Source organism: Lepidochelys kempii, chromosome 1 (assembly GCF_965140285.1).
Source record: "Lepidochelys kempii isolate rLepKem1 chromosome 1, rLepKem1.hap1, whole genome shotgun sequence".
Classification (NCBI taxonomy): domain Eukaryota; kingdom Metazoa; phylum Chordata; order Testudines; family Cheloniidae; genus Lepidochelys; species Lepidochelys kempii.
The window spans coordinates 7,210,245-7,281,813 of record NC_136380.1 but is presented as its reverse complement, the minus strand read 5'-3'; the positions used below and the strand labels follow the sequence as shown (position 1 = coordinate 7,281,813).

The following is a 71,569-nucleotide window of genomic DNA, read 5'->3' as shown; positions in this document are numbered from 1 at the left end:
AGTAGCCTATTGCTCACTGGCTGCCTGTGTCCTGTATTCATAAAATGCGGAGCACTGGGAACGGCACTGTGACATCTATGGAGCTGAGCTGCCATAATGAATGTGTGGGTTAAACCCAATTCTGGGGATGTTTGCTGTAGAGCTGTATTGGGTTAAGTGTTGGGATGTTTGTGCTCCACCTATATTAGGAGAAACTCGTCTGGCTCATCTTAGTTTAGCAGCAGGCTAATAAAAAAGAAGCAGGAAGAGAAGCAACAGCTCAAGAAAAGCCATCGCTCAGTGAGCACTTCAGGAAGGTTGAGAGACAACACAGGAGCAACAAGCTGGGACGAGCCTATTTCCAGGCTCCAGCCACGTTACACAGCTTGTTTTGCCAGCACTGGGAGTCTGTCCAGAGGGGGGGCAGCTGTTGCTCAGAAGCTCTTCAGGCTGACAGGCACAGACACAGCTGGGGAAGTCTAAAGGCTCTCAGCCTGCCTGGCTCCCCAACAGAGTGGGAGGGCTTGGACTCAGAGACGTGTACAGACCATCGTTTAAAAAAACCCTCTTATTCTCCCATGTTACACTTTCTTCCTTCTCTTCAGATCAAACAGTATTTGGGGGCAAGAAGGCTGGCTGGTCACTCCTCTCACCACTGGTCACAGACTCCCAGAGGGAAGAGCCACAGGTGCCAAACGCACTCAGACCTGCAGGGCCAGCCCAGTGGACCCGCAGTGTGTGGTAGCCCAGAGCCCAGCCTGAGAGTGGGAGGATCACAGGATTCCAGCCCAGAAGAGGGAAAACTGCAAGGTCTGATGTCTGGCACTCAGAGGCCAGAGAGGGGGTGGAGATGCCAGTATCCCTGCAGCTCTGAGGGGTATCTACAGGGCAGAAACGTTGGAGCCCTCAGCCAGTCAGGTAAAAGATACATGCCATATCAGACCTCTTACTATAGAACAACGCAGCTCTCAATTCCTGCTTTCACAATCGAGCCAGAGAATAAAACCTTTGAAAATGCTTTTGCTGAATAAATTTCCAGCAGCAAATATACCTGAGGCGATTTGTGAACTAGTCACTGATATTCCATGGGGTCTCATCTCGCTCAGCCACCGGCAAGATTGGGCCCTTAGGAACATAAAAACAAGAACGGCCATACTGGGTCAGACCAAAGGTCCATCTAGCCCAGTGTCCCGTCTTCTGACAGTGGCCACTGCCAGGTGCCCCAGAGCGAATGACCAGAACAGGGAATCACCAAGTGATCCATCCTCTGTCACTCATTCCCAGTTTCTGGCAAACAGAGGCCAGGGACACCATCCCTGCCCAACCTGCTAATAGCCATTGATGGACCTGTCCTCCATGAAATAATCGAGTTCTTTTTTGAACCCCGTTATAGCCCAGAGCACACGGCACCTCTAGAAACATGACCCCTTGAAAAATCCGGACTTGGAGCATCAGGTTTTAACAGTCTGAGCTCACTTTGAATGTCAGATTTCTGTGTAGCTTGAACAACCCACCACCCAGCATGAGCAGATGTGGGGGAGGGCTTCCTAAGCTACCTAGCGCTGCCTGCCCTCCAACCCCGTCACTGAGTGACCCCGACAGCCCGTCTGAGTCCTCTGCCGCTGCACAGAACACCTGCCAATGGAAACAGCTTCCAGCCGTTCCCGTTCACTTCGCATTTTAAAGACAGTGAAACCTGCCAACGTACCCAGTTCCTGCTAGAAGAGGAGCCGCTGACACTAGAGGTCTTCACCCTAAACGACAAGGAGTCATCGGCAAGCCTGCACAGGCTGCAGGCAGTATCTGTTTAGATCGAGAGGCATCTCCCTTTATGAAGCCTGCCGGCACATTCCCCTGGGGGCCACTTGGGCAACAGGGAGCCTCAGCTGCTTGACTTACTGTACATCAGCTTTAACTCCCGTCATGTCCAATGGCAAACTGCAGGAGGCCAAATCACAGGGGATGCTACACAACTGGACTGTGGTGCCAGCTCTATTCCTGGTATCTCGGCCTGTCATCACTTTTCATACGATTCCTATTAGTCACATGGCTACGTTGTGTGCAGCCGAGTGGTAAGGATGATGATGTCTCAGCTGTGATCTTGCTGAAATAACATAACATAAAACAACAATAATAATAATATAGGACCTGATTTCTCCTCGGCAGCCTCCTGTCCTACCATACAAACTCAGGGTGCAGGCCAGGGAAGTGAAGGGAGATTCCACAAGGCTCCTTACATGGAAATTTCCTTAAGATTGTCCCGGGACAGGAGGTCTCTTTCCATCTCCCTGAGGATTGTAAAGGGGGACCCAGGATCCAGGGATACCCAAAGTGAGACACAGATCTCAGTCATCCACTGGTATCTAGGTCCCCCACCCATTATCTCTTTGCCTCCACATCTTCTCTAGGACGGTCTCCAGCTCCCTGCTAAAACAGGTTTATCAGAGTTGTGCTTCCAGGGCTTCTCACAGTAGCCACTGCCCACAGGATCTGCTGAAGAGACATTGTACAGGTGGATGGGGCTCACAGAGATGGCTAGGCTGGTTAGAGTAACTAAATATACGGAGTTTGCCTGAGAGTTTGCCTGGGGGGAGATCCCACAGAATGTTGGGCTGGGGGTTGCCTTTCAGGCTTCTGTGATCAGTAACTACAACTTCTGAAGAGGCTCTTAGAAGGAACACATTATGGATAGTGAGCGATCAGCTGTTGTGACCTGGATAGGATGTGCCATGTTTGTCTCTCTCCCAGAGGATAGAAGTGACTCCGTCTGTGTGAAGTGCAGGCTGACCTCCATATTGGAAGAGAAGGTTAAAGGACTCAAGACCCAAGTATGAAACCTGCATTACATCAGAGTGTTAAGGAAAAGTTAGCACATGTGACTCCATTTTGGTTTGGGGCCCACCATTGTTTAAATGCCAGCACATCATACACCAGGAGCAGTAATCCTTAAATACTGAATCCCTGTGAAAATCCTCCTCCTTGTCTCCAGCCTGCCTTGACTCCCAGTATCTGGTTTTTGTCAGTCTCTAACTCCCTGTCTCTTGGCCTTGATGTGAGGCCTCCCATCCTGATAATAAAAGTTACTGATGCATGGCTTTAGGACCATGCTGTGTAATTAACATACTGGTATAGCACGAGGAATGCACCAAGAAGGGATAGGTGGTAGATAAGACAAGGGTTTGTTTATTGGCTAAGGTTTCCAATGCACGAGGGCAACATGCTTTGCTAAAAGGTATATAACCTTTGTATAATCTGCATTCAGGGTCCCCTCCTCGCTAGCAGGGGGGCACCACGCTCGAGTGTAATAAAGTTAGTGTTTTTTGGGAACTCTGCAGTTGTGGACTTTATTTCTGTGCCTCAGCCTAGATTCGAACTGTGCGTGTCTTATCAGGTATAATTCGTAGCACTTGTGTGCGTGTCCTACCAGGTATAATTCGCAGCAGTTGTGTGCGTGTCATACCAGGTGTAATTCGCAGCACTTGTGTGCGTGTCCTACCAGGTGTAATTCGCAGCACTGGTGTGCGTGTCCTACCAGGTGTAATGCGTAACAAGAGAAAATGAAGACTTTCTGGATAGAAGTCAGCTTTTGGTATTGCAGGCACAGCATGCTGGAGAATCAGAGAGGGCAGTGCAGAATGGGTAAGAAAACAGGCAGTATGTTACTTCCAGAAGAAGAAAGAGGAGAACCCATCCACACCATTGTAAATAGAGATAAGAAACCATTTTCAGGTTCTCTACACATGTACTATGGCGGAGAATAACTTGGAACAGCCATCTGAGGGAAGGGATCAGAAGGAAACCCTATCAACTGGAAGGCATGGGATGCATTGTCCTAGGGATGGGGGTTCCACGAGGAGGAGATGAGTGGTGGGTTTTGGGGACAACTTTCTAAGGGGGATGGAGTCCTCCACCTGCAGTCCAGACTGGGAGACTCAAGAACTGTGCTGCTTGCCTGGAGCTAGAATTCAGGATGTGACAGAGCGTCTACTGAGACTGATCAAGCCCTGGGACCGCTAACCCTTCGTACTTCTCCACGTGGGTGTCGATGTACTGCCAAGAATGACCTTGACTGGGCCACTGCAGACTACGTGGCTTTGGATTCTTCGACCACAGGATGTTGTTCCAGGAAGAAGAGTTGCTATGAAGAGATGGGATCCACCTAACCAAGAGAAGGAAGAGCATCTTCACAGGCAGGCTTGCTAACCTAGTGAGGAGGGATTTAAACTAGGTTCACTGGGGGACAGTGATCTAAGCCTTGTGGTATGTGGGAAAGTGGGATACTGGGAGGAAACTATCCAGTGGCCAGTTCCAGAAGCTTCAGAGGCAGGTGGAAGTAACCCTATTCCTGGTATCTAGGAATGTCATCACTGTTCATATGATTCCGATTAGTCACAGGGCTATGTTGGGTGCAGCCAAGTGGTAAGGATGATGCTGTCTCAGCTGTGATCTTGCTGAAATAATATAACATAAAACAACAATAATAATAATATAGGGACTGATTTCTCCTCAGTAGCCCCCTGTCCTACATTACAAACTCAGGGTGCAGGCCAGGGAAGTGAAGGGAGTTGCCACAAGGCTCCTTACATGGAAATTTCCTTCAGATTGTTCCGGGATGGGAAGTCTCTTTCCATCTCCCTGAGGATTGACAAGGGGGACCCAGGATCCAGAGATACCCAAAGTGAGACACAGATCTCAGTGATGCACTGGTAGCTAGGTCCCCCACCCACAATCTCTGTGCCTCCACATCTTCTCTAGGACCGTCTCCAGGTCCCTGCTGGAGAATCTTCGACCACGGGATGTTGTTCCAGGAAGAAGAGTTGCTATGAAGAGATGGGATCCAACTAACGAAGAGAGGGAAGAGCATCTTCACAGGCAGGCTTGCTAACCTAGTGAGGAGGGATTTAAACTAGGTTCACTGGAGGACGGTGACCTAAGCAGTGTGGTATGCTTGGAAGTGGGATACTGGGAGGAAACGCAATGAGTAGGGTGCAACAGGAGTGGCCTCCTGATTCCTACTGTGAAAGCAGGGCAATCGGTAGTTATCTTAGGTGCCTGTATAGGAATGCAAGAAGCCTGGGAAACAGGAAGGAAAAATTAGAAGTCCTGGCACAGTCAAGGAACTATGCTGTAAATGGAATAACAGAGACTTGGTGGGGTAGCTCACATGACTGGAGCACTGTCATGGATGGGTATAAACTGTTCTGGAAGGACAGGCAGGGGAGAAAAGGTGGAGGAGTTGCACTGTATGTAAGAGAGCAGTACTATTGCTCAGAGCTCCAGTTGCTCTGAACTGGGGAAAAGCCTGTTGAGAGTCTTTGGGGTAAGTTTAGAGGTGAGAGCAACAATGGTGATGTTGTGGTGGGAGTCTGCTATAGACTACCAGACCAGGAGGATGAGGTAGACGAGGCTTTCGTCAGAAAACTAACAGAAGTTTCCAGATCTCACGCCCTTGTTCTCATGGGAGACTTCAAGCCCCCTGTGTCATAAATATAAAGGGAAGGGCAAACCCCTTTAAAATTCCTCCTGGCCACAGGAAAAATCCTCTCACCTGTAAAGGGTTAAGAAGCTAAAGATAACCTCGCTGGCACCTGACCAAAATGACCAATGAGGAGGCAAGATACTTTCAAAAGCTGGGAGGAGGGAGAAAAACAAAGGGTCTGGGTCTGTCTGGGTGAGGCTTTTGCCGGGGACAGAACAGGAATGGAGTCCTAGAACTTTTAATAAGTAATCTAGTTAGGTATGTGTTAGATTGTAATTTCTTTAAATGGCTGAGAACATAGCTGTGCTGAATAGAATGAATATTCCTGTCTGTGTGTCTTTTTTGTGTAACTTAAGATTTTGCCTAGAGGGATTCTCTATGTTTTGATTCTAATTACCCTGTAAGGTATTTACTATCCTGATTTTACAGAGATGATTCTTTTTTACTTCTATGAAAAGTCTTCCTGTAAGGAAACTGAATGCTTTTTCATTGTTCTGAGATCCAAGGGTTTGGGTCTGTGGTCACCTTTGCAAATTGGTGAGGATTTTTACGAAACCTTCCCCAGGAAGTGGGGTGCAAGGGTTGGAGGATTTGGGGGGGGGAAAGACGTGTCCAAACTACATTTTCTCAGGAACCCAGATAAAGTTTGGTGGTGGCAGTGGAAGTCCAAGGGTAAAATAGTTTGTACCTTGGGGAAGTTTTAACCTAAGCTGACAAAAGTCAGCTTCGGAGGTTTTCATGCAGGTCCCCCAATCTGTACCCTAGAGCTCAGAGTGGGGAAGGATCTTTGACATCGTGGCAGAGCGGTGGGATTAACTTGAAATCATTTTGAGATCAATTTGAGATTTTTTGAACCAGAAAAACAGATTTTAAAAGGAAATTTTTAAAATCCTTTGTGCTGCTAGAAAGCAGGTCTCCAACTGGCAATTAGTTGGAAGGGTTTTTTTTTTTGTTTGTTTGTTTGGGTTTTTTTTTGCTTTGCTTTGCTTTGGGGCCAGAGCAGAGACAAAAGGGAATTGTCTTTGGGAGCTGCAGTTTCTCTTCCTAAAGGCAGAGTAGTTAACCTCTTTCAGGGAAATTCACAAGTCTTCACAAACCTAAGAGCAACTAGAGGAGATTTCTTCCTATTTGCCTGAAGACATAAGTGTTAGTTTTTGGGTCTTTTTTTTTTTTTTTTTGGATTTTTCTGTAGGCTGGCAATTACTATCAGAGAATAGGTATCCTATTCCAGCACAGCAAAATTTTACAAGCCAAGTTTTGTTTGTTTTATTTCTAAACCTCGGGTGTAAAGTTAGTTAAAAACAGAGAGGTTAGGATGACAGACTCCACGGCTCAACAAAAGCCGGAATTAGCCAGATTTCAGGCTGATGAAAAACAAAAAAAACATTTATGTGGACAAATTGGAGAGAGTCCAGCGAAGGGCAACAAAAATGATTAGGGGACTGGAACACATGAGTTATGAGGAGAGGCTGAGGGAGCTGGGATTGTTTAGCCTGCAGAAGAGAAGAATGAGGGGGGATTTGATAGCTGCTTTCAACTACCTGAAAGGGGGTTCCAAAGAGGATGGCTCTAGACTGTTCTCAATGGTAGCAGATGACAGAACGAGGAGTAATGGTCTCAAGTTGCAGTGGGGGAGGTTTAGATTGGATATTAGGAAAAACTTTTTCACTAAGAGGGTGGTGAAACACTGGAATGCGTTACCTAGGGAGGTGGTAGAATCTCCTTCCTTAGAGGTTTTTAAGGTCAGGCTTGACAAAGCCCTGGCTGGGATGATTTAACTGGGAATTGGTCCTGCTTTGAGCAGGGGGTTGGACTAGATGACCTTCTGGGGTCCCTTCCAACCCTGATATTCTATGATTCTAAAAGGAACATGAAAGACAGATAGAACTCATGCGGCTGGAGAAGGAGGTACAGGAGGCTGCCCACAGGAGGGAGATGGAGGCAAGGGACAAGGAGATGGAGGCAAAGGACAAAGAAAGTGAGGCAGCAAAAGAGGCAGAACAACACCAAGTGGCTGCTCACAGGAGAGCTATGGAAGCAAGGGCCAAAGAACTTGAGGAGAAGGAAAAAGAGAGGAAGCATGTGGAGAAGATGGAGAAGATAAAGGCTCAACAGAATATACCAACAAACCCTAGCAATCCTTCTCAAGGTACCACTTCCTATCCCAGAAAGTTCACCACCTACAAGGCAGGCGAGGATACTGAGGCCTTCTTAGAAAACTTCAAAAGGGCTTGCCTTGGGTACAGCATCTCTACCTGCCAATACATGGTAGAGCTGTGGCTGCAGCTCAGTGGACCCTTAGCTGAGGTGGCAGCTGAAATGCCTAAAGAACACATGAACAAGTATGAACCGTTTAAATCCAAGGTGAGAGTCAGAATGGGGATAACACCCGAGCATTCTCGTCGGAGGTTCAGAGCCCTAAGGTGGAAACCAGACATGTCGTTTACCCGACATGCCTACCACATTGGGAAACATTGAGATGCCTGGATATCAGGAGCAGGTGTTGAATCTCCAGTAAATTTGCCCTTCCTAATGCAAATGGAACAATTCTTAGAGGGTGTTCCTGAGGAAATAGAAAGATACATCCTAGATGGGAAGCCCAAAACTGTAATCAAGGCAGGAGAGATTGGAGCCAGATGGTTAGAGGTGGCAGAGAAGAAGAAAACTGGTCGCAGTTGGAGCGAGGTCCAGAAGCGACAACCAAAGACCACACTCTATTCCTGGAGGCTGCCCAAGGCCCCACCTACCTCCCAAAGAACCCTCCAGACAACTTATCATCCCACCACCCCGTTCTCCAGCAACCTCCCAGATACCTCTCCAATACCTCCCAGATACTCTTGGAGCGGAGGGAAACTGTGAGTGTGGGTGGGAAGAAGGTCACCAAGTGGAGGGACACTGCAGCACAAGTGTCAGCTATCCATGCTTCCTTAGTGGACCCCAATTTTATCAACCCAGAGATCCAAGTGACAATTCAACCCTTCAAGTCCAACTCTTTCGATTTGCCTACAGCCAAGTTGCCTGTCCAGTATAAGGGCTGGTCAGGAATGTGGACTTTTGCAGTCTATGATGATTATCCCATCCCCATGCTGTTGGGGGAAGACTTGGCCAATCATTTGAAGCAGGCCAAGAGGGTGGGAACGGTCACCTGCAGCCAGGCTAAACAAGCTGGGAGGCCTAGCTCTGTTCCGGAAACTTATATCAGGACCCGGTCAGAGGTGATGGACCCGGACCCCAGGCCAATGTCTGCAACAGCAGTAGTGGATCCAGTCCCAGAGACCCAGACGGAACCAGTCCCAGAACCGGAACCAGCCGAACAACCAACACCAGACCCCGTGCCAGCACTGAATCCAGTACTTGCAACCTCAACACTAGAGGGCCCCACCGAACCTGAACCGGCAGTAGCCCATAACCCTACACAAGAGGCTCAGCCGGAGCCTGAACCCCAACAGAGCATCCCAGCGGAGAGTGGTTCACTGTCAACGGAAACAGCCCCATCCCCTACATCACTTCCAGAGGGACCAAACATAGGTCCACAATCCAATGAGGAACTGATGTCTCCAGCATCAAGGGAACAGTTCCAGATCGAACAGAAAGCAGATGAAAGCTTCCAGAGAGCTTGGACGGCGGCACGGAGCAACCCACCGCCTCTCAGCTCTTCTAATCCATCCAGGTTTGTTGTAAAAAGAGGACTTTTATACAAGGAAACTCTTTCTGGTGGACACCAGGAAGACTGGCATTCTCAGAGACAGTTGGTAGTTCCAACTAAATACCAGGCCAAGCTCTTGAGCTTAGTCCACGATCATCCTAGTGGCCATGCTGCGGTGAACAGGACCAAAGACCGTTTCAGGGGTCATTTCACTGGGAGGGAATGGCCAAGGATGTTTCTACCTATGTCCGGTCCTATGAAGTATGCCAAAGAGTGGGAAAACCCCAAGACCAGGTCAAAGCCCCTCTCCACCCACTCCCCATCATTGAAGTTCCATTTCAGCGAGTAGCTGTGGATATTCTGGGTCCTTTTCCAAAAGAGACCCCCAGAGGAAAGCAGTCCATACTGACTTTCACTGATTTTGCCACCCGATGGCCAGAAGCAGTAGCTCTAAGCAACCCAAGGCCTAAAAGTGTGTGCCAGGCACTAGCAGACATTTTTGCCAGGGTAGGTTGGCCCTCCAACATACTCACAGATGCAGGGACTAATTTCCTGGCAGGAACTATGGAAAACCTCTGGGAAGCTCATGGGGTAAATCACTTGGTTGCCACTCCTTACCACCATCAAAACAAATGGCATGGTGGAGAAGTTGAATGGAACTTTGGGGGCCACGATTCCTAAATTCATAAATGAGCACTCCAATGATTGGGACTTAGTGTTGCAGCAGTTGCTCTTTGCCTACAGAGCTGTACCACATCCCAGTTTAGGGTTTTCCCCATTTGAACTTGTATATGGCCGTGAGGTTAAGGGGCCTTACAATTGGTGAAGCAACAATGGGAGGCATTTACACCTCTCCAGGAACTAACCTTCTGGACTTTGTAACCAACCTGCAAACACCCTCCGAACCTCTTTAGCCCTTGCTAAAGAAAACTTACAGGATGCTCAAAAAGAGCAAAAAGCCTGGTATGATAAACATGCCAGAGAGCGTTCCTTCAAAGTAGGGGAGCAGGTCATGGTCTTAAATGCGCTCCAGGCCCATAAAATGGAAGCATGGTGGGAAGGGCCATTCACGGTCCAGGAGCGCCTGGCAGCTCTTAATTATCTCATAGCATTCCCCACCTCCAACCGAAAGCATAAGGTGGACCATATTAATTCTCTAAAGCCCTTTTATTCCAGAGAATTAAAGGTTTCTCAGTTTGACAAACTGAACGGGCATACCTCTCCATTGACACAGGCAATGCTCACCCAGTTAAAGTCCAACCTTACCGGATGTCTCCTCAAGCTAAAACTGCTATAGAAGAGGAGATCCAGGATATGTTACAGATGGGTGTAATCCGCCCCTCTGGAAGTGCATGGGCATCTCCAGTTGTTCTAGTTCCCAAACCAGGTGGGGAGATACGTTTTTGCGTGGACTACTTGCGTTTTTACTACTTCTCCCCCACCCCTCCTGGGTTACCTTGGCAGTTATCCCCCCATTTGTGTGACAAATTCGTAAAGAATGCATGAATTTGAAACAACAATATTTCCAAATAGCCCTTAACCTGTTCTTTCACCACCAAGAGCTGCTCACCTCCTCCCCAGAATGTGCTGCCCAGTGCAGCCGGATGGGAGCTGACCTTGTCTGTGAAGACTGAGGTAAAAAGAAGCACTGAGTACTTTTTTCACATCATCTGTCACTAGGTTGCTTCCTCCATTCACTAAGGGTCCCACACTTTCCCTGACCTTCTTCTTTTTGCTAACATACCTGTAGAAACCCTTCTTGTTATCCTTCACATCCCTTGCTAGCTGCAACTCCAAATGTGCGTTGGCCTGCCTGATTACACCCCTGCGTGTTCGAGCAATATTTTTGTACTCCTCCTCGTCATCTGTCCAAATTTCCATTTCTTGTAAACTTCCTTTTTTTGCTTAAGCTTACTGAAGTTTTCTCTGTGAAGCCTCCCGTAATTGCTATTCTTTTTGCACATCGGGATGGTTTGTTCCTGCACCTTCAATAAGGCTTCTTTAAAATAGAGCCAGCTCTCCAGGACTCATTTCCCTCTCATCCTGCCCATTAGTTCCCGGAGAGAGTCAGAGTCTGCTTTTCTGAAGTCCTAAGTTCCAAGTTTTGCTACTCTCCTTGCTTCCTTTTGTCAGGATCCCAAACTCAACCTTGTCATGGTCATTGCAGATGTGGGGACCTGCATGAAAGCCTCCTAAGCTTACTTTTACCAGCTTAGGTTAAAACTTCCCCAAGGTACAAACTTCCACCGCCACCACCACACTTTATCTGGGTTCCTGAGAAAACATAGTTGGGACACGTCTTTCCCCCAAAATCCTCCCAACCCTTGCACCCCACTTCCTGGGGAAGGTTTGGTAAAAATCCTCACCAATTTGCATAGGTGACCACAGATCCAAACCCTTGGATCTTAGAACAATGAAAAATCATTCAGTTTCCTTACAAGAACACTTTTAATAGAAGTAAAAAAAGAATCATCTCTGTAAAATCAGCATGGTGAATACCTTGCAGGGTAATTAGATTCAAAACATAGAGAATCCCTCTAGGCAAAACTTTAAGTTACAAAAAAGACACACAGACAGAAATATTCATTGTATTCAGCACAGCTATTTTCTCAGCCATTTAAAGAAATCATAATCTAACACATACCTAGCTAGATTACTTACTAAGTTCTAGACTCCATTCCTGTTCTGTCTCCCGCAAAAGCATCACCCAGACAGACCCAGACCCTTTGTTTTTCTCCCTCCTCCCAGCTTTTGAAAGTATCTTGTCTCCTCATTGCTCATTTTGGTCAGGTGCCAGCGAGGTTACCTTTAGCTTCTTAACCCTTTACAGCTGAGAGGATTTTTCCTGTGGCCAGGAGGGATTTTAAAGAGGTTTACCTTCCCTTTATATTTATGACACGCCCCCCCCAAATCTCAGCTAGGGTGAAACGCTGGCTGGGGTTTCTTCCTGGAGCTCTAGGAAAAAACAGAGTTAATAAGACACATGCACCTCTAAATATACTACCAAGTACATAAAGACTAACAATATTTTGCACATCTCAAGGCTGATTTTAACCAGTTGAATCTGGGAAACTTTCACGGGAGAGTGCATCAGCCACTTTGTTAGAAGCTCCTGAGATGTGTTGGATGTCGAAATCAAAATCTTGGAAAGCTAAACTCCACTGAATAATTTTTTTGTTATTTCCTGTGGTGGCATGAAGCCACTGTAGTGCAGCATGGTCGGTTTTCAGGTGGAAACGCCTTCCCCAAACACATGGGAGTAGCTTTTCCAGGGCGTAGACAATGGCGTAACATTCTTTTTCAGTGACTGACCAGTTGCTTTCCCTCTCAGACAGTTTTTTCCTGAGAAACACGACAGGGTGGAATTCTTGATCTGGTCCTTTCTGCATTAAAACTGCTCCCACACCACGCTCGGACGCATCTGTAGTTACTAGGAACAGTTTGTCAAAGTCTGGGGCCCTTAGTACAGGGTCAGATATGAAAGTCGCTTTAAGCTGGTTAAAGGCCTTCTGACACTCTTTGGTCCACTGAACAGCATTTGGCTGTTTCTTTTTGGTTAGATCTGTCAGTGGAGCGGCGATTTGGCTGTATTGTAGTACAAATCATCTGTAATAACTGGCCAAGCCTAAGAAGGATTAAACCTGTTTCTTTGACTTTGGGACAGGCCACTTTTGGATAGCATCCACTTTGACCTATAGGGGGCTGATAGTTCTTTGACCCACCTGGTGTCCAAGGTAAGTGACTCTCTTTCGGCCTATTTGACACTTTTTAGCCTCAACAGTTAGTCCTGCCTCCCTTATGCTCTCAAGGACTTTTTGTAGATGTTCCAGGTGGTCTGCCCAGGAATCGGAAAAGATGGTCACCTTGTCAAGGTAGGCGACTGCATATTCTCCAGATCCCGCTAGGGGACCATCTACAAGTCTTTGGAAGGTGGCGGGTGCATTTCGCAGACCGAAAGGGAGTACATTAAATTCATACACCCCGACATGTGTGATGAAGGCTGACCTTTCCTTGGCAGATTCATCTAGCGATACCTGCCAGTACCCCTTGGTTAAGTCCAAGGTAGAGATGAACTGGGCCCGTCCCAGTTTCTCTAATAGTTCACCTGTGCATGGCATGGGATAGTTGTCTGGGCGAGTTACAGCATTTAGCTTACGGTAGTCCATGCAAAAACATATCTCCCCATCTGGTTTGGGAACTAGAACCAATGGAGATGCCCATGCACTTCCAGAGGGGCAGATTACATCCATCTGTAACATATCCTGGATCTCCCAATCTATAGCAGTTTTAGCTTGAGAAGACACCCGGTAAGGTTGGACTTTAAGTGGGTGAGCATTACCTGTGTCAATGGAGTGGTATGCCTGTTCAGTCAGTCCTGGGGTGGCTGAGAATGTCGGTGTGTAGCTACTGCACAGCTCCTTGATCTGCTGTCACTGCATATGCCCAAGGGTCATGGAGAGGTTCACCTCTTCCACACCACCAGCACTTTTCCCTTCATAGTAGACACCTTCAGGCCACACAGCGTCGTCTCCTCCCTGGGCTGTAGACTGAGAAACCTTTAATTCTCTGGAATAAAAGGGCTTTAGAGAATTAATATGGTCCACCTTATGCTTTCGGTTGGAGGTGGGGAATGCTATGAGATAATTAACAGCTCCCAGGTGCTCCTGGACCATGAATGGCCCTTCCCAACATGCTTCCATTTTATGGGCCTGGAGGACCTTTAAGACCATGACCTGCTCCCCTACTTTGAAGGAACACTCTCTGGCATGTTTATCATACCAGGCTTTTTCCTCTTTTTGAGCATCCTGTAAGTTTTCTTTAGCAAGGGCTAAAGAGGTTCGGAGGGTGTTATGTAGGTTGGTTACAAAGCACAGAAGGTTAGTTCCTGGAGAGGTGTAAATCCCTCCTTTTGCTGCTACACCAACTGTAATTGCCCCTTAACCTCACGGCCACATACAAGTTCAAATGGGGAAAACCCTAAACTGGGATGTGGTACAACTCTGAAGGCAAAGAGCAATGTATCATGGCCCCCAAAGTTCCATTCAACTTCTCCACCATGCCGTTTGTTTGATGGTGGTAAGGAGTGGCAACCAAGTGATTTACCCCATGAGCTTCCCAGAGGTTTTCCATAGTTCCTGCCAGGAAATTAGTCCCTGCATCTGTGAGTATGTTGGAGGGCCAACCTACCCTGGCAAAAATGTCTGCTAGTGCCTGGCACACACTTTTAGGCCTTGGGTTGCTTAGAGCTACTGCTTCTGGCCATCGGGTGGCAAAATCAGTGAAAGTCAGTATGGACTGCTTTCCTCTGGGGGTCTCTTTTGGAAAAGGACCCAGAATATCCACAGCTACTCGCTGAAATGGAACTTCAATGATGGGGAGTGGGTGGAGAGGGGCTTTGATCTGGTCTTGGGGTTTTCCCACTCTTTGGCATACTTCATAGGACCGGACATAGGTAGAAACATCCTTGGCCATTCCCTCCCAGTGGAAGGACCCCCCAAACGGTCTTTGGTCCTGTTCACCCCAGCATGGCCACTAGGATGATCGTGGACTAAGCTCAAGAGCTTGGCCTGGTATTTAGTTGGAACTACCAACTGTCTCTGAGAATGCCAGTCTTCCTGGTGTCCACCAGAAGGAGTTTCCTTGTATAAAAATCCTTTTTCTACAACAAACCTGGATGGATTAGAAGAGCTGAGAGGCGGTGGGTTGCTCCGTGCCGCCGTCCAAGCTCTCTAGAAGCTTTCATCTCTTTCCTGATCGATCTGGAACTGTTCCTTTGATGCTGGAGACATCAGTTCCTCATTGGATTGTGGACCTATGTTTGGTCCCTCTGGAAGCGATGTAGGGGATGGGGCTGTTTCCGTTGACTGTGAACCGATCTCCGCTGGGACACTATGTTGAGGTTCAGGCTCGGGCTGAGCCTCTTGTGTAGGGTTATGGGCTACTGCCGGTTCAGGTTCGGTGGGGCCCTCTGGTGTTGAGGTTGCAAGTACTGGATTCAGGGCTGGCAATGGGTCTGGTGCTGGTTGTTCCGCTGGTTCCAGTTCTGGGACTGGTTCCGTCTGGGTCTCTGGGACTGGATCCACTACTGCTGTTGCAGACATTGGTCTGGGGTCCAGGTCCATCACCTCTGACCGGGTCCCGATAGAAGTTTCCGGAACAAAGCTAGGCCTCCCAGCTTGTTTAGCCAGGCTGCGGGTGACCATTCCCACCCTCTTGGCCCGCTTCACATGACTGGCCAAATATTCCACCAACAGCATGGGAATGGTATAATCATCATAGACTGCAAAAGTCCACGTTCCTGACCAGCCCTGGTACTGGACATGCAACTTGGCTGTAGGCAAATTGAAAGAGTTGGACTTGAAGGGTTGAATCGTCACTTGGATCTTTGGGTTGATTAAATTGGGGTCCACTAAGGAAGCATGGCTAGCTGACACTTGTGCTCCGGTGTCCCTCCACATGGTGAACTTCTTCCCACCCACACTCACAGTTTCCCTCTGCTCCAAGGGTATCTGGAAGTATCTGGGCCTGCGGATCTCTGGTGTGATTCCGGTGCAATGAACTGTAATCTGTGGGGGTTCTTGGGGCAGTTGGCCTTTACATGCCCCAGTTCGTTACATTTAAAATATCGTCCAGCTGATGGGTCACTGGGGTGAGGTGGGTTGCCGGAGAATGGGGTTGTCATAAATATAAAGGGAAGGGTAAACCCCTTTGAAATCCCTCCTGGCCAGGGGAAAGCTCCTCTCACCTGTAAAGGGTTAAGAAGCTAAAGGTAACCTCGCTGGCACCTGACCAAAATGACCAATGAGGAGACAAGATACTTTCAAAAGCTGGGAGGAGGGAGAGAAACAAAGGGTCTGTGTCTGTCTGTAGTCGTCTTGGCCAGGGACAGAACAGGAATGGAGTCTTAGAACTTTTAGTAAGTAATCTAGCTAGGTATGTGTTAGATTATGATTTCTTTAAATGGCTGAGAAAAGAATTGTGCTGAATAGAATAACTATTTCTGTCTGTGTATCTTTTTTGTAACTTCAGGTTTTGCCTAGAGGGGTTCTCTATGTTTTTGAATCTAATTACCCTGTAAGATATCTACCATCCTGATTTTACAGGGGGGATTTCTTTATTTCTATTTACTTCTATTTTTTATTAAAAGTCTTCTTGTAAAACACTGAATGCTTTTTCATTGTTCTCAGATCCAAGGGTTTGGGTCTGTGGTCACCTATGCAAATTAGTGAGGCTTTTTATCCAACATTTCCCAGGAAAGGGGGGGTGCAAGTGTTGGGAGGATTGTTCATTGTTCTTAAGATCCAAGGGTCTGGGTCTGTAGTCACCTAGGCAAATTGGTGAGGCTTTTTACCAAACCTTGTCCAGGAAGTGGGGTGCAAGGTTTTGGGAAGTATTTTGGGGGGAAGGACGCGTCCAAACAGCTCTTCCCCAGTAACCAGTATTAGTTTGGTGGTGGTAGCGGCCAGTCCAAGGATAACGGGTGTAATATTTTGTACCTTGGGGAAGTTTTGACCTAAGCTGGTAAAGATAAGCTTAGGAGGTTTTTCATGCAGGTCCCCACATCTGTACCCTAGAGTTCAGAGTGGGGGAGGAACCTTGACAGGGGTGGTGGGACGATAAGGTGCCGGGAGGGTTCTTTGGGAGGTAGGTGGGGCCTTGGCGGCCCCCAGGAATAGGGTGTGGTCTGGGGTTGTCGCTTCTGGACTCCGCTCCAACTGCAACCAGTTTTTTTCTCCTCTGCCACCTCTACCCATCTGGCTCCAATCTCTCCCACCTCGATTACAGTTTTGGGCTTCCCATCTAGGATGTTTCTTTCTATTTCCTCAGGAACACCCTCTAAGAATTGTTCCATTTGCATTAGGAAGGGCAAATTTACTGGAGATTCAATACTGGCTCCTGATATCCAGGCATCCCAATGTTTCCCAATGTGGTAGGCATGTCGGGTAAATGACACGTCTGGTTTCCACCTTAGGGCTCTGAACCTCTGACGAGAATGCTCGGGTGTTATCCCCATGCTGACTCTCACCTTGGATTTAAACAGTTCATACTTGTTCATGTGTTTTTTAGGCATTTCAGCTGCCATCTCAGCTAAGGGTCCACTGAGCTGCGGCTTCAGCTCTACCATGTATTAGCAGGTAGAGATGCTGTACCCAAGGCAGGCTCTTTCGAAGTTTTCTAAGAAGGCCCCAGTAACCTCGCCTGCCTTGTAGGTGGGGAACTTTCTGGGATGGGAAGTGGTACCTGGAGAAGGATTGCTAGAGTTTGTTGGTATATTCTGCTGAGCCTTTATCTTCTCCATCTCCTCCACATGCTTCCTCTCTTTTTTCCTTCTCCTCCAGTTCTTTGGCCCTTGCCTCCATTTCTTTGTCCCTTGCTACCATAGCTCTCCTGTGAGCAGCCACTTGGTGTTGTTCTGCCTCTTTCGCTGCCTCACTTTCTTTGTCCCTTGCCTCCATCTCTTTGTCCCTTGCTCCATCTCCCTCCTGTGGGCAGCCTCCTGTACCTCCTTCTCCAGCCGCATGAGTTCTATCTGTCTTTCATGTTCCTTTTGTTTTTCATCAGCCTGAAATCTGGCTAATTCGGCTTTTGTTGAGCCGAGGAGTCTGTCATCCTAACTTCTTGGTTTTTAACTAACTTTACACCCGAGGTTTAGAAATAAAGCAAACAAAACTTGGCTTGTAAAATTTTGCTGTGCTGGAATAGCATACCTATTCTCTGATAGTGATTGTCAGCGTACAGAAAAATACAAAACCAAAAGACCCAAAAACTAACACTTTTGTCTTCAGGCAAATAGGTAGAAATCTCCTCTAGTTGCTCTTAGGTCTGTGAAGACTTGTGAATTTACCTGCAGGAGGGTAACGACTCTGCCTTTAGGAAGAGAAACTGCAGCTCCCAAAGACAATTCCCTTTTGTCTCTGCTCTGGCCCCAAAGCAAAGCAAAGCAAAAAAACAAACAAACAAACCAACCTTCCAACTATTGCCAGTTGGAGACCTGCTTTCTAGCAGCACAAAGGATTTTAAAAATTTCCTTTTAAAATCTGTTTTTCTGGTTCAGAAAATCTCAAATTGATCTCAAAATGATTTCAAGTTAATCCCACCACTCTGCCATCATGTCAAGGATCCTTCCCCACTCTGAGCTCTAGGGTACAGATGCGGGGACCTGCATGAAAACCTCCTAAGCTGACTTTTGTTAGCTTAGGTTAAAACTTCCCCAAGGTACAAACTATTTTACCCCTGGACTTCCACTGCCACCACCAAACTTTATCTGTGTTCCTGAGAAAATGTAGCTTGGACACGTCTTCCCCCCCCCCCAAACCTCCAACCCTTGTACCCCACTTCCTGGGGAATGTTTCGTAAAAATCCTCACCGATTTGCATAGGTGACCACAGACCCAAACCCTTAGAACAATGAAAAAGCATTCAGTTTCCTTACAAGAAGACTTTTAATAGAAGTAAAAAAGAATCATCTCTGTAAAATCAGGATAGTAAATACCTTACAGGGTAATTAGATTCAAAACATAGAGAATCCCTCTAGGCAATACCTTAAGTTACAAAAAAGACACACAGATAGGAATATTCATTCTATTCAGCAGAGCTATGTTCTCAGCCATTTAAAGAAATTACAATCTAACACATACCTAACTAGATTACTTATTAAAAGTTCTAGGACTCCATTCCTGTTCTGTCCCCGGCAAAAGCCTCACCCAGACAGACCCAGACCCGTTTTTTTCCTCCCTCCTCCCAGCTTTTGAATGTATCTTGTCTCCTCATTGCTCATTTTGATCAGATGCCAGAGAGGTTACCCTTAGCTTCTTAAGCCTTTACAGGTGAGAGGATTTTTCCTGTGGCCAGGAGGGTTTTTAAAGGGGTTTACCCTTCCCTTTATATTTATGACACCCCCTGTGTCATAACTATAAAGGGAAGGGTAAACCCCTTTGAAATCCTTCCTGGCCAGGGGAAAGCTCCTCTCGCCTGTAAAGGCTTAAGAAGCTAAAGGTAACATTGCTGGCACCTGACCAAAATGACCAATGAGGAGACAACATACTTTGAAAAGCTGGGAGGAGGGAGAGAAACAAAGGGTCTGTGTGTCTGTCTATATGCTGGTTTCTTCCGGGGATAGACCAGGAATGGAGTCTTAAAACTTTTGGTAAGTAATCTGGCTAGGTACGTGTTAGATTATGATTTCTTTAAATAGCTGAGAAAAGAACTGTGCTGAATAGAATAACTATTTCTGTCTGTGTATCTTTTTTGTAACTTCAGGTTTTGCCTAGAGGGGTTGTCTATGTTTTTGAATCTAATTACCCTGTAAGATATCTACCATCCTTATTTTACAGGGGGGATTTCTTTATTTCTATTTACTTCTATTTTTATTAAAAGTCTTCCTGTAAGGAAACTGAATGCTTTTTCATTTTTCTCAGATCCAAGGGTCTGGGTCTGTAGTCACCTAGGCAAATTGGTGAGGCTTTTTACAAAACCTTGCCCAGAAAGTGGGGTGCAAGGTTTTGGGAAGTATTTTGGTGGGGAAAGACGCGTCCAAACAACTCTTCCCCAGTAACCAGTATTAGTTTGGTGGTGGTAGTGGCCAATCCAAGGACAAAGGGTGCAATATTTTGTACTTTGGGGAAGTTTTGACCTAAGCTGGTAAAGATAAGCTTAGGCGGTGTTTCATGCAGGTCTCCACATCTGTACCCTAGAGTTCAGAGTGGGGGAGGAACCTTGACAAGGGGATTGAAGTCTCCCTTGAGATCCCATTGCATGGACTACCTGTGGGGCGTCAGGATCATGGGATGGGGGCTGTTTTCAATCCCCTGCTCCTGCTCCTCCTCTTGCCCCCCCATGCCCAGGGTAGATAGGGGGTCCGTAGTTCCCATAGTGGGCCAGGGTCCCTGGGTGGCTCTTAACACAGCCTAGATCTATCTTGCAGGAAGACCAGGAGGCGGGCCCTCAAGGAGAAGAGGAGGAGCAGAGCATGAAGCCTTGTGGGGGGAAAGATGGAGCAAAGGCCTGAGAGGAAGAGGAGGAGGAGTGGGTGGAGCCTCAGGGGGGAGAAGAAGGGCAGGGTTACAGGGAGGCAGGACTCCTGCATGTGTCTTGCTTTTACCTTTTGACTAGGTGGTCACCCTAAACTGCATGAGCTAGGCTGGGATAGGAGCTAGCCGTGCCTCTCTGTGGGAGTTGAGATGCATTTCCACCCCTTTCCAATCAGCTGGGGCAGCACAAATCGGGGGAAGGAGAGAGAAACTGGGCCTGAGTCTCTTGGCAGGACTAGTGTGTGTCAGACCTTCACTCACACAAATAGTTCTGCTCTGCCTCTGTGGGAAGAGGGCTCAGCAGGTGTGCATAGCTATCAGTAGGGGAGTGGATGCCTGAATGGCTTCTCCTGGGGCTTCTGTGTAAATCAAGTCTCTGACACCACTCACACACAAGAATCTGGCTGAAGGCGTCGGGGAAGGGTGGGTGTCTCTGCCCAAGTAGTAGCCCCTGTCTACAGCTGGTGCAGCCCCATGAATCATGCAGCACCCAGAGCGCTCAGGAAGGGCCAGGACTGCAACAAGAGAAGAGCTCTGCAGCTTTTCTCATGGCCCCTGGATGTTTAGGCAGAGATGGTACAGGGACAGGCCAGGTGTAACTGGAAACAACATGCACGTCTCTTCTCTTTACTGACTGTATCAACAGGAATTCTGAGTTTGGAGTAGCCACCGATACAGCTCTTTATGGGCCAACATCCCACTGCTCCCTTGGCTCTCCATGAACAGCGTCACTTTGTAAATGCTTCTTCCGGCCTTGGTTTCCTTTCCCGACTGGGCTCTCCTCCCTCATCAGCCCCTCTCCCCTTGCTCTGGGTCTTAGACCCCATCTGGACCTCTCTCTAAAAAGTGGAGATCAGTAGCTCATGTCTTCTCAGATAAAAAGAACAGGAGTACTTGTGGCACCTTAGAAACTAACAAATTTATTAGAGCATAAGCTTTCGCCACTTCATCAGATGCATAGAATGAAACATATAGTAAGATATATATATATATAGATATATACATACATATAAGTTGGAAGTCACCATACGACCTGTGAGAGGCTAATTAGTTAAGATGAGCTATTATCAGCAGGAGAAAAAAACTTTTTGTAGTGATCATCAAGATGGCCCATTTTGACAGTTTACAAGAAGGTGTGAGGATACTTAAGTTAAGGAAATAGATTCAATATGTGTAATGACCCAGCCACTCCCATCTCTATTCAAACTCAAGTTCATAGTATCTAGTTTGCACATACATTCAAGGTCAGCAGTTTCTCATCGGAGTCTGTTTTTCAAGCTTTTCTGTTGCAAAATTCCCACCCTTAAATCTTTTACTGAGTGGCCAGAGAGGTTGAAGTGTTCTCCTTCCGGTTGTTGAATGTTATGATTCCTGATGTCAGATTTGTGTCCCTTTGTCTCAGATGTAAGAGTCCAGGAAGGAATAGATGGCTGTGGCCTGTGTTTTTTCACTCCCAGGTCACTAGTATGGGAGCAGTGGGAGGAACTGACCCTTCAGTTGATGAACACCCTGATTATCCTTGCACGAAGTTGTTTGCTTTTCATGCTGTACACAATGGGGTTCATTAGGGGTGGGACCAGCAGATAGAAGTAGCCCAGGACAAACTGAAACAAGTGAGAAGAGCTATTCCCAAATCTGTGTATCACAGACAAGCCGATCTCTGGTAGGTAGAAGAGCAGGACGGCACAGAGGTGGGAAACGCAGGTGTTCAAGGCCCTGAGACACTCCGCATGGGACACGACATTCAGCACTGTTTTGAAGATCATCACATAAGAGAGGAAGATGAGCAATGAGTCCAACCCAATGGTTAAGAGTAGAGTAGACAAGCCATAGACATTGTTGACTGTGATATCCGAACAAGCCATGTTCATGACTTCCTGATGTACACAGTAGGAATGGGAGAGAATATTAGTTCGACAGTATTGGAACCGTTTCAGCAGAAAAGGGAGTGGTAATACTACGACTATCCCTCTTAGCACACACAGCAGTCCCATTTTGGATAACCTCCATGGAGTTAAGATGGAGGCATATCTCAGTGGGTTACAGATTGCAATGAAGCGGTCAAAGGCCATCAACAAGAGGAAGGAGGATTCCATACTTTGAAGCAAGTGGATGAAGAACAGCTGGGCAAAACAGGCATCAAGGCTGATCTCCCTAGAGTTGAACAAGAACATGCCCAGTATCGTCGGTATGGTGGATATTGATAAGCCAAGGTCTGTGATGGACAACATGGAAAGGAAAATATACATGGGCTCATGGAGGCTTGGATCTGTTTTTATAATGAACAGAATGACTGAATTTCCTACTATTGAAATAACATACATTAAGCAGAAGGGGATAGAGATCCAGAGATAGACATCTTCCTTTCCAGGTATTCCGGTGAGAAGGAAAATTGTAAATTGGAACTTGGTATCATTGACAGCTGACATAATGGACTGGGCAGGTTCAAGGAGTTTTCAGGGTTCCTTCCTGAAAGGAAAAAGAACAGGAGACTAGCTGATATTTAACTAGACATCTTTCTGCTCTGAGTGCAAGTCTAGAGACTCCCAGGAGATGAAGAAAGATCAGTAAAAACATACTCTTTGATTTACCCAATTAATGGGAAGATAGGCATTGCTAGACTGGATCAGACCTGAGTCCATCTAGTGCACTATCCAGTGGTCAGTTCCAGAAGCTTTAGGGGCAGGTGGAAGAAACCCTGCAATAGGGAGCTATGAGATGACCAGCGCCCAGGGAAAGTTTCCCCCTGACAACCACAAGTTAGCCATATTTTGTGGTATAAATCAGGAGGGTTTAGAGCCCTTCCAAGCCTTTTTTTTTTAAATTGCTCACTAATGAAATTGTTTTTTTCCAATTACCCTGAGAAGCAGCGAGTCCCTCTTTCAATCCTACTATGCTCTGATCCCCAATGATATCTTGTGGCTGGGAGTTCCGCAGCCTATTTGATAACTGTGATTTTACAGTTGTAACTTTCACACAGTCACCCTTTCTGGCCCTTCACTTCTGAGTGTGGCCCATTGTATCATGACTCGTGCATGAACACATTGCAAGTGCATGGTGAAAGCGGTCGTTGTATTATCTGTCCTCCATTGAAGCTATTTGTAAATGTGTTTCATTGCCTCATTATATACATTCTTTTTCACTTTCTCCACTCCTGTCAAGGTTCCTTCCCTACTCTGAACTCGACAGTACAGATGTGGGGACCCGCATGAAGGACCCCCGAAGCTTAGTTCTACCAGCTCTGGTTAAAAACTTTCCCAAGGCACAAATCCTTCCTTGTCCTTGGATGGGTGCTGCTGCCACCACCAAGTGAGTTAGAGAAAGATTCAGGAAAAGGACCACTTGGAGTTCCTGTTTTCTTAAAATATCCCCCCGAGTCCCGTCACCCCCTTTCCCGGGGAGCCTTGAGAATAATCTACCAACCAAATACGTAAACCAGATTCTTCAAAAACAGAATTTTATTATAAAGAAGTAAAAGAAGCACCTCTGTAAAATCAGGGTGGAAGGTAACTTTACAGGGTAATCAGATTCAAAACACAGAGGATTCCCCTCTAGGTCAAACTTTAAAGTTACAGAAAACAGGGATAAATGTTCCTCTAAGCAAAGGGAAAATTCACAAGCTAAAAACAAAAGATAACCTAACACACCTTGCCTTATTTACTTTTTTTGCAATACTGAGACTCATTTTAAGATGACTTTAGGAGAAGCAGTTTTCTGACCTGATGCTTCTCCGCTTCCCCAGAGAACACACAACACAGACCACAAACAAAGCCTTCTTCACCCCCCAACCCCGAATTGAAAATATCTTCTTTCCCCATTGATCCTTTTGCTCAGGTGCCAACCAGGTTATTTGAGCTTCTTAACCCCTTACAGGTAAGGAGGAATTCTAGGTTACTCTCAGCTATATGTTTATGACAACTCCTCAGAGTCAAAATTCTGCCACTGCCTCTTTGTAGCACATGGGATCAATTCGCAGGGCCAGGTTCTGAATTCAATGACAGTGACTTCAACTGCATTACTCCAGATATATATGTGTAAATTCGATCAGAACCGAACTCTGTTAACTCTCCCTTACCAAATGCTCTTGGTGATACACCCTGACTCTCAAGAATCCCTCCAAGAGAAATTGAAGTGCTTTGCCTGGTCAGCATTGACTGATTCCAGAGAATTCAATCATCCAACAAGAGTCTCTTCACCCTCACAGGAACTGCATCATCTCCCCGTGCAAGGATCTGTGGATATCAGGCAAGTTACAAGATATAACTGACAGTTACTTCAGCTAGGGGGAAGGGTTGGCTTCACAAATGGGTGAATAATGCAAACACTAGTTGTGCACTAATATCCAGCTGAGTGAGCAAGTTACTTCAACCATGAGTGCGTAACAGTTGATGGGTGTAAATTATGTACAACCTCTATTGCACTCCCCTTTGCTGCACCTCGGCTCTGCTCTTTGCAGTAACACAGGCCAGCGGTTCTGTACTCTCAGGGCTGTTTGGAAAGCCTTTCACAAGTCTTGCAGAGTGAATGAATTCAGGACCTTAATGTATGTGTTAGAAACAGCTTCTTGTCAGTTACTAGGAGACAGTATTGTAAGATGGTTCACTGAACAAAACAATTAATAGCACAAACCCATTGCAACCAGGATGTGGAATACTTCTGAAATAGTTTCTAAAACAAAGGCCATTAACTGTGTCATGGAAAATGAACCACACTTTGTTTTAGGAATCAGAATTGCCTGAGGCTTTTTTATTTTATGCAAGCAGGAGAGTTAGCATAGCCCCACACAGGGTGGGAAGCTGCTCTGTTTTCCATACACTTTAACAGACTTATCCAGGGTTTTCGGTGGCATTTTCAAACAATACACTTCTGCATGGGTACTTTTCCACAGACCCTTCCAACAATGTCTTGTAAGGACAAAATCATACATAATACAATGATAAGTAATTTTTCCAGTTTAAGCCAGTTTTGAGGGTAAATCATAGTCCAAGTGCGGTTAAGAGTAAGCCATGGGTTATAACAGACTTATTGCGGTTAGGGGAAATTTAAGTGGAAGTAGCTGGATAATCAGGGGCCTTCAGATACTCTCTTGCTGCCATATTCCCTGTTGGCCACCCACTAAGATGACCCTTTCCCATCCTTCTTAGCGCATACAATTATCCTGCAATAGGGGCATCACAAATCCTTATCAGATAATTTCTTCCCCAACTGTTACCAGTGCTCCTTCCTATAGCGATTCCAACAACTCTACTGCCAGCTTTGGCTAGAGATGCATGTTATGAAACTTTGGTTTGTAATATTTGTATTATGATGAAAAGTTTTGGCATTCCATTTGCATACCTGTACTTTAGTCCACTCCTGCCAACCCATTCTTTCCCCTCTGATCTGCTTTCCGAGATGTTTTCTCAGGTTAGAGTGGGACTTAAAACCTACTTTATGTCATCTGGATTTCTTCAGAACCTGAAAAAATGACAGCATCTCAGCCCTCATTCAGTCCCTTGGCAGCAAACAAATGTCTAGTCGCTCCTCTGTCCCTGGTTTAATAGCTGACTGGGTCTCCTCAGCTTCTGTTCTGTCAGTCTGTAGCCTGTCTCCGGAGTAGGAACAAGCATTGGGATTGCTATAGAAAATATTCATTCCTTGAGCTTTCACTCACTAGCACAAGGTAACCCCAGCACCTGTGATTCAGCCAGGATGAGAGCTTGCCGGACGTGGATTTCAAAGTCAAGTGCATGAGTATTCAGGGAAATGGAACCTCATTTCCCACAGGAAAGTAGCCTATTGCTCTCTGGCTGCCTGTGTCCTGTATTCATAAAATGTGGAGCACTGGGAACGGCACTGTGACATCTATGGAGCTGAGCTGCCATAATGAATGTGTGGGTTAAACCCAGTTCTGGGGATGTTTGCTGTAGAGCTGTATTGGGTTAAGTGTTGGGATGTTTGTGCTCCACCTATATTAGGAGAAACTCGTCTGGCTCATCTTAGTTTAGCAGCAGGCTAATAAAAAAGAAGCAGGAAGAGAAGCAACAGCTCAAGAAAAGCCATCGCTCAGTGAGCACTTCAGGAAGGTTGAGAGACAACACGGGAGCAACAAGCTGGGACGAGCCTATTTCCAGGCTCCAGCCACGTTACACAGCTTGTTTTGCCAGCACTGGGAGTCTGTCCAGAGGGGGGGCAGCTGTTGCTCAGAAGCTCTTCAGGCTGACAGGCACAGACACAGCTGGGGAAGTCTAAAGGCTCTCAGCCTGCCTGGCTCCCCAACAGAGTGGGAGGGCTTGGACTCAGAGACGTGTACAGACCATCGTTTAAAAAAACCCTCTTATTCTCCCATGTTACACTTTCTTCCTTCTCTTCAGATCAAACAGTATTTGGGGGCAAGAAGGCTGGCTGGTCACTCCTCTCACCACTGGTCACAGACTCCCAGAGGGAAGAGCCACAGGTGCCAAACGCACTCAGACCTGCAGGGCCAGCCCGGTGGACCCGCAGTGTGTGGTAGCCCAGAGCCCAGCCTGAGAGTGGGAGGATCACAGGATTCCAGCCCAGAAGAGGGAAAACTGCAAGGTCTGATGTCTGGCACTCAGAGGCCAGAGAGGGGGTGGAGATGCCAGTATCCCTGCAGCTCTGAGGGGTATCTACAGGGCAGAAACGTTGGAGCCCTCAGCCAGTCAGGTAAAAGATACATGCCATATCAGACCTCTTACTATAGAACAACGCAGCTCTCAATTCCTGCTTTCACAATCGAGCCAGAGAATAAAACCTTTGAAAATGCTTTTGCTGAATAAATTTCCAGCAGCAAATATACCTGAGGCGATTTGTGAACTAGTCACTGATATTCCATGGGGTCTCATCTCGCTCAGCCACCGGCAAGATTGGGCCCTTAGGAACATAAAAACAAGAACGGCCATACTGGGTCAGACCAAAGGTCCATCTAGCCCAGTGTCCCGTCTTCTGACAGTGGCCACTGCCAGGTGCCCCAGAGCGAATGACCAGAACAGGGAATCACCAAGTGATCCATCCTCTGTCACTCATTCCCAGTTTCTGGCAAACAGAGGCCAGGGACACCATCCCTGCCCAACCTGCTAATAGCCATTGATGGACCTGTCCTCCATGAAATAATCGAGTTCTTTTTTGAACCCCGTTATAGCCCAGAGCACACGGCACCTCTAGAAACATGACCCCTTGAAAAATCCGGACTTGGAGCATCAGGTTTTAACAGTCTGAGCTCACTTTGAATGTCAGATTTCTGTGTAGCTTGAACAACCCACCACCCAGCATGAGCAGATGTGGGGGAGGGCTTCCTAAGCTACCTAGCGCTGCCTGCCCTCCAACCCCGTCACTGAGTGACCCCGACAGCCCGTCTGAGTCCTCTGCCGCTGCACAGAACACCTGCCAATGGAAACAGCTTCCAGCCGTTCCCGTTCACTTCGCATTTTAAAGACAGTGAAACCTGCCAACGTACCCAGTTCCTGCTAGAAGAGGAGCCGCTGACACTAGAGGTCTTCACCCTAAACGACAAGGAGTCATCGGCAAGCCTGCACAGGCTGCAGGCAGTATCTGTTTAGATCGAGAGGCATCTCCCTTTATGAAGCCTGCCGGCACATTCCCCTGGGGGCCACTTGGGCAACAGGGAGCCTCAGCTGCTTGACTTACTGTACATCAGCTTTAACTCCCGTCATGTCCAATGGCAAACTGCAGGAGGCCAAATCACAGGGGATGCTACACAACTGGACTGTGGTGCCAGCTCTATTCCTGGTATCTCGGCCTGTCATCACTTTTCATACGATTCCTATTAGTCACATGGCTACGTTGTGTGCAGCCGAGTGGTAAGGATGATGATGTCTCAGCTGTGATCTTGCTGAAATAACATAACATAAAACAACAATAATAATAATATAGGACCTGATTTCTCCTCGGCAGCCTCCTGTCCTACCATACAAACTCAGGGTGCAGGCCAGGGAAGTGAAGGGAGATTCCACAAGGCTCCTTACATGGAAATTTCCTTAAGATTGTCCCGGGACAGGAGGTCTCTTTCCATCTCCCTGAGGATTGTAAAGGGGGACCCAGGATCCAGGGATACCCAAAGTGAGACACAGATCTCAGTCATCCACTGGTATCTAGGTCCCCCACCCATTATCTCTTTGCCTCCACATCTTCTCTAGGACGGTCTCCAGCTCCCTGCTAAAACAGGTTTATCAGAGTTGTGCTTCCAGGGCTTCTCACAGTAGCCACTGCCCACAGGATCTGCTGAAGAGACATTGTACAGGTGGATGGGGCTCACAGAGATGGCTAGGCTGGTTAGAGTAACTAAATATACGGAGTTTGCCTGAGAGTTTGCCTGGGGGGAGATCCCACAGAATGTTGGGCTGGGGGTTGCCTTTCAGGCTTCTGTGATCAGTAACTACAACTTCTGAAGAGGCTCTTAGAAGGAACACATTATGGATAGTGAGCGATCAGCTGTTGTGACCTGGATAGGATGTGCCATGTTTGTCTCTCTCCCAGAGGATAGAAGTGACTCCGTCTGTGTGAAGTGCAGGCTGACCTCCATATTGGAAGAGAAGGTTAAAGGACTCAAGACCCAAGTATGAAACCTGCATTACATCAGAGTGTTAAGGAAAAGTTAGCACATGTGACTCCATTTTGGTTTGGGGCCCACCATTGTTTAAATGCCAGCACATCATACACCAGGAGCAGTAATCCTTAAATACTGAATCCCTGTGAAAATCCTCCTCCTTGTCTCCAGCCTGCCTTGACTCCCAGTATCTGGTTTTTGTCAGTCTCTAACTCCCTGTCTCTTGGCCTTGATGTGAGGCCTCCCATCCTGATAATAAAAGTTACTGATGCATGGCTTTAGGACCATGCTGTGTAATTAACATACTGGTATAGCACGAGGAATGCACCAAGAAGGGATAGGTGGTAGATAAGACAAGGGTTTGTTTATTGGCTAAGGTTTCCAATGCACGAGGGCAACATGCTTTGCTAAAAGGTATATAACCTTTGTATAATCTGCATTCAGGGTCCCCTCCTCGCTAGCAGGGGGCACCACGCTCGAGTGTAATAAAGTTAGTGTTTTTTGGGAACTCTGCAGTTGTGGACTTTATTTCTGTGCCTCAGCCTAGATTCGAACTGTGCGTGTCTTATCAGGTATAATTCGTAGCACTTGTGTGCGTGTCCTACCAGGTATAATTCGCAGCAGTTGTGTGCGTGTCATACCAGGTGTAATTCGCAGCACTTGTGTGCGTGTCCTACCAGGTGTAATTCGCAGCACTGGTGTGCGTGTCCTACCAGGTGTAATGCGTAACAAGAGAAAATGAAGACTTTCTGGATAGAAGTCAGCTTTTGGTATTGCAGGCACAGCATGCTGGAGAATCAGAGAGGGCAGTGCAGAATGGGTAAGAAAACAGGCAGTATGTTACTTCCAGAAGAAGAAAGAGGAGAACCCATCCACACCATTGTAAATAGAGATAAGAAACCATTTTCAGGTTCTCTACACATGTACTATGGCGGAGAATAACTTGGAACAGCCATCTGAGGGAAGGGATCAGAAGGAAACCCTATCAACTGGAAGGCATGGGATGCATTGTCCTAGGGATGGGGGTTCCACGAGGAGGAGATGAGTGGTGGGTTTTGGGGACAACTTTCTAAGGGGGATGGAGTCCTCCACCTGCAGTCCAGACTGGGAGACTCAAGAACTGTGCTGCTTGCCTGGAGCTAGAATTCAGGATGTGACAGAGCGTCTACTGAGACTGATCAAGCCCTGGGACCGCTAACCCTTCGTACTTCTCCACGTGGGTGTCGATGTACTGCCAAGAATGACCTTGACTGGGCCACTGCAGACTACGTGGCTTTGGATTCTTCGACCACAGGATGTTGTTCCAGGAAGAAGAGTTGCTATGAAGAGATGGGATCCACCTAACCAAGAGAAGGAAGAGCATCTTCACAGGCAGGCTTGCTAACCTAGTGAGGAGGGATTTAAACTAGGTTCACTGGGGGACAGTGATCTAAGCCTTGTGGTATGTGGGAAAGTGGGATACTGGGAGGAAACTATCCAGTGGCCAGTTCCAGAAGCTTCAGAGGCAGGTGGAAGTAACCCTATTCCTGGTATCTAGGAATGTCATCACTGTTCATATGATTCCGATTAGTCACAGGGCTATGTTGGGTGCAGCCAAGTGGTAAGGATGATGCTGTCTCAGCTGTGATCTTGCTGAAATAATATAACATAAAACAACAATAATAATAATATAGGGACTGATTTCTCCTCAGTAGCCCCCTGTCCTACATTACAAACTCAGGGTGCAGGCCAGGGAAGTGAAGGGAGTTGCCACAAGGCTCCTTACATGGAAATTTCCTTCAGATTGTTCCGGGATGGGAAGTCTCTTTCCATCTCCCTGAGGATTGACAAGGGGGACCCAGGATCCAGAGATACCCAAAGTGAGACACAGATCTCAGTGATGCACTGGTAGCTAGGTCCCCCACCCACAATCTCTGTGCCTCCACATCTTCTCTAGGACCGTCTCCAGGTCCCTGCTGGAGAATCTTCGACCACGGGATGTTGTTCCAGGAAGAAGAGTTGCTATGAAGAGATGGGATCCAACTAACGAAGAGAGGGAAGAGCATCTTCACAGGCAGGCTTGCTAACCTAGTGAGGAGGGATTTAAACTAGGTTCACTGGAGGACGGTGACCTAAGCAGTGTGGTATGCTTGGAAGTGGGATACTGGGAGGAAACGCAATGAGTAGGGTGCAACAGGAGTGGCCTCCTGATTCCTACTGTGAAAGCAGGGCAATCGGTAGTTATCTTAGGTGCCTGTATAGGAACGCAAGAAGCCTGGGAAACAGGAAGGAAAAATTAGAAGTCCTGGCACAGTCAAGGAACTATGCTGTAAATGGAATAACAGAGACTTGGTGGGGTAGCTCACATGACTGGAGCACTGTCATGGATGGGTATAAACTGTTCTGGAAGGACAGGCAGGGGAGAAAAGGTGGAGGAGTTGCACTGTATGTAAGAGAGCAGTACTATTGCTCAGAGCTCCAGTTGCTCTGAACTGGGGAAAAGCCTGTTGAGAGTCTTTGGGGTAAGTTTAGAGGTGAGAGCAACAATGGTGATGTTGTGGTGGGAGTCTGCTATAGACTACCAGACCAGGAGGATGAGGTAGACGAGGCTTTCGTCAGAAAACTAACAGAAGTTTCCAGATCTCACGCCCTTGTTCTCATGGGAGACTTCAAGCCCCCTGTGTCATAAATATAAAGGGAAGGGCAAACCCCTTTAAAATTCCTCCTGGCCACAGGAAAAATCCTCTCACCTGTAAAGGGTTAAGAAGCTAAAGATAACCTCGCTGGCACCTGACCAAAATGACCAATGAGGAGGCAAGATACTTTCAAAAGCTGGGAGGAGGGAGAAAAACAAAGGGTCTGGGTCTGTCTGGGTGAGGCTTTTGCCGGGGACAGAACAGGAATGGAGTCCTAGAACTTTTAATAAGTAATCTAGTTAGGTATGTGTTAGATTGTAATTTCTTTAAATGGCTGAGAACATAGCTGTGCTGAATAGAATGAATATTCCTGTCTGTGTGTCTTTTTTGTGTAACTTAAGATTTTGCCTAGAGGGATTCTCTATGTTTTGATTCTAATTACCCTGTAAGGTATTTACTATCCTGATTTTACAGAGATGATTCTTTTTTACTTCTATGAAAAGTCTTCCTGTAAGGAAACTGAATGCTTTTTCATTGTTCTGAGATCCAAGGGTTTGGGTCTGTGGTCACCTTTGCAAATTGGTGAGGATTTTTACGAAACCTTCCCCAGGAAGTGGGGTGCAAGGGTTGGAGGATTTGGGGGGGGAAAGACGTGTCCAAACTACATTTTCTCAGGAACCCAGATAAAGTTTGGTGGTGGCAGTGGAAGTCCAAGGGTAAAATAGTTTGTACCTTGGGGAAGTTTTAACCTAAGCTGACAAAAGTCAGCTTCGGAGGTTTTCATGCAGGTCCCCCAATCTGTACCCTAGAGCTCAGAGTGGGGAAGGATCTTTGACATCGTGGCAGAGCGGTGGGATTAACTTGAAATCATTTTGAGATCAATTTGAGATTTTTTGAACCAGAAAAACAGATTTTAAAAGGAAATTTTTAAAATCCTTTGTGCTGCTAGAAAGCAGGTCTCCAACTGGCAATTAGTTGGAAGGGTTTTTTTTTTTGTTTGTTTGTTTGGGTTTTTTTTTGCTTTGCTTTGCTTTGGGGCCAGAGCAGAGACAAAAGGGAATTGTCTTTGGGAGCTGCAGTTTCTCTTCCTAAAGGCAGAGTAGTTAACCTCTTTCAGGGAAATTCACAAGTCTTCACAAACCTAAGAGCAACTAGAGGAGATTTCTTCCTATTTGCCTGAAGACATAAGTGTTAGTTTTTGGGTCTTTTTTTTTTTTTTTTTGGATTTTTCTGTAGGCTGGCAATTACTATCAGAGAATAGGTATCCTATTCCAGCACAGCAAAATTTTACAAGCCAAGTTTTGTTTGTTTTATTTCTAAACCTCGGGTGTAAAGTTAGTTAAAAACAGAGAGGTTAGGATGACAGACTCCACGGCTCAACAAAAGCCGGAATTAGCCAGATTTCAGGCTGATGAAAAACAAAAAAAACATTTATGTGGACAAATTGGAGAGAGTCCAGCGAAGGGCAACAAAAATGATTAGGGGACTGGAACACATGAGTTATGAGGAGAGGCTGAGGGAGCTGGGATTGTTTAGCCTGCAGAAGAGAAGAATGAGGGGGGATTTGATAGCTGCTTTCAACTACCTGAAAGGGGGTTCCAAAGAGGATGGCTCTAGACTGTTCTCAATGGTAGCAGATGACAGAACGAGGAGTAATGGTCTCAAGTTGCAGTGGGGGAGGTTTAGATTGGATATTAGGAAAAACTTTTTCACTAAGAGGGTGGTGAAACACTGGAATGCGTTACCTAGGGAGGTGGTAGAATCTCCTTCCTTAGAGGTTTTTAAGGTCAGGCTTGACAAAGCCCTGGCTGGGATGATTTAACTGGGAATTGGTCCTGCTTTGAGCAGGGGGTTGGACTAGATGACCTTCTGGGGTCCCTTCCAACCCTGATATTCTATGATTCTAAAAGGAACATGAAAGACAGATAGAACTCATGCGGCTGGAGAAGGAGGTACAGGAGGCTGCCCACAGGAGGGAGATGGAGGCAAGGGACAAGGAGATGGAGGCAAAGGACAAAGAAAGTGAGGCAGCAAAAGAGGCAGAACAACACCAAGTGGCTGCTCACAGGAGAGCTATGGAAGCAAGGGCCAAAGAACTTGAGGAGAAGGAAAAAGAGAGGAAGCATGTGGAGAAGATGGAGAAGATAAAGGCTCAACAGAATATACCAACAAACCCTAGCAATCCTTCTCAAGGTACCACTTCCTATCCCAGAAAGTTCACCACCTACAAGGCAGGCGAGGATACTGAGGCCTTCTTAGAAAACTTCAAAAGGGCTTGCCTTGGGTACAGCATCTCTACCTGCCAATACATGGTAGAGCTGTGGCTGCAGCTCAGTGGACCCTTAGCTGAGGTGGCAGCTGAAATGCCTAAAGAACACATGAACAAGTATGAACCGTTTAAATCCAAGGTGAGAGTCAGAATGGGGATAACACCCGAGCATTCTCGTCGGAGGTTCAGAGCCCTAAGGTGGAAACCAGACATGTCGTTTACCCGACATGCCTACCACATTGGGAAACATTGAGATGCCTGGATATCAGGAGCAGGTGTTGAATCTCCAGTAAATTTGCCCTTCCTAATGCAAATGGAACAATTCTTAGAGGGTGTTCCTGAGGAAATAGAAAGATACATCCTAGATGGGAAGCCCAAAACTGTAATCAAGGCAGGAGAGATTGGAGCCAGATGGTTAGAGGTGGCAGAGAAGAAGAAAACTGGTCGCAGTTGGAGCGAGGTCCAGAAGCGACAACCAAAGACCACACTCTATTCCTGGAGGCTGCCCAAGGCCCCACCTACCTCCCAAAGAACCCTCCAGACAACTTATCATCCCACCACCCCGTTCTCCAGCAACCTCCCAGATACCTCTCCAATACCTCCCAGATACTCTTGGAGCGGAGGGAAACTGTGAGTGTGGGTGGGAAGAAGGTCACCAAGTGGAGGGACACTGCAGCACAAGTGTCAGCTATCCATGCTTCCTTAGTGGACCCCAATTTTATCAACCCAGAGATCCAAGTGACAATTCAACCCTTCAAGTCCAACTCTTTCGATTTGCCTACAGCCAAGTTGCCTGTCCAGTATAAGGGCTGGTCAGGAATGTGGACTTTTGCAGTCTATGATGATTATCCCATCCCCATGCTGTTGGGGGAAGACTTGGCCAATCATTTGAAGCAGGCCAAGAGGGTGGGAACGGTCACCCGCAGCCATGCTAAACAAGCTGGGAGGCCTAGCTCTGTTCCGGAAACTTATATCAGGACCCGGTCAGAGGTGATGGACCCGGACCCCAGGCCAATGTCTGCAACAGCAGTAGTGGATCCAGTCCCAGAGACCCAGACGGAACCAGTCCCAGAACCGGAACCAGCCGAACAACCAACACCAGACCCCGTGCCAGCACTGAATCCAGTACTTGCAACCTCAACACTAGAGGGCCCCACCGAACCTGAACCGGCAGTAGCCCATAACCCTACACAAGAGGCTCAGCCGGAGCCTGAACCCCAACAGAGCATCCCAGCGGAGAGTGGTTCACTGTCAACGGAAACAGCCCCATCCCCTACATCACTTCCAGAGGGACCAAACATAGGTCCACAATCCAATGAGGAACTGATGTCTCCAGCATCAAGGGAACAGTTCCAGATCGAACAGAAAGCAGATGAAAGCTTCCAGAGAGCTTGGACGGCGGCACGGAGCAACCCACCGCCTCTCAGCTCTTCTAATCCATCCAGGTTTGTTGTAAAAAGAGGACTTTTATACAAGGAAACTCTTTCTGGTGGACACCAGGAAGACTGGCATTCTCAGAGACAGTTGGTAGTTCCAACTAAATACCAGGCCAAGCTCTTGAGCTTAGTCCACGATCATCCTAGTGGCCATGCTGCGGTGAACAGGACCAAAGACCGTTTCAGGGGTCATTTCACTGGGAGGGAATGGCCAAGGATGTTTCTACCTATGTCCGGTCCTATGAAGTATGCCAAAGAGTGGGAAAACCCCAAGACCAGGTCAAAGCCCCTCTCCACCCACTCCCCATCATTGAAGTTCCATTTCAGCGAGTAGCTGTGGATATTCTGGGTCCTTTTCCAAAAGAGACCCCCAGAGGAAAGCAGTCCATACTGACTTTCACTGATTTTGCCACCCGATGGCCAGAAGCAGTAGCTCTAAGCAACCCAAGGCCTAAAAGTGTGTGCCAGGCACTAGCAGACATTTTTGCCAGGGTAGGTTGGCCCTCCAACATACTCACAGATGCAGGGACTAATTTCCTGGCAGGAACTATGGAAAACCTCTGGGAAGCTCATGGGGTAAATCACTTGGTTGCCACTCCTTACCACCATCAAAACAAATGGCATGGTGGAGAAGTTGAATGGAACTTTGGGGGCCACGATTCCTAAATTCATAAATGAGCACTCCAATGATTGGGACTTAGTGTTGCAGCAGTTGCTCTTTGCCTACAGAGCTGTACCACATCCCAGTTTAGGGTTTTCCCCATTTGAACTTGTATATGGCCGTGAGGTTAAGGGGCCTTACAATTGGTGAAGCAACAATGGGAGGCATTTACACCTCTCCAGGAACTAACCTTCTGGACTTTGTAACCAACCTGCAAACACCCTCCGAACCTCTTTAGCCCTTGCTAAAGAAAACTTACAGGATGCTCAAAAAGAGCAAAAAGCCTGGTATGATAAACATGCCAGAGAGCGTTCCTTCAAAGTAGGGGAGCAGGTCATGGTCTTAAATGCGCTCCAGGCCCATAAAATGGAAGCATGGTGGGAAGGGCCATTCACGGTCCAGGAGCGCCTGGCAGCTCTTAATTATCTCATAGCATTCCCCACCTCCAACCGAAAGCATAAGGTGGACCATATTAATTCTCTAAAGCCCTTTTATTCCAGAGAATTAAAGGTTTCTCAGTTTGACAAACTGAACGGGCATACCTCTCCATTGACACAGGCAATGCTCACCCAGTTAAAGTCCAACCTTACCGGATGTCTCCTCAAGCTAAAACTGCTATAGAAGAGGAGATCCAGGATATGTTACAGATGGGTGTAATCCGCCCCTCTGGAAGTGCATGGGCATCTCCAGTTGTTCTAGTTCCCAAACCAGGTGGGGAGATACGTTTTTGCGTGGACTACTTGCGTTTTTACTACTTCTCCCCCACCCCTCCTGGGTTACCTTGGCAGTTATCCCCCCATTTGTGTGACAAATTCGTAAAGAATGCATGAATTTGAAACAACAATATTTCCAAATAGCCCTTAACCTGTTCTTTCACCACCAAGAGCTGCTCACCTCCTCCCCAGAATGTGCTGCCCAGTGCAGCCGGATGGGAGCTGACCTTGTCTGTGAAGACTGAGGTAAAAAGAAGCACTGAGTACTTTTTTCACATCATCTGTCACTAGGTTGCTTCCTCCATTCACTAAGGGTCCCACACTTTCCCTGACCTTCTTCTTTTTGCTAACATACCTGTAGAAACCCTTCTTGTTATCCTTCACATCCCTTGCTAGCTGCAACTCCAAATGTGCGTTGGCCTGCCTGATTACACCCCTGCGTGTTCGAGCAATATTTTTGTACTCCTCCTCGTCATCTGTCCAAATTTCCATTTCTTGTAAACTTCCTTTTTTTGCTTAAGCTTACTGAAGTTTTCTCTGTGAAGCCTCCCGTAATTGCTATTCTTTTTGCACATCGGGATGGTTTGTTCCTGCACCTTCAATAAGGCTTCTTTAAAATAGAGCCAGCTCTCCAGGACTCATTTCCCTCTCATCCTGCCCATTAGTTCCCGGAGAGAGTCAGAGTCTGCTTTTCTGAAGTCCTAAGTTCCAAGTTTTGCTACTCTCCTTGCTTCCTTTTGTCAGGATCCCAAACTCAACCTTGTCATGGTCATTGCAGATGTGGGGACCTGCATGAAAGCCTCCTAAGCTTACTTTTACCAGCTTAGGTTAAAACTTCCCCAAGGTACAAACTTCCACCGCCACCACCACACTTTATCTGGGTTCCTGAGAAAACATAGTTGGGACACGTCTTTCCCCCAAAATCCTCCCAACCCTTGCACCCCACTTCCTGGGGAAGGTTTGGTAAAAATCCTCACCAATTTGCATAGGTGACCACAGATCCAAACCCTTGGATCTTAGAACAATGAAAAATCATTCAGTTTCCTTACAAGAACACTTTTAATAGAAGTAAAAAAAGAATCATCTCTGTAAAATCAGCATGGTGAATACCTTGCAGGGTAATTAGATTCAAAACATAGAGAATCCCTCTAGGCAAAACTTTAAGTTACAAAAAAGACACACAGACAGAAATATTCATTGTATTCAGCACAGCTATTTTCTCAGCCATTTAAAGAAATCATAATCTAACACATACCTAGCTAGATTACTTACTAAGTTCTAGACTCCATTCCTGTTCTGTCTCCCGCAAAAGCATCACCCAGACAGACCCAGACCCTTTGTTTTTCTCCCTCCTCCCAGCTTTTGAAAGTATCTTGTCTCCTCATTGCTCATTTTGGTCAGGTGCCAGCGAGGTTACCTTTAGCTTCTTAACCCTTTACAGCTGAGAGGATTTTTCCTGTGGCCAGGAGGGATTTTAAAGAGGTTTACCTTCCCTTTATATTTATGACACGCCCCCCCCAAATCTCAGCTAGGGTGAAACGCTGGCTGGGGTTTCTTCCTGGAGCTCTAGGAAAAAACAGAGTTAATAAGACACATGCACCTCTAAATATACTACCAAGTACATAAAGACTAACAATATTTTGCACATCTCAAGGCTGATTTTAACCAGTTGAATCTGGGAAACTTTCACGGGAGAGTGCATCAGCCACTTTGTTAGAAGCTCCTGAGATGTGTTGGATGTCGAAATCAAAATCTTGGAAAGCTAAACTCCACTGAATAATTTTTTTGTTATTTCCTGTGGTGGCATGAAGCCACTGTAGTGCAGCATGGTCGGTTTTCAGGTGGAAACGCCTTCCCCAAACACATGGGAGTAGCTTTTCCAGGGCGTAGACAATGGCGTAACATTCTTTTTCAGTGACTGACCAGTTGCTTTCCCTCTCAGACAGTTTTTTCCTGAGAAACACGACAGGGTGGAATTCTTGATCTGGTCCTTTCTGCATTAAAACTGCTCCCACACCACGCTCGGACGCATCTGTAGTTACTAGGAACAGTTTGTCAAAGTCTGGGGCCCTTAGTACAGGGTCAGATATGAAAGTCGCTTTAAGCTGGTTAAAGGCCTTCTGACACTCTTTGGTCCACTGAACAGCATTTGGCTGTTTCTTTTTGGTTAGATCTGTCAGTGGAGCGGCGATTTGGCTGTATTGTAGTACAAATCATCTGTAATAACTGGCCAAGCCTAAGAAGGATTAAACCTGTTTCTTTGACTTTGGGACAGGCCACTTTTGGATAGCATCCACTTTGACCTATAGGGGGCTGATAGTTCTTTGACCCACCTGGTGTCCAAGGTAAGTGACTCTCTTTCGGCCTATTTGACACTTTTTAGCCTCAACAGTTAGTCCTGCCTCCCTTATGCTCTCAAGGACTTTTTGTAGATGTTCCAGGTGGTCTGCCCAGGAATCGGAAAAGATGGTCACCTTGTCAAGGTAGGCGACTGCATATTCTCCAGATCCCGCTAGGGGACCATCTACAAGTCTTTGGAAGGTGGCGGGTGCATTTCGCAGACCGAAAGGGAGTACATTAAATTCATACACCCCGACATGTGTGATGAAGGCTGACCTTTCCTTGGCAGATTCATCTAGCGATACCTGCCAGTACCCCTTGGTTAAGTCCAAGGTAGAGATGAACTGGGCCCGTCCCAGTTTCTCTAATAGTTCACCTGTGCATGGCATGGGATAGTTGTCTGGGCGAGTTACAGCATTTAGCTTACGGTAGTCCATGCAAAAACATATCTCCCCATCTGGTTTGGGAACTAGAACCAATGGAGATGCCCATGCACTTCCAGAGGGGCAGATTACATCCATCTGTAACATATCCTGGATCTCCCAATCTATAGCAGTTTTAGCTTGAGAAGACACCCGGTAAGGTTGGACTTTAAGTGGGTGAGCATTACCTGTGTCAATGGAGTGGTATGCCTGTTCAGTCAGTCCTGGGGTGGCTGAGAATGTCGGTGTGTAGCTACTGCACAGCTCCTTGATCTGCTGTCACTGCATATGCCCAAGGGTCATGGAGAGGTTCACCTCTTCCACACCACCAGCACTTTTCCCTTCATAGTAGACACCTTCAGGCCACACAGCGTCGTCTCCTCCCTGGGCTGTAGACTGAGAAACCTTTAATTCTCTGGAATAAAAGGGCTTTAGAGAATTAATATGGTCCACCTTATGCTTTCGGTTGGAGGTGGGGAATGCTATGAGATAATTAACAGCTCCCAGGTGCTCCTGGACCATGAATGGCCCTTCCCAACATGCTTCCATTTTATGGGCCTGGAGGACCTTTAAGACCATGACCTGCTCCCCTACTTTGAAGGAACACTCTCTGGCATGTTTATCATACCAGGCTTTTTGCTCTTTTTGAGCATCCTGTAAGTTTTCTTTAGCAAGGGCTAAAGAGGTTCGGAGGGTGTTATGTAGGTTGGTTACAAAGCACAGAAGGTTAGTTCCTGGAGAGGTGTAAATCCCTCCTTTTGCTGCTACACCAACTGTAATTGCCCCTTAACCTCACGGCCACATACAAGTTCAAATGGGGAAAACCCTAAACTGGGATGTGGTACAACTCTGAAGGCAAAGAGCAATGTATCATGGCCCCCAAAGTTCCATTCAACTTCTCCACCATGCCGTTTGTTTGATGGTGGTAAGGAGTGGCAACCAAGTGATTTACCCCATGAGCTTCCCAGAGGTTTTCCATAGTTCCTGCCAGGAAATTAGTCCCTGCATCTGTGAGTATGTTGGAGGGCCAACCTACCCTGGCAAAAATGTCTGCTAGTGCCTGGCACACACTTTTAGGCCTTGGGTTGCTTAGAGCTACTGCTTCTGGCCATCGGGTGGCAAAATCAGTGAAAGTCAGTATGGACTGCTTTCCTCTGGGGGTCTCTTTTGGAAAAGGACCCAGAATATCCACAGCTACTCGCTGAAATGGAACTTCAATGATGGGGAGTGGGTGGAGAGGGGCTTTGATCTGGTCTTGGGGTTTTCCCACTCTTTGGCATACTTCATAGGACCGGACATAGGTAGAAACATCCTTGGCCATTCCCTCCCAGTGGAAGGACCCCCCAAACGGTCTTTGGTCCTGTTCACCCCAGCATGGCCACTAGGATGATCGTGGACTAAGCTCAAGAGCTTGGCCTGGTATTTAGTTGGAACTACCAACTGTCTCTGAGAATGCCAGTCTTCCTGGTGTCCACCAGAAAGAGTTTCCTTGTATAAAAATCCTTTTTCTACAACAAACCTGGATGGATTAGAAGAGCTGAGAGGCGGTGGGTTGCTCCGTGCCGCCGTCCAAGCTCTCTAGAAGCTTTCATCTCTTTCCTGATCGATCTGGAACTGTTCCTTTGATGCTGGAGACATCAGTTCCTCATTGGATTGTGGACCTATGTTTGGTCCCTCTGGAAGCGATGTAGGGGATGGGGCTGTTTCCGTTGACTGTGAACCGATCTCCGCTGGGACACTATGTTGAGGTTCAGGCTCGGGCTGAGCCTCTTGTGTAGGGTTATGGGCTACTGCCGGTTCAGGTTCGGTGGGGCCCTCTGGTGTTGAGGTTGCAAGTACTGGATTCAGGGCTGGCAATGGGTCTGGTGCTGGTTGTTCCGCTGGTTCCAGTTCTGGGACTGGTTCCGTCTGGGTCTCTGGGACTGGATCCACTACTGCTGTTGCAGACATTGGTCTGGGGTCCAGGTCCATCACCTCTGACCGGGTCCCGATAGAAGTTTCCGGAACAAAGCTAGGCCTCCCAGCTTGTTTAGCCAGGCTGCGGGTGACCATTCCCACCCTCTTGGCCCGCTTCACATGACTGGCCAAATATTCCACCAACAGCATGGGAATGGTATAATCATCATAGACTGCAAAAGTCCACGTTCCTGACCAGCCCTGGTACTGGACATGCAACTTGGCTGTAGGCAAATTGAAAGAGTTGGACTTGAAGGGTTGAATCGTCACTTGGATCTTTGGGTTGATTAAATTGGGGTCCACTAAGGAAGCATGGCTAGCTGACACTTGTGCTCCGGTGTCCCTCCACATGGTGAACTTCTTCCCACCCACACTCACAGTTTCCCTCTGCTCCAAGGGTATCTGGAAGTATCTGGGCCTGCGGATCTCTGGTGTGATTCCGGTGCAATGAACTGTAATCTGTGGGGGTTCTTGGGGCAGTTGGCCTTTACATGCCCCAGTTCGTTACATTTAAAATATCGTCCAGCTGATGGGTCACTGGGGTGAGGTGGGTTGCCGGAGAATGGGGTTGTCATAAATATAAAGGGAAGGGTAAACCCCTTTGAAATCCCTCCTGGCCAGGGGAAAGCTCCTCTCACCTGTAAAGGGTTAAGAAGCTAAAGGTAACCTCGCTGGCACCTGACCAAAATGACCAATGAGGAGACAAGATACTTTCAAAAGCTGGGAGGAGGGAGAGAAACAAAGGGTCTGTGTCTGTCTGTAGTCGTCTTGGCCAGGGACAGAACAGGAATGGAGTCTTAGAACTTTTAGTAAGTAATCTAGCTAGGTATGTGTTAGATTATGATTTCTTTAAATGGCTGAGAAAAGAATTGTGCTGAATAGAATAACTATTTCTGTCTGTGTATCTTTTTTGTAACTTCAGGTTTTGCCTAGAGGGGTTCTCTATGTTTTTGAATCTAATTACCCTGTAAGATATCTACCATCCTGATTTTACAGGGGGGATTTCTTTATTTCTATTTACTTCTATTTTTTATTAAAAGTCTTCTTGTAAAACACTGAATGCTTTTTCATTGTTCTCAGATCCAAGGGTTTGGGTCTGTGGTCACCTATGCAAATTAGTGAGGCTTTTTATCCAACATTTCCCAGGAAAGGGGGGGTGCAAGTGTTGGGAGGATTGTTCATTGTTCTTAAGATCCAAGGGTCTGGGTCTGTAGTCACCTAGGCAAATTGGTGAGGCTTTTTACCAAACCTTGTCCAGGAAGTGGGGTGCAAGGTTTTGGGAAGTATTTTGGGGGGAAGGACGCGTCCAAACAGCTCTTCCCCAGTAACCAGTATTAGTTTGGTGGTGGTAGCGGCCAGTCCAAGGATAACGGGTGTAATATTTTGTACCTTGGGGAAGTTTTGACCTAAGCTGGTAAAGATAAGCTTAGGAGGTTTTTCATGCAGGTCCCCACATCTGTACCCTAGAGTTCAGAGTGGGGGAGGAACCTTGACAGGGGTGGTGGGACGATAAGGTGCCGGGAGGGTTCTTTGGGAGGTAGGTGGGGCCTTGGCGGCCCCCAGGAATAGGGTGTGGTCTGGGGTTGTCGCTTCTGGACTCCGCTCCAACTGCAACCAGTTTTTTTCTCCTCTGCCACCTCTACCCATCTGGCTCCAATCTCTCCCACCTCGATTACAGTTTTGGGCTTCCCATCTAGGATGTTTCTTTCTATTTCCTCAGGAACACCCTCTAAGAATTGTTCCATTTGCATTAGGAAGGGCAAATTTACTGGAGATTCAATACTGGCTCCTGATATCCAGGCATCCCAATGTTTCCCAATGTGGTAGGCATGTCGGGTAAATGACACGTCTGGTTTCCACCTTAGGGCTCTGAACCTCTGACGAGAATGCTCGGGTGTTATCCCCATGCTGACTCTCACCTTGGATTTAAACAGTTCATACTTGTTCATGTGTTTTTTAGGCATTTCAGCTGCCATCTCAGCTAAGGGTCCACTGAGCTGCGGCTTCAGCTCTACCATGTATTAGCAGGTAGAGATGCTGTACCCAAGGCAGGCTCTTTCGAAGTTTTCTAAGAAGGCCCCAGTAACCTCGCCTGCCTTGTAGGTGGGGAACTTTCTGGGATGGGAAGTGGTACCTGGAGAAGGATTGCTAGAGTTTGTTGGTATATTCTGCTGAGCCTTTATCTTCTCCATCTCCTCCACATGCTTCCTCTCTTTTTTCCTTCTCCTCCAGTTCTTTGGCCCTTGCCTCCATTTCTTTGTCCCTTGCTACCATAGCTCTCCTGTGAGCAGCCACTTGGTGTTGTTCTGCCTCTTTCGCTGCCTCACTTTCTTTGTCCCTTGCCTCCATCTCTTTGTCCCTTGCTCCATCTCCCTCCTGTGGGCAGCCTCCTGTACCTCCTTCTCCAGCCGCATGAGTTCTATCTGTCTTTCATGTTCCTTTTGTTTTTCATCAGCCTGAAATCTGGCTAATTCGGCTTTTGTTGAGCCGAGGAGTCTGTCATCCTAACTTCTTGGTTTTTAACTAACTTTACACCCGAGGTTTAGAAATAAAGCAAACAAAACTTGGCTTGTAAAATTTTGCTGTGCTGGAATAGCATACCTATTCTCTGATAGTGATTGTCAGCGTACAGAAAAATACAAAACCAAAAGACCCAAAAACTAACACTTTTGTCTTCAGGCAAATAGGTAGAAATCTCCTCTAGTTGCTCTTAGGTCTGTGAAGACTTGTGAATTTACCTGCAGGAGGGTAACGACTCTGCCTTTAGGAAGAGAAACTGCAGCTCCCAAAGACAATTCCCTTTTGTCTCTGCTCTGGCCCCAAAGCAAAGCAAAGCAAAAAAACAAACAAACAAACCAACCTTCCAACTATTGCCAGTTGGAGACCTGCTTTCTAGCAGCACAAAGGATTTTAAAAATTTCCTTTTAAAATCTGTTTTTCTGGTTCAGAAAATCTCAAATTGATCTCAAAATGATTTCAAGTTAATCCCACCACTCTGCCATCATGTCAAGGATCCTTCCCCACTCTGAGCTCTAGGGTACAGATGCGGGGACCTGCATGAAAACCTCCTAAGCTGACTTTTGTTAGCTTAGGTTAAAACTTCCCCAAGGTACAAACTATTTTACCCCTGGACTTCCACTGCCACCACCAAACTTTATCTGTGTTCCTGAGAAAATGTAGCTTGGACACGTCTTCCCCCCCCCCCCAAACCTCCAACCCTTGTACCCCACTTCCTGGGGAATGTTTCGTAAAAATCCTCACCGATTTGCATAGGTGACCACAGACCCAAACCCTTAGAACAATGAAAAAGCATTCAGTTTCCTTACAAGAAGACTTTTAATAGAAGTAAAAAAGAATCATCTCTGTAAAATCAGGATAGTAAATACCTTACAGGGTAATTAGATTCAAAACATAGAGAATCCCTCTAGGCAATACCTTAAGTTACAAAAAAGACACACAGATAGGAATATTCATTCTATTCAGCAGAGCTATGTTCTCAGCCATTTAAAGAAATTACAATCTAACACATACCTAACTAGATTACTTATTAAAAGTTCTAGGACTCCATTCCTGTTCTGTCCCCGGCAAAAGCCTCACCCAGACAGACCCAGACCCGTTTTTTTCCTCCCTCCTCCCAGCTTTTGAATGTATCTTGTCTCCTCATTGCTCATTTTGATCAGATGCCAGAGAGGTTACCCTTAGCTTCTTAAGCCTTTACAGGTGAGAGGATTTTTCCTGTGGCCAGGAGGGTTTTTAAAGGGGTTTACCCTTCCCTTTATATTTATGACACCCCCTGTGTCATAACTATAAAGGGAAGGGTAAACCCCTTTGAAATCCTTCCTGGCCAGGGGAAAGCTCCTCTCGCCTGTAAAGGCTTAAGAAGCTAAAGGTAACATTGCTGGCACCTGACCAAAATGACCAATGAGGAGACAACATACTTTGAAAAGCTGGGAGGAGGGAGAGAAACAAAGGGTCTGTGTGTCTGTCTATATGCTGGTTTCTTCCGGGGATAGACCAGGAATGGAGTCTTAAAACTTTTGGTAAGTAATCTGGCTAGGTACGTGTTAGATTATGATTTCTTTAAATAGCTGAGAAAAGAACTGTGCTGAATAGAATAACTATTTCTGTCTGTGTATCTTTTTTGTAACTTCAGGTTTTGCCTAGAGGGGTTGTCTATGTTTTTGAATCTAATTACCCTGTAAGATATCTACCATCCTTATTTTACAGGGGGGATTTCTTTATTTCTATTTACTTCTATTTTTATTAAAAGTCTTCCTGTAAGGAAACTGAATGCTTTTTCATTTTTCTCAGATCCAAGGGTCTGGGTCTGTAGTCACCTAGGCAAATTGGTGAGGCTTTTTACAAAACCTTGCCCAGAAAGTGGGGTGCAAGGTTTTGGGAAGTATTTTGGTGGGGAAAGACGCGTCCAAACAACTCTTCCCCAGTAACCAGTATTAGTTTGGTGGTGGTAGTGGCCAATCCAAGGACAAAGGGTGCAATATTTTGTACTTTGGGGAAGTTTTGACCTAAGCTGGTAAAGATAAGCTTAGGCGGTGTTTCATGCAGGTCTCCACATCTGTACCCTAGAGTTCAGAGTGGGGGAGGAACCTTGACAAGGGGATTGAAGTCTCCCTTGAGATCCCATTGCATGGACTACCTGTGGGGCGTCAGGATCATGGGATGGGGGCTGTTTTCAATCCCCTGCTCCTGCTCCTCCTCTTGCCCCCCCATGCCCAGGGTAGATAGGGGGTCCGTAGTTCCCATAGTGGGCCAGGGTCCCTGGGTGGCTCTTAACACAGCCTAGATCTATCTTGCAGGAAGACCAGGAGGCGGGCCCTCAAGGAGAAGAGGAGGAGCAGAGCATGAAGCCTTGTGGGGGGAAAGATGGAGCAAAGGCCTGAGAGGAAGAGGAGGAGGAGTGGGTGGAGCCTCAGGGGGGAGAAGAAGGGCAGGGTTACAGGGAGGCAGGACTCCTGCATGTGTCTTGCTTTTACCTTTTGACTAGGTGGTCACCCTAAACTGCATGAGCTAGGCTGGGATAGGAGCTAGCCGTGCCTCTCTGTGGGAGTTGAGATGCATTTCCACCCCTTTCCAATCAGCTGGGGCAGCACAAATCGGGGGAAGGAGAGAGAAACTGGGCCTGAGTCTCTTGGCAGGACTAGTGTGTGTCAGACCTTCACTCACACAAATAGTTCTGCTCTGCCTCTGTGGGAAGAGGGCTCAGCAGGTGTGCATAGCTATCAGTAGGGGAGTGGATGCCTGAATGGCTTCTCCTGGGGCTTCTGTGTAAATCAAGTCTCTGACACCACTCACACACAAGAATCTGGCTGAAGGCGTCGGGGAAGGGTGGGTGTCTCTGCCCAAGTAGTAGCCCCTGTCTACAGCTGGTGCAGCCCCATGAATCATGCAGCACCCAGAGCGCTCAGGAAGGGCCAGGACTGCAACAAGAGAAGAGCTCTGCAGCTTTTCTCATGGCCCCTGGATGTTTAGGCAGAGATGGTACAGGGACAGGCCAGGTGTAACTGGAAACAACATGCACGTCTCTTCTCTTTACTGACTGTATCAACAGGAATTCTGAGTTTGGAGTAGCCACCGATACAGCTCTTTATGGGCCAACATCCCACTGCTCCCTTGGCTCTCCATGAACAGCGTCACTTTGTAAATGCTTCTTCCGGCCTTGGTTTCCTTTCCCGACTGGGCTCTCCTCCCTCATCAGCCCCTCTCCCCTTGCTCTGGGTCTTAGACCCCATCTGGACCTCTCTCTAAAAAGTGGAGATCAGTAGCTCATGTCTTCTCAGATAAAAAGAACAGGAGTACTTGTGGCACCTTAGAAACTAACAAATTTATTAGAGCATAAGCTTTCGCCACTTCATCAGATGCATAGAATGAAACATATAGTAAGATATATATATATATATAGATATATACATACATATAAGTTGGAAGTCACCATACGACCTGTGAGAGGCTAATTAGTTAAGATGAGCTATTATCAGCAGGAGAAAAAAACTTTTTGTAGTGATCATCAAGATGGCCCATTTTGACAGTTTACAAGAAGGTGTGAGGATACTTAAGTTAAGGAAATAGATTCAATATGTGTAATGACCCAGCCACTCCCATCTCTATTCAAACTCAAGTTCATAGTATCTAGTTTGCACATACATTCAAGGTCAGCAGTTTCTCATCGGAGTCTGTTTTTCAAGCTTTTCTGTTGCAAAATTCCCACCCTTAAATCTTTTACTGAGTGGCCAGAGAGGTTGAAGTGTTCTCCTTCCGGTTGTTGAATGTTATGATTCCTGATGTCAGATTTGTGTCCCTTTGTCTCAGATGTAAGAGTCCAGGAAGGAATAGATGGCTGTGGCCTGTGTTTTTTCACTCCCAGGTCACTAGTATGGGAGCAGTGGGAGGAACTGACCCTTCAGTTGATGAACACCCTGATTATCCTTGCACGAAGTTGTTTGCTTTTCATGCTGTACACAATGGGGTTCATTAGGGGTGGGACCAGCAGATAGAAGTAGCCCAGGACAAACTGAAACAAGTGAGAAGAGCTATTCCCAAATCTGTGTATCACAGACAAGCCGATCTCTGGTAGGTAGAAGAGCAGGACGGCACAGAGGTGGGAAACGCAGGTGTTCAAGGCCCTGAGACACTCCGCATGGGACACGACATTCAGCACTGTTTTGAAGATCATCACATAAGAGAGGAAGATGAGCAATGAGTCCAACCCAATGGTTAAGAGTAGAGTAGACAAGCCATAGACATTGTTGACTGTGATATCCGAACAAGCCATGTTCATGACTTCCTGATGTACACAGTAGGAATGGGAGAGAATATTAGTTCGACAGTATTGGAACCGTTTCAGCAGAAAAGGGAGTGGTAATACTACGACTATCCCTCTTAGCACACACAGCAGTCCCATTTTGGATAACCTCCATGGAGTTAAGATGGAGGCATATCTCAGTGGGTTACAGATTGCAATGAAGCGGTCAAAGGCCATCAACAAGAGGAAGGAGGATTCCATACTTTGAAGCAAGTGGATGAAGAACAGCTGGGCAAAACAGGCATCAAGGCTGATCTCCCTAGAGTTGAACAAGAACATGCCCAGTATCGTCGGTATGGTGGATATTGATAAGCCAAGGTCTGTGATGGACAACATGGAAAGGAAAATATACATGGGCTCATGGAGGCTTGGATCTGTTTTTATAATGAACAGAATGACTGAATTTCCTACTATTGAAATAACATACATTAAGCAGAAGGGGATAGAGATCCAGAGATAGACATCTTCCTTTCCAGGTATTCCGGTGAGAAGGAAAATTGTAAATTGGAACTTGGTATCATTGACAGCTGACATAATGGACTGGGCAGGTTCAAGGAGTTTTCAGGGTTCCTTCCTGAAAGGAAAAAGAACAGGAGACTAGCTGATATTTAACTAGACATCTTTCTGCTCTGAGTGCAAGTCTAGAGACTCCCAGGAGATGAAGAAAGATCAGTAAAAACATACTCTTTGATTTACCCAATTAATGGGAAGATAGGCATTGCTAGACTGGATCAGACCTGAGTCCATCTAGTGCACTATCCAGTGGTCAGTTCCAGAAGCTTTAGGGGCAGGTGGAAGAAACCCTGCAATAGGGAGCTATGAGATGACCAGCGCCCAGGGAAAGTTTCCCCCTGACAACCACAAGTTAGCCATATTTTGTGGTATAAATCAGGAGGGTTTAGAGCCCTTCCAAGCCTTTTTTTTTTAAATTGCTCACTAATGAAATTGTTTTTTTCCAATTACCCTGAGAAGCAGCGAGTCCCTCTTTCAATCCTACTATGCTCTGATCCCCAATGATATCTTGTGGCTGGGAGTTCCGCAGCCTATTTGATAACTGTGATTTTACAGTTGTAACTTTCACACAGTCACCCTTTCTGGCCCTTCACTTCTGAGTGTGGCCCATTGTATCATGACTCGTGCATGAACACATTGCAAGTGCATGGTGAAAGCGGTCGTTGTATTATCTGTCCTCCATTGAAGCTATTTGTAAATGTGTTTCATTGCCTCATTATATACATTCTTTTTCACTTTCTCCACTCCTGTCAAGGTTCCTTCCCTACTCTGAACTCGACAGTACAGATGTGGGGACCCGCATGAAGGACCCCCGAAGCTTAGTTCTACCAGCTCTGGTTAAAAACTTTCCCAAGGCACAAATCCTTCCTTGTCCTTGGATGGGTGCTGCTGCCACCACCAAGTGAGTTAGAGAAAGATTCAGGAAAAGGACCACTTGGAGTTCCTGTTTTCTTAAAATATCCCCCCGAGTCCCGTCACCCCCTTTCCCGGGGAGCCTTGAGAATAATCTACCAACCAAATACGTAAACCAGATTCTTCAAAAACAGAATTTTATTATAAAGAAGTAAAAGAAGCACCTCTGTAAAATCAGGGTGGAAGGTAACTTTACAGGGTAATCAGATTCAAAACACAGAGGATTCCCCTCTAGGTCAAACTTTAAAGTTACAGAAAACAGGGATAAATGTTCCTCTAAGCAAAGGGAAAATTCACAAGCTAAAAACAAAAGATAACCTAACACACCTTGCCTTATTTACTTTTTTTGCAATACTGAGACTCATTTTAAGATGACTTTAGGAGAAGCAGTTTTCTGACCTGATGCTTCTCCGCTTCCCCAGAGAACACACAACACAGACCACAAACAAAGCCTTCTTCACCCCCCAACCCCGAATTGAAAATATCTTCTTTCCCCATTGATCCTTTTGCTCAGGTGCCAACCAGGTTATTTGAGCTTCTTAACCCCTTACAGGTAAGGAGGAATTCTAGGTTACTCTCAGCTATATGTTTATGACAACTCCTCAGAGTCAAAATTCTGCCACTGCCTCTTTGTAGCACATGGGATCAATTCGCAGGGCCAGGTTCTGAATTCAATGACAGTGACTTCAACTGCATTACTCCAGATATATATGTGTAAATTCGATCAGAACCGAACTCTGTTAACTCTCCCTTACCAAATGCTCTTGGTGATACACCCTGACTCTCAAGAATCCCTCCAAGAGAAATTGAAGTGCTTTGCCTGGTCAGCATTGACTGATTCCAGAGAATTCAATCATCCAACAAGAGTCTCTTCACCCTCACAGGAACTGCATCATCTCCCCGTGCAAGGATCTGTGGATATCAGGCAAGTTACAAGATATAACTGACAGTTACTTCAGCTAGGGGGAAGGGTTGGCTTCACAAATGGGTGAATAATGCAAACACTAGTTGTGCACTAATATCCAGCTGAGTGAGCAAGTTACTTCAACCATGAGTGCGTAACAGTTGATGGGTGTAAATTATGTACAACCTCTATTGCACTCCCCTTTGCTGCACCTCGGCTCTGCTCTTTGCAGTAACACAGGCCAGCGGTTCTGTACTCTCAGGGCTGTTTGGAAAGCCTTTCACAAGTCTTGCAGAGTGAATGAATTCAGGACCTTAATGTATGTGTTAGAAACAGCTTCTTGTCAGTTACTAGGAGACAGTATTGTAAGATGGTTCACTGAACAAAACAATTAATAGCACAAACCCATTGCAACCAGGATGTGGAATACTTCTGAAATAGTTTCTAAAACAAAGGCCATTAACTGTGTCATGGAAAATGAACCACACTTTGTTTTAGGAATCAGAATTGCCTGAGGCTTTTTTATTTTATGCAAGCAGGAGAGTTAGCATAGCCCCACACAGGGTGGGAAGCTGCTCTGTTTTCCATACACTTTAACAGACTTATCCAGGGTTTTCGGTGGCATTTTCAAACAATACACTTCTGCATGGGTACTTTTCCACAGACCCTTCCAACAATGTCTTGTAAGGACAAAATCATACATAATACAATGATAAGTAATTTTTCCAGTTTAAGCCAGTTTTGAGGGTAAATCATAGTCCAAGTGCGGTTAAGAGTAAGCCATGGGTTATAACAGACTTATTGCGGTTAGGGGAAATTTAAGTGGAAGTAGCTGGATAATCAGGGGCCTTCAGATACTCTCTTGCTGCCATATTCCCTGTTGGCCACCCACTAAGATGACCCTTTCCCATCCTTCTTAGCGCATACAATTATCCTGCAATAGGGGCATCACAAATCCTTATCAGATAATTTCTTCCCCAACTGTTACCAGTGCTCCTTCCTATAGCGATTCCAACAACTCTACTGCCAGCTTTGGCTAGAGATGCATGTTATGAAACTTTGGTTTGTAATATTTGTATTATGATGAAAAGTTTTGGCATTCCATTTGCATACCTGTACTTTAGTCCACTCCTGCCAACCCATTCTTTCCCTTCTGATCTGCTTTCCGAGATGTTTTCTCAGGTTAGAGTGGGACTTAAAACCTACTTTATGTCATCTGGATTTCTTCAGAACCTGAAAAAATGACAGCATCTCAGCCCTCATTCAGTCCCTTGGCAGCAAACAAATGTCTAGTCGCTCCTCTGTCCCTGGTTTAATAGCTGACTGGGTCTCCTCAGCTTCTGTTCTGTCAGTCTGTAGCCTGTCTCCGGAGTAGGAACAAGCATTGGGATTGCTATAGAAATTATTCATTCCTTGAGCTTTCACTCACTAGCACCAGGTAACCCCAGCACCTGTGATTCAGCCAGGATGAGAGCTTGCCGGACGTGGATTTCAAAGTCAAGTGTATGAGTATTCAGGGAAATGGAACCTCATTTCCCACAGGAAAGTAGCCTATTGCTCACTGGCTGCCTGTGTCCTGTATTCATAAAATGCGGAGCACTGGGAACGGCACTGTGACATCTATGGAGCTGAGCTGCCATAATGAATGTGTGGGTTAAACCCAATTCTGGGGATGTTTGCTGTAGAGCTGTATTGGGTTAAGTGTTGGGATGTTTGTGCTCCACCTATATTAGGAGAAACTCGTCTGGCTCATCTTAGTTTACCAGCAGGCTAATAAAAAAGAAGCAGGAAGAGAAGCAACAGCTCAAGAAAAGCCATCGCTCAGTGAGCACTTCAGGAAGGTTGAGAGACAACACAGGAGCAACAAGCTGGGACGAGCCTATTTCCAGGCTCCAGCCACGTTACACAGCTTGTTTTGCCAGCACTGGGAGTCTGTCCAGAGGGGGGGCAGCTGTTGCTCAGAAGCTCTTCAGGCTGACAGGCACAGACACAGCTGGGGAAGTCTAAAGGCTCTCAGCCTGCCTGGCTCCCCAACAGAGTGGGAGGGCTTGGACTCAGAGACGTGTACAGACCATCGTTTAAAAAAACCCTCTTATTCTCCCATGTTACACTTTCTTCCTTCTCTTCAGATCAAACAGTATTTGGGGGCAAGAAGGCTGGCTGGTCACTCCTCTCACCACTGGTCACAGACTCCCAGAGGGAAGAGCCACAGGTGCCAAACGCACTCAGACCTGCAGGGCCAGCCCGGTGGACCCGCAGTGTGTGGTAGCCCAGAGCCCAGCCTGAGAGTGGGAGGATCACAGGATTCCAGCCCAGAAGAGGGAAAACTACAAGGTCTGATGTCTGGCACTCAGAGGCCAGAGAGGGGGTGGAGATGCCAGTATCCCTGCAGCTCTGAGGGGTATCTACAGGGCAGAAACGTTGGAGCCCTCAGCCAGTCAGGTAAAAGATACATGCCATATCAGACCTCTTACTATAGAACAACGCAGCTCTCAATTCCTGCTTTCACAATCGAGCCAGAGAATAAAACCTTTGAAAATGCTTTTGCTGAATAAATTTCCAGCAGCAAATATACCTGAGGCGATTTGTGAACTAGTCACTGATATTCCATGGGGTCTTATCTCGCTCAGCCACCGGCAAGATTGGGCCCTTAGGAACATAAAAACAAGAACGGCCATACTGGGTCAGACCAAAGGTCCATCTAGCCCAGTGTCCCGTCTTTTGACAGTGGCCACTGCCAGGTGCCCCAGAGCGAATGACCAGAACAGGGAATCACCAAGTGATCCATCCTCTGTCACTCATTCCCAGTTTCTGGCAAACAGAGGCCAGGGACACCATCCCTGCCCAACCTGCTAATAGCCATTGATGGACCTGTCCTCCATGAAATAATCGAGTTCTTTTTTGAACCCCGTTATAGCCCAGAGCACACGGCACCTCTAGAAACATGACCCCTTGAAAAATCCGGACTTGGAGCATCAGGTTTTAACAGTCTGAGCTCACTTTGAATGTCAGATTTCTGTGTAGCTTGAACAACCCACCACCCAGCATGAGCAGATGTGGGGGAGGGCTTCCTAAGCTACCTAGCGCTGCCTGCCCTCCAACCCCGTCACTGAGTGACCCCGACAGCCCGTCTGAGTCCTCTGCCGCTGCACAGAACACCTGCCAATGGAAACAGCTTCCAGCCGTTCCCGTTCACTTCGCATTTTAAAGACAGTGAAACCTGCCAACGTACCCAGTTCCTGCTAGAAGAGGAGCCGCTGACACTAGAGGTCTTCACCCTAAACGACAAGGAGTCATCGGCAAGCCTGCACAGGCTGCAGGCAGTATCTGTTTAGATCGAGAGGCATCTCCCTTTATGAAGCCTGCCGGCACATTCCCCTGGGGGCCACTTGGGCAACAGGGAGCCTCAGCTGCTTGACTTACTGTACATCAGCTTTAACTCCCGTCATGTCCAATGGCAAACTGCAGGAGGCCAAATCACAGGGGATGCTACACAACTGGACTGTGGTGCCAGCTCTATTCCTGGTATCTCGGCCTGTCATCACTTTTCATACGATTCCTATTAGTCACATGGCTACGTTGTGTGCAGCCGAGTGGTAAGGATGATGATGTCTCAGCTGTGATCTTGCTGAAATAACATAACATAAAACAACAATAATAATAATATAGGACCTGATTTCTCCTCGGCAGCCTCCTGTCCTACCATACAAACTCAGGGTGCAGGCCAGGGAAGTGAAGGGAGATTCCACAAGGCTCCTTACATGGAAATTTCCTTAAGATTGTCCCGGGACAGGAGGTCTCTTTCCATCTCCCTGAGGATTGTAAAGGGGGACCCAGGATCCAGGGATACCCAAAGTGAGACACAGATCTCAGTCATCCACTGGTATCTAGGTCCCCCACCCATTATCTCTTTGCCTCCACATCTTCTCTAGGACGGTCTCCAGCTCCCTGCTAAAACAGGTTTATCAGAGTTGTGCTTCCAGGGCTTCTCACAGTAGCCACTGCCCACAGGATCTGCTGAAGAGACATTGTACAGGTGGATGGGGCTCACAGAGATGGCTAGGCTGGTTAGAGTAACTAAATATACGGAGTTTGCCTGAGAGTTTGCCTGGGGGGAGATCCCACAGAATGTTGGGCTGGGGGTTGCCTTTCAGGCTTCTGTGATCAGTAACTACAACTTCTGAAGAGGCTCTTAGAAGGAACACATTATGGATAGTGAGCGATCAGCTGTTGTGACCTGGATAGGATGTGCCATGTTTGTCTCTCTCCCAGAGGATAGAAGTGACTCCGTCTGTGTGAAGTGCAGGCTGACCTCCATATTGGAAGAGAAGGTTAAAGGACTCAAGACCCAAGTATGAAACCTGCATTACATCAGAGTGTTAAGGAAAAGTTAGCACATGTGACTCCATTTTGGTTTGGGGCCCACCATTGTTTAAATGCCAGCACATCATACACCAGGAGCAGTAATCCTTAAATACTGAATCCCTGTGAAAATCCTCCTCCTTGTCTCCAGCCTGCCTTGACTCCCAGTATCTGGTTTTTGTCAGTCTCTAACTCCCTGTCTCTTGGCCTTGATGTGAGGCCTCCCATCCTGATAATAAAAGTTACTGATGCATGGCTTTAGGACCATGCTGTGTAATTAACATACTGGTATAGCACGAGGAATGCACCAAGAAGGGATAGGTGGTAGATAAGACAAGGGTTTGTTTATTGGCTAAGGTTTCCAATGCACGAGGGCAACATGCTTTGCTAAAAGGTATATAACCTTTGTATAATCTGCATTCAGGGTCCCCTCCTCGCTAGCAGGGGGGCACCACGCTCGAGTGTAATAAAGTTAGTGTTTTTTGGGAACTCTGCAGTTGTGGACTTTATTTCTGTGCCTCAGCCTAGATTCGAACTGTGCGTGTCTTATCAGGTATAATTCGTAGCACTTGTGTGCGTGTCCTACCAGGTATAATTCGCAGCAGTTGTGTGCGTGTCATACCAGGTGTAATTCGCAGCACTTGTGTGCGTGTCCTACCAGGTGTAATTCGCAGCACTGGTGTGCGTGTCCTACCAGGTGTAATGCGTAACAAGAGAAAATGAAGACTTTCTGGATAGAAGTCAGCTTTTGGTATTGCAGGCACAGCATGCTGGAGAATCAGAGAGGGCAGTGCAGAATGGGTAAGAAAACAGGCAGTATGTTACTTCCAGAAGAAGAAAGAGGAGAACCCATCCACACCATTGTAAATAGAGATAAGAAACCATTTTCAGGTTCTCTACACATGTACTATGGCGGAGAATAACTTGGAACAGCCATCTGAGGGAAGGGATCAGAAGGAAACCCTATCAACTGGAAGGCATGGGATGCATTGTCCTAGGGATGGGGGTTCCACGAGGAGGAGATGAGTGGTGGGTTTTGGGGACAACTTTCTAAGGGGGATGGAGTCCTCCACCTGCAGTCCAGACTGGGAGACTCAAGAACTGTGCTGCTTGCCTGGAGCTAGAATTCAGGATGTGACAGAGCGTCTACTGAGACTGATCAAGCCCTGGGACCGCTAACCCTTCGTACTTCTCCACGTGGGTGTCGATGTTCTGCCAAGAATGACCTTGACTGGGCCACTGCAGACTACGTGGCTTTGGATTCTTCGACCACAGGATGTTGTTCCAGGAAGAAGAGTTGCTATGAAGAGATGGGATCCACCTAACCAAGAGAAGGAAGAGCATCTTCACAGGCAGGCTTGCTAACCTAGTGAGGAGGGATTTAAACTAGGTTCACTGGGGGACAGTGATCTAAGCCTTGTGGTATGTGGGAAAGTGGGATACTGGGAGGAAACTATCCAGTGGCCAGTTCCAGAAGCTTCAGAGGCAGGTGGAAGTAACCCTATTCCTGGTATCTAGGAATGTCATCACTGTTCATATGATTCCGATTAGTCACAGGGCTATGTTGGGTGCAGCCAAGTGGTAAGGATGATGCTGTCTCAGCTGTGATCTTGCTGAAATAATATAACATAAAACAACAATAATAATAATATAGGGACTGATTTCTCCTCAGTAGCCCCCTGTCCTACATTACAAACTCAGGGTGCAGGCCAGGGAAGTGAAGGGAGTTGCCACAAGGCTCCTTACATGGAAATTTCCTTCAGATTGTTCCGGGATGGGAAGTCTCTTTCCATCTCCCTGAGGATTGACAAGGGGGACCCAGGATCCAGAGATACCCAAAGTGAGACACAGATCTCAGTGATGCACTGGTAGCTAGGTCCCCCACCCACAATCTCTGTGCCTCCACATCTTCTCTAGGACCGTCTCCAGGTCCCTGCTGGAGAATCTTCGACCACGGGATGTTGTTCCAGGAAGAAGAGTTGCTATGAAGAGATGGGATCCAACTAACGAAGAGAGGGAAGAGCATCTTCACAGGCAGGCTTGCTAACCTAGTGAGGAGGGATTTAAACTAGGTTCACTGGAGGACGGTGACCTAAGCAGTGTGGTATGCTTGGAAGTGGGATACTGGGAGGAAACGCAATGAGTAGGGTGCAACAGGAGTGGCCTCCTGATTCCTACTGTGAAAGCAGGGCAATCGGTAGTTATCTTAGGTGCCTGTATAGGAACGCAAGAAGCCTGGGAAACAGGAAGGAAAAATTAGAAGTCCTGGCACAGTCAAGGAACTATGCTGTAAATGGAATAACAGAGACTTGGTGGGGTAGCTCACATGACTGGAGCACTGTCATGGATGGGTATAAACTGTTCTGGAAGGACAGGCAGGGGAGAAAAGGTGGAGGAGTTGCACTGTATGTAAGAGAGCAGTACTATTGCTCAGAGCTCCAGTTGCTCTGAACTGGGGAAAAGCCTGTTGAGAGTCTTTGGGGTAAGTTTAGAGGTGAGAGCAACAATGGTGATGTTGTGGTGGGAGTCTGCTATAGACTACCAGACCAGGAGGATGAGGTAGACGAGGCTTTCGTCAGAAAACTAACAGAAGTTTCCAGATCTCACGCCCTTGTTCTCATGGGAGACTTCAAGCCCCCTGTGTCATAAATATAAAGGGAAGGGTAAACCCCTTTAAAATTCCTCCTGGCCACAGGAAAAATCCTCTCACCTGTAAAGGGTTAAGAAGCTAAAGATAACCTCGCTGGCACCTGACCAAAATGACCAATGAGGAGGCAAGATACTTTCAAAAGCTGGGAGGAGGGAGAAAAACAAAGGGTCTGGGTCTGTCTGGGTGAGGCTTTTGCCGGGGACAGAACAGGAATGGAGTCCTAGAACTTTTAATAAGTAATCTAGTTAGGTATGTGTTAGATTGTAATTTCTTTAAATGGCTGAGAACATAGCTGTGCTGAATAGAATGAATATTCCTGTCTGTGTGTCTTTTTTGTGTAACTTAAGATTTTGCCTAGAGGGATTCTCTATGTTTTGATTCTAATTACCCTGTAAGGTATTTACTATCCTGATTTTACAGAGATGATTCTTTTTTACTTCTATGAAAAGTCTTCCTGTAAGGAAACTGAATGCTTTTTCATTGTTCTGAGATCCAAGGGTTTGGGTCTGTGGTCACCTTTGCAAATTGGTGAGGATTTTTACGAAACCTTCCCCAGGAAGTGGGGTGCAAGGGTTGGAGGATTTGGGGGGGGAAAGACGTGTCCAAACTACATTTTCTCAGGAACCCAGATAAAGTTTGGTGGTGGCAGTGGAAGTCCAAGGGTAAAATAGTTTGTACCTTGGGGAAGTTTTAACCTAAGCTGACAAAAGTCAGCTTAGGAGGTTTTCATGCAGGTCCCCCAATCTGTACCCTAGAGCTCAGAGTGGGGAAGGATCTTTGACATCGTGGCAGAGCGGTGGGATTAACTTGAAATCATTTTGAGATCAATTTGAGATTTTTTGAACCAGAAAAACAGATTTTAAAAGGAAATTTTTAAAATCCTTTGTGCTGCTAGAAAGCAGGTCTCCAACTGGCAATTAGTTGGAAGGGTTTTTTTTTGTTTGTTTGTTTGGGTTTTTTTTTTGCTTTGCTTTGCTTTGGGGCCAGAGCAGAGACAAAAGGGAATTGTCTTTGGGAGCTGCAGTTTCTCTTCCTAAAGGCAGAGTAGTTAACCTCTTTCAGGGAAATTCACAAGTCTTCACAAACCTAAGAGCAACTAGAGGAGATTTCTTCCTATTTGCCTGAAGACATAAGTGTTAGTTTTTGGGTCTTTTTTTTTTTTTTTGGATTTTTCTGTAGGCTGGCAATTACTATCAGAGAATAGGTATCCTATTCCAGCACAGCAAAATTTTACAAGCCAAGTTTTGTTTGTTTTATTTCTAAACCTCGGGTGTAAAGTTAGTTAAAAACAGAGAGGTTAGGATGACAGACTCCACGGCTCAACAAAAGCCGGAATTAGCCAGATTTCAGGCTGATGAAAAACAAAAAAAACATTTATGTGGATAAATTGGAGAGAGTCCAGCGAAGGGCAACAAAAATGATTAGGGGACTGGAACACATGAGTTATGAGGAGAGGCTGAGGGAGCTGGGATTGTTTAGCCTGCAGAAGAGAAGAATGAGGGGGGATTTGATAGCTGCTTTCAACTACCTGAAAGGGGGTTCCAAAGAGGATGGCTCTAGACTGTTCTCAATGGTAGCAGATGACAGAACGAGGAGTAATGGTCTCAAGTTGCAGTGGGGGAGGTTTAGACTGGATATTAGGAAAAACTTTTTCACTAAGAGGGTGGTGAAACACTGGAATGCGTTACCTAGGGAGGTGGTAGAATCTCCTTCCTTAGAGGTTTTTAAGGTCAGGCTTGACAAAGCCCTGGCTGGGATGATTTAACTGGGAATTGGTCCTGCTTTGAGCAGGGGGTTGGACTAGATGACCTTCTGGGGTCCCTTCCAACCCTGATATTCTATGATTCTAAAAGGAACATGAAAGACAGATAGAACTCATGCGGCTGGAGAAGGAGGTACAGGAGGCTGCCCACAGGAGGGAGATGGAGGCAAGGGACAAGGAGATGGAGGCAAAGGACAAAGAAAGTGAGGCAGCAAAAGAGGCAGAACAACACCAAGTGGCTGCTCACAGGAGAGCTATGGAAGCAAGGGCCAAAGAACTTGAGGAGAAGGAAAAAGAGAGGAAGCATGTGGAGAAGATGGAGAAGATAAAGGCTCAACAGAATATACCAACAAACCCTAGCAATCCTTCTCAAGGTACCACTTCCTATCCCAGAAAGTTCCCCACCTACAAGGCAGGCGAGGATACTGAGGCCTTCTTAGAAAACTTCAAAAGGGCTTGCCTTGGGTACAGCATCTCTACCTGCCAATACATGGTAGAGCTGTGGCTGCAGCTCAGTGGACCCTTAGCTGAGGTGGCAGCTGAAATGCCTAAAGAACACATGAACAAGTATGAACCGTTTAAATCCAAGGTGAGAGTCAGAATGGGGATAACACCCGAGCATTCTCGTCGGAGGTTCAGAGCCCTAAGATGGAAACCAGACATGTCGTTTACCCGACATGCCTACCACATTGGGAAACATTGAGATGCCTGGATATCAGGAGCAGGTGTTGAATCTCCAGTAAATTTGCCCTTCCTAATGCAAATGGAACAATTCTTAGAGGGTGTTCCTGAGGAAATAGAAAGATACATCCTAGATGGGAAGCCCAAAACTGTAATCAAGGCAGGAGAGATTGGAGCCAGATGGTTAGAGGTGGCAGAGAAGAAGAAAACTGGTCGCAGTTGGAGCGAGGTCCAGAAGCGACAACCAAAGACCACACTCTATTCCTGGAGGCTGCCCAAGGCCCCACCTACCTCCCAAAGAACCCTCCAGACAACTTATCATCCCACCACCCCGTTCTCCAGCAACCTCCCAGATACCTCTCCAATACCTCCCAGATACTCTTGGAGCGGAGGGAAACTGTGAGTGTGGGTGGGAAGAAGGTCACCAAGTGGAGGGACACTGCAGCACAAGTGTCAGCTATCCATGCTTCCTTAGTGGACCCCAATTTTATCAACCCAGAGATCCAAGTGACAATTCAACCCTTCAAGTCCAACTCTTTCGATTTGCCTACAGCCAAGTTGCCTGTCCAGTATAAGGGCTGGTCAGGAATGTGGACTTTTGCAGTCTATGATGATTATCCCATCCCCATGCTGTTGGGGGAAGACTTGGCCAATCATTTGAAGCAGGCCAAGAGGGTGGGAACGGTCACCCGCAGCCAGGCTAAACAAGCTGGGAGGCCTAGCTCTGTTCCGGAAACTTATATCAGGACCCGGTCAGAGGTGATGGACCCGGACCCCAGGCCAATGTCTGCAACAGCAGTAGTGGATCCAGTCCCAGAGACCCAGACGGAACCAGTCCCAGAACCGGAACCAGCCGAACAACCAACACCAGACCCCGTGCCAGCACTGAATCCAGTACTTGCAACCTCAACACTAGAGGGCCCCACCGAACCTGAACCGGCAGTAGCCCATAACCCTACACAAGAGGCTCAGCCGGAGCCTGAACCCCAACAGAGCATCCCAGCGGAGAGTGGTTCACTGTCAACGGAAACAGCCCCATCCCCTACATCACTTCCAGAGGGACCAAACATAGGTCCACAATCCAATGAGGAACTGATGTCTCCAGCATCAAGGGAACAGTTCCAGATCGAACAGAAAGCAGATGAAAGCTTCCAGAGAGCTTGGACGGCGGCACGGAGCAACCCACCGCCTCTCAGCTCTTCTAATCCATCCAGGTTTGTTGTAAAAAGAGGACTTTTATACAAGGAAACTCTTTCTGGTGGACACCAGGAAGACTGGCATTCTCAGAGACAGTTGGTAGTTCCAACTAAATACCAGGCCAAGCTCTTGAGCTTAGTCCACGATCATCCTAGTGGCCATGCTGCGGTGAACAGGACCAAAGACCGTTTCAGGGGTCATTTCACTGGGAGGGAATGGCCAAGGATGTTTCTACCTATGTCCGGTCCTATGAAGTATGCCAAAGAGTGGGAAAACCCCAAGACCAGGTCAAAGCCCCTCTCCACCCACTCCCCATCATTGAAGTTCCATTTCAGCGAGTAGCTGTGGATATTCTGGGTCCTTTTCCAAAAGAGACCCCCAGAGGAAAGCAGTCCATACTGACTTTCACTGATTTTGCCACCCGATGGCCAGAAGCAGTAGCTCTAAGCAACCCAAGGCCTAAAAGTGTGTGCCAGGCACTAGCAGACATTTTTGCCAGGGTAGGTTGGCCCTCCAACATACTCACAGATGCAGGGACTAATTTCCTGGCAGGAACTATGGAAAACCTCTGGGAAGCTCATGGGGTAAATCACTTGGTTGCCACTCCTTACCACCATCAAAACAAATGGCATGGTGGAGAAGTTGAATGGAACTTTGGGGGCCACGATTCCTAAATTCATAAATGAGCACTCCAATGATTGGGACTTAGTGTTGCAGCAGTTGCTCTTTGCCTACAGAGCTGTACCACATCCCAGTTTAGGGTTTTCCCCATTTGAACTTGTATATGGCCGTGAGGTTAAGGGGCCTTACAATTGGTGAAGCAACAATGGGAGGCATTTACACCTCTCCAGGAACTAACCTTCTGGACTTTGTAACCAACCTGCAAACACCCTCCGAACCTCTTTAGCCCTTGCTAAAGAAAACTTACAGGATGCTCAAAAAGAGCAAAAAGCCTGGTATGATAAACATGCCAGAGAGCGTTCCTTCAAAGTAGGGGAGCAGGTCATGGTCTTAAATGCGCTCCAGGCCCATAAAATGGAAGCATGGTGGGAAGGGCCATTCACGGTCCAGGAGCGCCTGGCAGCTCTTAATTATCTCATAGCATTCCCCACCTCCAACCGAAAGCATAAGGTGGACCATATTAATTCTCTAAAGCCCTTTTATTCCAGAGAATTAAAGGTTTCTCAGTTTGACAAACTGAACGGGCATACCTCTCCATTGACACAGGCAATGCTCACCCAGTTAAAGTCCAACCTTACCGGATGTCTCCTCAAGCTAAAACTGCTATAGAAGGGGAGATCCAGGATATGTTACAGATGGGTGTAATCCGCCCCTCTGGAAGTGCATGGGCATCTCCAGTTGTTCTAGTTCCCAAACCAGGTGGGGAGATACGTTTTTGCGTGGACTACTTGCGTTTTTACTACTTCTCCCCCACCCCTCCTGGGTTACCTTGGCAGTTATCCCCCCATTTGTGTGACAAATTCGTAAAGAATGCATGAATTTGAAACAACAATATTTCCAAATAGCCCTTAACCTGTTCTTTCACCACCAAGAGCTGCTCACCTCCTCCCCAGAATGTGCTGCCCAGTGCAGCCGGATGGGAGCTGACCTTGTCTGTGAAGACTGAGGTAAAAAGAAGCACTGAGTACTTTTTTCACATCATCTGTCACTAGGTTGCTTCCTCCATTCACTAAGGGTCCCACACTTTCCCTGACCTTCTTCTTTTTGCTAACATACCTGTAGAAACCCTTCTTGTTATCCTTCACATCCCTTGCTAGCTGCAACTCCAAATGTGCGTTGGCCTGCCTGATTACACCCCTGCGTGTTCGAGCAATATTTTTGTACTCCTCCTCGTCATCTGTCCAAATTTCCATTTCTTGTAAACTTCCTTTTTTTGCTTAAGCTTACTGAAGTTTTCTCTGTGAAGCCTCCCGTAATTGCTATTCTTTTTGCACATCGGGATGGTTTGTTCCTGCACCTTCAATAAGGCTTCTTTAAAATAGAGCCAGCTCTCCAGGACTCATTTCCCTCTCATCCTGCCCATTAGTTCCCGGAGAGAGTCAGAGTCTGCTTTTCTGAAGTCCTAAGTTCCAAGTTTTGCTACTCTCCTTGCTTCCTTTTGTCAGGATCCCAAACTCAACCTTGTCATGGTCATTGCAGATGTGGGGACCTGCATGAAAGCCTCCTAAGCTTACTTTTACCAGCTTAGGTTAAAACTTCCCCAAGGTACAAACTTCCACCGCCACCACCACACTTTATCTGGGTTCCTGAGAAAACATAGTTGGGACACGTCTTTCCCCCAAAATCCTCCCAACCCTTGCACCCCACTTCCTGGGGAAGGTTTGGTAAAAATCCTCACCAATTTGCATAGGTGACCACAGATCCAAACCCTTGGATCTTAGAACAATGAAAAATCATTCAGTTTCCTTACAAGAACACTTTTAATAGAAGTAAAAAAAGAATCATCTCTGTAAAATCAGCATGGTGAATACCTTGCAGGGTAATTAGATTCAAAACATAGAGAATCCCTCTAGGCAAAACTTTAAGTTACAAAAAAGACACACAGACAGAAATATTCATTGTATTCAGCACAGCTATTTTCTCAGCCATTTAAAGAAATCATAATCTAACACATACCTAGCTAGATTACTTACTAAGTTCTAGACTCCATTCCTGTTCTGTCTCCCGCAAAAGCATCACCCAGACAGACCCAGACCCTTTGTTTTTCTCCCTCCTCCCAGCTTTTGAAAGTATCTTGTCTCCTCATTGCTCATTTTGGTCAGGTGCCAGCGAGGTTACCTTTAGCTTCTTAACCCTTTACAGCTGAGAGGATTTTTCCTGTGGCCAGGAGGGATTTTAAAGAGGTTTACCTTCCCTTTATATTTATGACACGCCCCCCCAAATCTCAGCTAGGGTGAAACGCTGGCTGGGGTTTCTTCCTGGAGCTCTAGGAAAAAACAGAGTTAATAAGACACATGCACCTCTAAATATACTACCAAGTACATAAAGACTAACAATATTTTGCACATCTCAAGGCTGATTTTAACCAGTTGAATCTGGGAAACTTTCACGGGAGAGTGCATCAGCCACTTTGTTAGAAGCTCCTGAGATGTGTTGGATGTCGAAATCAAAATCTTGGAAAGCTAAACTCCACTGAATAAATTTTTTGTTATTTCCTGTGGTGGCATGAAGCCACTGTAGTGCAGCATGGTCGGTTTTCAGGTGGAAACGCCTTCCCCAAACACATGGGAGTAGCTTTTCCAGGGCGTAGACAATGGCGTAACATTCTTTTTCAGTGACTGACCAGTTGCTTTCCCTCTCAGACAGTTTTTTCCTGAGAAACACGACAGGGTGGAATTCTTGATCCGGTCCTTTCTGCATTAAAACTGCTCCCACACCACGCTCGGACGCATCTGTAGTTACTAGGAACAGTTTGTCAAAGTCTGGGGCCCTTAGTACAGGGTCAGATATGAAAGTCGCTTTAAGCTGGTTAAAGGCCTTCTGACACTCTTTGGTCCACTGAACAGCATTTGGCTGTTTCTTTTTGGTTAGATCTGTCAGTGGAGCGGCGATTTGGCTGTATTGTAGTACAAATCATCTGTAATAACTGGCCAAGCCTAAGAAGGATTAAACCTGTTTCTTTGACTTTGGGACAGGCCACTTTTGGATAGCATCCACTTTGACCTATAGGGGGCTGATAGTTCTTTGACCCACCTGGTGTCCAAGGTAAGTGACTCTCTTTCGGCCTATTTGACACTTTTTAGCCTCAACAGTTAGTCCTGCCTCCCTTATGCTCTCAAGGACTTTTTGTAGATGTTCCAGGTGGTCTGCCCAGGAATCGGAAAAGATGGTCACCTTGTCAAGGTAGGCGACTGCATATTCTCCAGATCCCGCTAGGGGACCATCTACAAGTCTTTGGAAGGTGGCGGGTGCATTTCGCAGACCGAAAGGGAGTACATTAAATTCATACACCCCGACATGTGTGATGAAGGCTGACCTTTCCTTGGCAGATTCATCTAGCGATACCTGCCAGTACCCCTTGGTTAAGTCCAAGGTAGAGATGAACTGGGCCCGTCCCAGTTTCTCTAATAGTTCACCTGTGCATGGCATGGGATAGTTGTCTGGGCGAGTTACAGCATTTAGCTTACGGTAGTCCACGCAAAAACATATCTCCCCATCTGGTTTGGGAACTAGAACCAATGGAGATGCCCATGCACTTCCAGAGGGGCAGATTACATCCATCTGTAACATATCCTGGATCTCCCAATCTATAGCAGTTTTAGCTTGAGAAGACACCCGGTAAGGTTGGACTTTAAGTGGGTGAGCATTACCTGTGTCAATGGAGTGGTATGCCTGTTCAGTCAGTCCTGGGGTGGCTGAGAATGTCGGTGTGTAGCTACTGCACAGCTCCTTGATCTGCTGTCACTGCATATGCCCAAGGGTCATGGAGAGGTTCACCTCTTCCACACCACCAGCACTTTTCCCTTCATAGTAGACACCTTCAGGCCACACAGCGTCGTCTCCTCCCTGGGCTGTAGACTGAGAAACCTTTAATTCTCTGGAATAAAAGGGCTTTAGAGAATTAATATGGTCCACCTTATGCTTTCGGTTGGAGGTGGGGAATGCTATGAGATAATTAACAGCTCCCAGGTGCTCCTGGACCATGAATGGCCCTTCCCAACATGCTTCCATTTTATGGGCCTGGAGGACCTTTAAGACCATGACCTGCTCCCCTACTTTGAAGGAACACTCTCTGGCATGTTTATCATACCAGGCTTTTTCCTCTTTTTGAGCATCCTGTAAGTTTTCTTTAGCAAGGGCTAAAGAGGTTCGGAGGGTGTTATGTAGGTTGGTTACAAAGCACAGAAGGTTAGTTCCTGGAGAGGTGTAAATCCCTCCTTTTGCTGCTACACCAACTGTAATTGCCCCTTAACCTCACGGCCACATACAAGTTCAAATGGGGAAAACCCTAAACTGGGATGTGGTACAGCTCTGAAGGCAAAGAGCAATGTATCATGGCCCCCAAAGTTCCATTCAACTTCTCCACCATGCCGTTTGTTTGATGGTGGTAAGGAGTGGCAACCAAGTGATTTACCCCATGAGCTTCCCAGAGGTTTTCCATAGTTCCTGCCAGGAAATTAGTCCCTGCATCTGTGAGTATGTTGGAGGGCCAACCTACCCTGGCAAAAATGTCTGCTAGTGCCTGGCACACACTTTTAGGCCTTGGGTTGCTTAGAGCTACTGCTTCTGGCCATCGGGTGGCAAAATCAGTGAAAGTCAGTATGGACTGCTTTCCTCTGGGGGTCTCTTTTGGAAAAGGACCCAGAATATCCACAGCTACTCGCTGAAATGGAACTTCAATGATGGGGAGTGGGTGGAGAGGGGCTTTGATCTGGTCTTGGGGTTTTCCCACTCTTTGGCATACTTCATAGGACCGGACATAGGTAGAAACATCCTTGGCCATTCCCTCCCAGTGGAAGGACCCCCCAAACGGTCTTTGGTCCTGTTCACCCCAGCATGGCCACTAGGATGATCGTGGACTAAGCTCAAGAGCTTGGCCTGGTATTTAGTTGGAACTACCAACTGTCTCTGAGAATGCCAGTCTTCCTGGTGTCCACCAGAAAGAGTTTCCTTGTATAAAAATCCTTTTTCTACAACAAACCTGGATGGATTAGAAGAGCTGAGAGGCGGTGGGTTGCTCCGTGCCGCCGTCCAAGCTCTCTGGAAGCTTTCATCTCTTTCCTGATCGATCTGGAACTGTTCCTTTGATGCTGGAGACATCAGTTCCTCATTGGATTGTGGACCTATGTTTGGTCCCTCTGGAAGCGATGTAGGGGATGGGGCTGTTTCCGTTGACTGTGAACCGATCTCCGCTGGGACACTATGTTGAGGTTCAGGCTCGGGCTGAGCCTCTTGTGTAGGGTTATGGGCTACTGCCGGTTCAGGTTCGGTGGGGCCCTCTGGTGTTGAGGTTGCAAGTACTGGATTCAGGGCTGGCAATGGGTCTGGTGCTGGTTGTTCCGCTGGTTCCAGTTCTGGGACTGGTTCCGTCTGGGTCTCTGGGACTGGATCCACTACTGCTGTTGCAGACATTGGTCTGGGGTCCAGGTCCATCACCTCTGACCGGGTCCCGATAGAAGTTTCCGGAACAAAGCTAGGCCTCCCAGCTTGTTTAGCCAGGCTGCGGGTGACCATTCCCACCCTCTTGGCCCGCTTCACATGACTGGCCAAATATTCCACCAACAGCATGGGAATGGTATAATCATCATAGACTGCAAAAGTCCACGTTCCTGACCAGCCCTGGTACTGGACATGCAACTTGGCTGTAGGCAAATTGAAAGAGTTGGACTTGAAGGGTTGAATCGTCACTTGGATCTTTGGGTTGATTAAATTGGGGTCCACTAAGGAAGCATGGCTAGCTGACACTTGTGCTCCGGTGTCCCTCCACATGGTGAACTTCTTCCCACCCACACTCACAGTTTCCCTCTGCTCCAAGGGTATCTGGAAGTATCTGGGCCTGCGGATCTCTGGTGTGATTCCGGTGCAATGAACTGTAATCTGTGGGGGTTCTTGGGGCAGTTGGCCTTTACATGCCCCAGTTCGTTACATTTAAAATATCGTCCAGCTGATGGGTCACTGGGGTGAGGTGGGTTGCCGGAGAATGGGGTTGTCATAAATATAAAGGGAAGGGTAAACCCCTTTGAAATCCCTCCTGGCCAGGGGAAAGCTCCTCTCACCTGTAAAGGGTTAAGAAGCTAAAGGTAACCTCGCTGGCACCTGACCAAAATGACCAATGAGGAGACAAGATACTTTCAAAAGCTGGGAGGAGGGAGAGAAACAAAGGGTCTGTGTCTGTCTGTAGTCGTCTTGGCCAGGGACAGAACAGGAATGGAGTCTTAGAACTTTTAGTAAGTAATCTAGCTAGGTATGTGTTAGATTATGATTTCTTTAAATGGCTGAGAAAAGAATTGTGCTGAATACAATAACTATTTCTGTCTGTGTATCTTTTTTGTAACTTCAGGTTTTGCCTAGAGGGGTTCTCTATGTTTTTGAATCTAATTACCCTGTAAGATATCTACCATCCTGATTTTACAGGGGGGATTTCTTTATTTCTATTTACTTCTATTTTTTATTAAAAGTCTTCTTGTAAAACACTGAATGCTTTTTCATTGTTCTCAGATCCAAGGGTTTGGGTCTGTGGTCACCTATGCAAATTAGTGAGGCTTTTTATCCAACATTTCCCAGGAAAGGGGGGGTGCAAGTGTTGGGAGGATTGTTCATTGTTCTTAAGATCCAAGGGTCTGGGTCTGTAGTCACCTAGGCAAATTGGTGAGGCTTTTTACCAAACCTTGTCCAGGAAGTGGGGTGCAAGGTTTTGGGAAGTATTTTGGGGGGAAGGACGCGTCCAAACAGCTCTTCCCCAGTAACCAGTATTAGTTTGGTGGTGGTAGCGGCCAGTCCAAGGATAACGGGTGTAATATTTTGTACCTTGGGGAAGTTTTGACCTAAGCTGGTAAAGATAAGCTTAGGAGGTTTTTCATGCAGGTCCCCACATCTGTACCCTAGAGTTCAGAGTGGGGGAGGAACCTTGACAGGGGTGGTGGGACGATAAGGTGCCGGGAGGGTTCTTTGGGAGGTAGGTGGGGCCTTGGCGGCCCCCAGGAATAGGGTGTGGTCTGGGGTTGTCGCTTCTGGACTCCGCTCCAACTGCAACCAGTTTTCTTCTCCTCTGCAACCTCTACCCATCTGGCTCCAATCTCTCCCACCTCGATTACAGTTTTGGGCTTCCCATCTAGGATGTTTCTTTCTATTTCCTCAGGAACACCCTCTAAGAATTGTTCCATTTGCATTAGGAAGGGCAAATTTACTGGAGATTCAATACTGGCTCCTGATATCCAGGCATCCCAATGTTTCCCAATGTGGTAGGCATGTCGGGTAAATGACACGTCTGGTTTCCACCTTAGGGCTCTGAACCTCCGACGAGAATGCTCGGGTGTTATCCCCATGCTGACTCTCACCTTGGATTTAAACAGTTCATACTTGTTCATGTGTTTTTTAGGCATTTCAGCTGCCATCTCAGCTAAGGGTCCACTGAGCTGCGGCTTCAGCTCTACCATGTATTAGCAGGTAGAGATGCTGTACCCAAGGCAGGCTCTTTCGAAGTTTTCTAAGAAGGCCCCAGTAACCTCGCCTGCCTTGTAGGTGGGGAACTTTCTGGGATGGGAAGTGGTACCTGGAGAAGGATTGCTAGAGTTTGTTGGTATATTCTGCTGAGCCTTTATCTTCTCCATCTCCTCCACATGCTTCCTCTCTTTTTTCCTTCTCCTCCAGTTCTTTGGCCCTTGCCTCCATTTCTTTGTCCCTTGCTACCATAGCTCTCCTGTGAGCAGCCACTTGGTGTTGTTCTGCCTCTTTCGCTGCCTCACTTTCTTTGTCCCTTGCCTCCATCTCTTTGTCCCTTGCTCCATCTCCCTCCTGTGGGCAGCCTCCTGTACCTCCTTCTCCAGCCGCATGAGTTCTATCTGTCTTTCATGTTCCTTTTGTTTTTCATCAGCCTGAAATCTGGCTAATTCGGCTTTTGTTGAGCCGAGGAGTCTGTCATCCTAACTTCTTGGTTTTTAACTAACTTTACACCCGAGGTTTAGAAATAAAGCAAACAAAACTTGGCTTGTAAAATTTTGCTGTGCTGGAATAGCATACCTATTCTCTGATAGTGATTGTCAGCGTACAGAAAAATACAAAACCAAAAGACCCAAAAACTAACACTTTTGTCTTCAGGCAAATAGGTAGAAATCTCCTCTAGTTGCTCTTAGGTCTGTGAAGACTTGTGAATTTACCTGCAGGAGGGTAACGACTCTGCCTTTAGGAAGAGAAACTGCAGCTCCCAAAGACAATTCCCTTTTGTCTCTGCTCTGGCCCCAAAGCAAAGCAAAGCAAAAAAACAAACAAACAAACCAACCTTCCAACTATTGCCAGTTGGAGACCTGCTTTCTAGCAGCACAAAGGATTTTAAAAATTTCCTTTTAAAATCTGTTTTTCTGGTTCAGAAAATCTCAAATTGATCTCAAAATGATTTCAAGTTAATCCCACCACTCTGCCATCATGTCAAGGATCCTTCCCCACTCTGAGCTCTAGGGTACAGATGCGGGGACCTGCATGAAAACCTCCTAAGCTGACTTTTGTTAGCTTAGGTTAAAACTTCCCCAAGGTACAAACTATTTTACCCCTGGACTTCCACTGCCACCACCAAACTTTATCTGTGTTCCTGAGAAAATGTAGCTTGGACACGTCTTCCCCCCCCCCCCAAACCTCCAACCCTTGTACCCCACTTCCTGGGGAATGTTTCGTAAAAATCCTCACCGATTTGCATAGGTGACCACAGACCCAAACCCTTAGAACAATGAAAAAGCATTCAGTTTCCTTACAAGAAGACTTTTAATAGAAGTAAAAAAGAATCATCTCTGTAAAATCAGGATAGTAAATACCTTACAGGGTAATTAGATTCAAAACATAGAGAATCCCTCTAGGCAATACCTTAAGTTACAAAAAAGACACACAGATAGGAATATTCATTCTATTCAGCAGAGCTATGTTCTCAGCCATTTAAAGAAATTACAATCTAACACATACCTAACTAGATTACTTATTAAAAGTTCTAGGACTCCATTCCTGTTCTGTCCCCGGCAAAAGCCTCACCCAGACAGACCCAGACCCGTTTTTTTCCTCCCTCCTCCCAGCTTTTGAATGTATCTTGTCTCCTCATTGCTCATTTTGATCAGATGCCAGAGAGGTTACCCTTAGCTTCTTAAGCCTTTACAGGTGAGAGGATTTTTCCTGTGGCCAGGAGGGTTTTTAAAGGGGTTTACCCTTCCCTTTATATTTATGACACCCCCTGTGTCATAACTATAAAGGGAAGGGTAAACCCCTTTGAAATCCTTCCTGGCCAGGGGAAAGCTCCTCTCGCCTGTAAAGGCTTAAGAAGCTAAAGGTAACATTGCTGGCACCTGACCAAAATGACCAATGAGGAGACAACATACTTTGAAAAGCTGGGAGGAGGGAGAGAAACAAAGGGTCTGTGTGTCTGTCTATATGCTGGTTTCTTCCGGGGATAGACCAGGAATGGAGTCTTAAAACTTTTGGTAAGTAATCTGGCTAGGTACGTGTTAGATTATGATTTCTTTAAATAGCTGAGAAAAGAACTGTGCTGAATAGAATAACTATTTCTGTCTGTGTATCTTTTTTGTAACTTCAGGTTTTGCCTAGAGGGGTTGTCTATGTTTTTGAATCTAATTACCCTGTAAGATATCTACCATCCTTATTTTACAGGGGGGATTTCTTTATTTCTATTTACTTCTATTTTTATTAAAAGTCTTCCTGTAAGGAAACTGAATGCTTTTTCATTTTTCTCAGATCCAAGGGTCTGGGTCTGTAGTCACCTAGGCAAATTGGTGAGGCTTTTTACAAAACCTTGCCCAGAAAGTGGGGTGCAAGGTTTTGGGAAGTATTTTGGTGGGGAAAGACGCGTCCAAACAACTCTTCCCCAGTAACCAGTATTAGTTTGGTGGTGGTAGTGGCCAATCCAAGGACAAAGGGTGCAATATTTTGTACTTTGGGGAAGTTTTGACCTAAGCTGGTAAAGATAAGCTTAGGCGGTGTT

At 46.7% G+C, this 71,569-nt stretch overlaps 2 protein-coding genes across 2 annotated transcripts; both read right to left on the bottom strand.

Moving 5' to 3' along the window:
• Positions 1–21,626: 21,626 nt before the first annotated feature.
• LOC144929518 (olfactory receptor 51G2-like) lies at positions 21,627–22,562 on the bottom strand. The gene has a single exon (XM_078849214.1). It carries the CDS (start codon positions 22,560–22,562, stop codon positions 21,627–21,629), a length of 936 nt encoding a protein of 311 aa, XP_078705340.1.
• Positions 22,563–47,529: 24,967 nt separating this feature from the next.
• On the bottom strand, positions 47,530–48,465 carry LOC144929517 (olfactory receptor 51G2-like). Its single transcript, XM_078849196.1, has one exon. The coding sequence runs from the start codon at positions 48,463–48,465 to the stop codon at positions 47,530–47,532; it is 936 nt and encodes a 311-aa protein (XP_078705322.1).
• Between the last annotated feature and the right edge of the window lie 23,104 nt (positions 48,466–71,569).

Excerpts from the sequence above, each read along its gene's own strand:
- LOC144929518 (XM_078849214.1), bottom strand. The coding sequence starts at position 22,562 with ATGTCAGCTGTCAATGATACCAAGTTCCAATTTACAATTTTCCTTCTC.
- LOC144929517 (XM_078849196.1), bottom strand. The coding sequence starts at position 48,465 with ATGTCAGCTGTCAATGATACCAAGTTCCAATTTACAATTTTCCTTCTC.